General features: G+C 34.9%; 1 long non-coding RNA gene across 1 annotated transcript; it reads left to right on the top strand.

Annotated features, from left to right (window-relative positions):
- The first annotated feature begins 512 nt into the window (after window positions 1-512).
- Window positions 513-35,311, top strand: LOC121329338. The gene is made up of 3 exons (XR_005951763.1): window positions 513-866; window positions 33,676-33,818; window positions 34,900-35,311. It is a non-coding gene; the product is annotated as an uncharacterized LOC121329338 (long non-coding RNA).
- Window positions 35,312-55,032: the final 19,721 nt, after the last annotated feature.

The following is a 55,032-nucleotide window of genomic DNA, read 5'->3' as shown; positions in this document are numbered from 1 at the left end:
CTTACATTGTTTAGGGGTTTATGAACTTCAGTTAGCCCTCATTACTTTTTAAGACTGAACATATTTTATTCTTTTGATAATTCTGTCCAATGTTAATTCAATCGGAACATCAGAGCGATTACTACTAGTGTTTGTGCTTTTAATTGCTTCAACAACATTGATTTGGCACTAGGTAGCCTATTTATAGACTGCTGTTAACCTGTCAGCTACTACTAATTTTAGGTTGGTCAATTAATCATAAATAAGAAATAGTTCTTCAAATCTCCCCTGTAGGTCCTTAACTAGTTACCTGTAAAGGTTTTATCAGTTATTAAAATTTAATAACTACAAATACATATAAATAGAGACATACTGACTATAAAACGTCCCAGCTAAAAACAGTCTCCCTAATGGAGTGGTACAGTTCTGTCTGGTCTTGAAATATTATCTGAACTTGAACAGCACAAATAGCACCTAGTGTTTGTTTTATAAAAGAGTAACGGCTGCATAGATGAGTAAAGACCCCACGCCCTTCTGCGTGGATGTTTTCAGTACTCAGACCCATCAGCTGAGCTGGAACAGGATAAAATGTGCTGCAGGAGAAGGTGCAAAGTAGAGAGACATGAAAGAAAATGTTGCTTCATACTTGTCCACATTACAGATTATTCAGACCAATACTCAGGCAATATATCACAGTCATTTGTTGGAATCTTCAAAGATAACAGGACATCTGCTTGAGCCATTCATCAATAATAAAACAGAAAGGCGTTAAACTGAGAAAACACATCATCATCTTCATAAATGGTTAACAGGTGTGAGCAGAGGAGCACGGACATGCCTTGATAATGGGAAGCAGAACCACCTCGCTATCTTTTTAGATATCACTGGTAAGTTATGTGCAATTTAAACTGGAAACAATAATAGGTTAACAATCAAAGAAGTATAAACAGGATATAACTTTATTGTAAACAGGTAACCGTTATAAGAACCTTTAAAGTTGTATGCCAGCATGCTGAAACATTACAAATTCAATCTTCTGAATGCTCCTGATTCAACTCTTGCAGGCAAAAGTGAAAAAGAATATATTTAGCATAATACCATCATTATAATATATAGTACTGCTGTACTGTGGTAAACTAAGGTAAAAGCATAAAAAAGCATAGTGTATGACATTGCAAGGTTGGTTATACCCGCCAAATGATTGGGCAGTTATGCTGCATTAGATCACTGTCAGTCAATTTAAAAATTAAATTAGGAATAAGTGAGTTCTATTGTGCAACAAACCTTGAAATTTGAGAAGTTTACAAATGTTCTGAGTTTGTGGTGAAAGATGTTTAAAGATAGTGTTTAGTAGTGTAAACATGTATGATATCTGGACAGTAGCTGCTTTTAGTTTAAACAAAGCAAAAATAAACATTATACAGTGAGGGTGCTTTTAAAAGTTTTTTTCGACTACATAAAAAAAAAAAAAAGAATATGTACAGATATTCACAACTGATCCAATAATTAAAAAAAAAAAAACCCTTAAATCTTGCTTTTGCCCCAAAATGGGATTGGGTCCTTATCCTTACCAAACTGTTTCGTGTTCTGTAGTCATTCCTTCAGTGCCTTGTGTCATTACTTATTATAATTCAATTTTGAGTGCAGAATATGATTCGTCTGGACATGTTTTGGTAAGATTGTGGTTGGCACTTGTCAGTTCTAATTAAATTGGCACAGAGCACCAACGTGATTTATGATGGTTTTTGCAAACAAGTTTCGCAACTGAATTATTAAACTGGAAGTTACCACAAGGCACAAATGAATACCACCTCACATTTCTAACCAGGTAAACAGTCACATTCAGTTTACTTTTCAGTATGTGTCAACCTTAGCTTCCCAAGTTTTTAAATAAATCTGCTTGTTTAAGTTTCATTGGATGAACGTGCTGTAGCATTTCACATTAGTAATTACTGTTTCTTTTAAAGAACAAGGCTTATGGTGTGGTGCCAAGTTCATTTCACTTGCGTTTGTTCTCAATAAAAGCTTCTAACTGAAACTGTTGAAAGAAATTTGCTTTGCTTGACTTTGTCCACACAAGCAACCATAAAGGCATGCATTAATAAAGAAAGGCTATGGGAACAGTTTTTATGTTTGCCCATAGTTTGTACAAAGCTCCCCAAATAAGCCTTTGTCAACATTGTTTTATTTTTTGTATTAAACTGTGAAACTGTTTACTTTCCTATTTGGTACACATTCTTTTTAAGAAAAAGATTTTCCATCCTTTACAAAGATCCCACTTTAATAGACACTTTATAAATTGAATGTATTGGCTGCATTGGACGTTTGGATGTCTTAATTTTTAATGTCTTACTTTAAGATACTCTCTCCACCCCTTCTACACTTTCTCTCGTTATTAACTAATCCGGTGCTATCCCTAATGATTGGCATGCTTTGCAGCAGAGATAAAAATCATAATAATAATAAAAAAAAAAAAACATCCTAGGTATCGTTAACCTATTATGAACAAAATGACACATGTGAGATGCATATAGCGCATGAAAGTGCACAACAATTTAATTAGCGTCCCGTTTAAGTATAAACAAAAGAAAACCAATTGAGATCATAATAAATACTTCATGATAGCAGAGGCCTCATTTAAAAGGTACTATAACATTTTCTCAGGATACACGATAGTTAAACTTAATTGTTTATATGACTGTCTATCAAGTGATGTCTCAATGAAGGAAAAAAGAAAGACCTGCGTTTCACAGCTGCCAGATGCTTGTGTTTTGATTTTGCTTCTAGTGAATAAATCAGCTTTTAGAATAAAAGCATGGCATGGTACCAGCCCCTGTTGCCTCTGTGCTCATCGTGCCAATTCTGACAGGAAAGATAAAGCATTTAGAAGTCTATTTGATGTTTCACAATAGAAATTAGCATGGTATAATGAACTAGCTTAATAAGTCTATTATTGTTTTGTTCAGAAAATCGAACGTGAAGAGGCTTTTGATAATATGCCTGTGACTTTTAGCCAACATGTAATTGACAGCTCTCCCTGATATGGAAGTCATGAGATAATAAAACTGAAATTACTGTGGAAAGAAGCAGAGTTTTCACATAATAGCAACACAATTGCTCAAATTAGGATTTGTATCTATGTGCAGTTGATTATTTTCACAATAACCTCACAGGCCATTCTGTAAGGATGAAGTAAAAAACAATACATGATGAGTTAATGATGATAAATTATATAGAACAAGAGGTGAATCAGACATTTAAAATGAGAAATTAAACAGCTGAGACCACTTTATTAACTTGCAACTAGTGATGAAGTGCAATATACACACAAGTTGTTTATAACTTATTTAAATAAATAAATAAATAAATAAATAATACTTTCAGTTTCATTTAAACTTGAAATATGAGATCAATGAAAAACAAGATACATTTTTTAGTATAAATATAAACTATGGTAATATTTATTACTTCTGTTGGCACCCAACTCTAGGAAACTTGCTTCTTATTCTTAGTCAACAGTAATACATTCTTTTAAAAGGGTGTCATATATATTGGAAACATTGAAAGAAACAGTTCCCTGCAGTCTGTACAGATGCTGGATGCATACATTTATAATAAAACCTGGAATTGACAAAATGCTATTTTCCATCCTGTTTCTGTTGTCTTGCTTGCAGTCAAAGCAGAAGAATAAAGTAAAGAATGGACAAAGTTTCAAGTTGGGTAAAAGATAAAACTAGTGATAAAGCAGAGCGCACAGAAGATTAAACTGAACAAATTTATTGAACACATACAAAAGAGGTTTAATTGAGAGTAAAATTCAGCTCTGTTTTCAGATATCTTTTGTGTATTTTATAGGTAGATCACATAAAATATCCAGAATATAAATATATATATATATATATATATATATATATATATATATATATATATATATATGTAATAATATTCTATATATATATAATATATAGACACTATACCGACATTTCAGTCATGTATCTGTGAAATGGCTGTTTTTGGCCTTATGAAATACACAAGTCTTTCTTCTCTATTCATTGCCTTAGAACAATTAAACAAAACAAAACCAAAGGTGCTTTCTATTGACTGTATTTACAGCAATCAATTATTGTTTATTGTTCTGGAATGTGCTCTTATTAAATTCTAATCTCTCAATTACTTTTCTGGTTACATATGGTAATTGACATTGGTTGGTAACGAATGCTGAAAAATGTTGTCAGTCACACTCGTTATTATCAGCAAATTGATGATTTGATAGTAATTCCATACCTTTGCTTTATTCTTATATTCATTAACTTTGAATCAGAAACCCAAATAAAACAGCATTTGAAAACACTTTTCAGTGAAGGCAAAAGTTCTGTTTAAGAAAATATTTAGGATTTTTGTGGCTGAGCATGCAGTGCAGTGCAGTTACATGCACACAAGAATTCCAGTAGGTTTTTTTTTCCTTCTGGAAAGTAATTCCAATTGGAAAATAATCACATCTTATTAAATTGAGACAGTTTAGATGTGGAACTGCATGCAATACAGAACAGATTAACACAATGTTAAAAAACATTTTCTCAATATTATCTTAAACCCTGATACAGACAGATCTGATCTGAGAACCTTTTGAAATGAATCAACAGAAAAGAAAAGGGACAGTAAACTCACTGTTAGAAAGCAGTGAACTGCCAGCACACTTGTTCAAGACATCAGATCAACTCTGGTTTTGAACTTTTTACAAGCTAATGCTTACTGACGTTTATAGGATCCAGCAAAACTGGTATAAACTTACTTTAGATGTAAAGACTTTCTGGCTGTTAATGTCATGTGGACACCAAACTAAAACTGTAAACATGGAAACTGAACTAATCGTGGGTATTAGCTTTGCTTATAAATAATGGAGCGTATTCACATTCTCAGCGACTTCAACATTCTTAACTTGTTATGGATGCTAGCTGTACCTCTGTATGGGCTTGGTGAAGGTGTAACAGATTTATGATGTAATACTGTCATTCCTGATTTGTCAAGGTTAATTAAATCCCATCTGTACATTTAATAGGTTAGTTACAGGAGTTTCCCATGCAAATGAATCAGCATATATTTTACACCCACATTGTAGATAATTTAAATTTAATTTAATTTAAAAAAAACAAAAAAACAAAACAAAACAAAAAAACAACAACTTTGTTTTAAATCTAAAATGTAGTAATGAAGTGTGGCACTGGTTATATTAGTGGTTCCCAACTCTGTCCCTCAAGATTCATGCCAGTCCAAATATAGGAACCACCAAGTTATAGGTTCAGGCACACAGTCTTGAACTGGCAACCACCACTGACTGGTAGTCTTTGGTCAGTCTTGTGCCTTTCCTGTTCAATGAGTACCAGTGCCAGATGTGTTGTAAGTTCACATAGGAGTTCATTCCATTGGGCTTCAATGCTCTTCAAAGTAGTGCCTGACCTTGCTACTGTATATGGATGGATAGGGTTATCTGCAGCTTTTATACCCATCAACAGGACAGGTAGAACTGCATTTTGCATGTCATTTAAACTGCCATGTTGCTGCTTCCCAAACCAGTAGAATCCAATGTCAACTGTCAACCAACAAAAGATGAAGGATCCTTGATACTTCATTAGACCTTTCAACAAATTTAGAACATGAGACAACCATGTGAAAGCTGTTAAAGCCTCTTGGGGTTCCTCTAGGGGTGAGCACAGGGAAGGTGCTGTTTCTTGACAGTGTATATCAGCTAACCTTGTTTTTATCTTGCACATTTAATACATAATTTTGCAGAATTCAGAATACTTTCAGTGTTCACAGGGATTACAACAGATAAATCCAAAACAAGCAGTAGCATTTAAGGCATATCCATATCATACAGACTGAAAGCCTTTAATTTGGAAGAGCAAAGCAAAACATCGAAGGGGACAGCTGCAAGTACTTGAGATGTGTCACAGCCTTTTGAAACCTGATAAATAGTGGCAAACACAACAGCGATTCAGGCAACATCAATCTTCTAGACATTTTTAGATGGGTGGGAGCTTTACCATTTTAGTAATGTTACTAATTGTTCTTGCACTAATATTCTTAAAAAAATAAACTAGTGGTTGGTTTATTCCTGCTATTCAGCTCTTTCATAGAACTAGTTCTACAGACAGTTTTCATTTGTTAATAGTCTTGTTTCAACATATAATATCTTAGAAATGTTTTTCAAATGACTTACCAGGCAAACCTATGTTATAGATGATCACATGCTTGAAATAATACAAGTGCAGTAGTTTATACAGTTACTTTTCAAAATTGTATTATTATTATTATTATTATTATTATTATTATTATTATAATTGTCTGATGAGGTTAAGTTATGCTTTTAATATGTGTGTTCTCAATTTCTTTTTTTCCTTTTTCCCTCGTCACATGAAAATGAAACCCATTTCCATGATTTGATTTCATGTTTCCTATATGCAGGGGTGAAATTCTTAACACAAAAAATGTAGGCACTCCTATGCGCAGCTGGGTGGAGTTAACCTGTGATTTATTTATTTATTTTCCAATTTGAGTGCCAATGAATAAATACTTCTAAAATGCATAGATACCGGTACCTGATACATTACTTAAAAAATAACTGATGATAAATAATAACTAATTCTATAAACAAAGAAGCTGAAAATACTGAAAGATTTATACTCTCTGAATGAATCCCTCAGTCATGTACTGTAATGTAACACTTAAGTTACTATTAAATTAAGTTAGTAACTATTACACTATGCAGTAACTGCTGTAGAGAGGGAGTTTTCTTTAAAAGGTGTGATGTTATAATGTATAGTTTCAACTGTACTATGAACAAATTATACAAAAAGGTAAAAGTTAAACAATGCACACTAGGGACTGAAATAACCCTCTTTTTTATGTAACAGGCACTACTCTTAAAAAAAATATCTATTTCACAATTTCCGTACTGTTCTCTCAAATCATCACCGTAACTTCCAGACCCTGGGTACTCACCTACAACAAGACCTGGCCACGTTACATTGATAGCCTTGGATTAGAACATACATCTGTGTTATTTATTTATTTATTTTAACTTGTAATAATATCAGCATTATCTTTACTAGTATATCCTTGTTTGGATCACTTTGTATGTTTAAGTCATCACATCCTGTGTCTTTTTAGTACCGGTAGAGCTCTCAAACATCCTCTCTAAATACAGCTGGTATAACAGAGTGTAACTGTTAATCTGCCCCCCTGCAACACATCAGCAAGAAAACCACAAACCACACATGCTGCATTTCTTACATTGGTTTCTGGAGCTTGTACATTGCAGATGGTAAAAGTAATACACTACTGATAACAGGCAATAATAATAATAATAATAATAATAATTTGCTCGATCGACTCCTATTTATGTACTTTTGTATTTATTTAAAAAAAAAACAAAAAAAAAAACACTTGCAGTAAGGTAAAATTGATTGATCCAAAAAGTGTTCTGCCTCAATTAATTTCACAATCATTTAAAAAAGAGGAGTGGGAAATCAATCTATCAATCCATCTTTATTTTATGATTTTATTATTACAAGATGCAGTAAATACAAGAAAATCCATAATACTTCAAATACAGAGAAATGCATAATACATGATACACAGTAAAAAAAAAAAAAAAAAAAAAAAAAAAAACAATGCATAATACATTATACAGTGGAAAGTACATAATACATGATAATAGCATAATACATGAAATAGTACATTAAATACAGTGGAAAGTGCAGAATGCATGATAGTAACATAATACGTAAAATAGTAAAATGTTTCTGTTAAACCAGTTTATTTCACAGCGAGAATCATAGTTCTAAACTATCTTATATATATATATATATATATATATATATATATATATATATATATATATATATATATATATATATATTTTCAAGATCGCATACAAAACATAAGCAGCAATTGAAAGTTCAAGTGAGTTAACTTCAGTTTTCTCATTCCTTTTTTGTTATACATTTACGTGTGTAGTTTGTCTCTTAATATAGATAGATGGGTGCTATATTTTCACCTTTACTTTTCACCTGCTTGCTATTCAGTTAGTTTGTTTTATTTACCATTGGATTTTAAAGAGAATGTAAAGTTATAGCATTTCTCGCTATTTAAATGATTATGATGAATGCTTATTAAAGAGCACATCATCATAATAATAATAATAATACCTACATACAAACAATAACACACCACATAAAACCGAATATGCACAGGGGCAGGGATACCCAGTCACAACCATAGAACTCCTAACCCTAACCCTTTTCTGATACAAATGTGTACTTACATATATCGTGCAAAAACATTTACACATTAAATACAGTGTAACTATGCATAATAACGTTGTAAGTATGTGTAAGTACACGTGTATTTACTAACTACAATGTGAATACACAGCATTTAGAGACACTTAATGTAAAGTGTTTCCCAGAATCTAATTAAAAGAAGGGAAATTGATAGAAAAAACAAATTCAGTTGCTACACCTTTAAGCAGCTTCCATAATGCTTTTTGAATTTGCCAAGCGTTTTCACAATAGGGCTTTGGACGACTGACAACGCAGATGTGATGCAGCTCTGCGTGACTAACTCCAACAGCCTGTTTTCCACATTTACGTAAGTCAGGCATTTACTTTCAGCCACCTGGTTTAGACAAACATTAACTACACCCTTTTCAAAAATCCCATGTCTATCAAGACCAAGATTGTTTTAACAAAACAACATATCTTGCATTGTGAAAGTGTTCCATGATTCAGAGAGGTTAAGAGGTGAAAGCACACAGGTGTTTCATTTATCTGCACTTCTTTTCCATTATATAATGTCTTGTGATTCAGGTGAAGTGCATGTTCTAAAAGATCAGTTGTATTGAAATGGTAGGTTCTATGTACTGTAGGGGCCCTAAACATAATCCAAAAGTGAAATTGTGCTGAATTTTTTATTATTTAAAAAAACAAAATCATAATCACAAAAGAACAGCAAAACAGGATGTTGTGGAATAATTGTGGCTGAGCTCTTTCCTGGAAACAGGATGAGGTACAGTGTGTGTTTTTATTACATAATCCCCCATGTTCTTCCTCACACTGGAGTAGTTTCCCCTTGCTTTTAGATAAAGTCCCTGGATTAAAGATTTCTACTTCTTTCCTTACATATTGATTTTTAATTGGAAGTTTGGGTTCCATTACTGTATCTTGGTTTCCAGCAAAGTTCTCTTGTAAAATCTAATGCAGCCAGTTGTAAAACCACATTACCACAACTAATGTGGTTGGCTTTGCACAACCATATCAACACATGTTAAATGCCTTTACAAGAAAAATGTTGTCAGCTAGAATACAGTTAAGGGCACAACTAAATGATATGTATCTTTGCTAGATAAAAACAGAGTGCTGTGTCTTTTCTCATTAATTGATTATCATGAAGACCCATAATACATTCCTGTATATAAAATATAAAAATGCTTAACTGCAGCACTTTAGCCCAAAATGTTTCGATTGAAACAGCTTGCCACTGAGTTATGGAAAGTAATTGCACTTTGGAACACCCATACATGTAAAATAAGTTATTTGAGGAAAAAAAAAAAGATAATGACTTTATAAATATATTGAAGCAGTTGTCAATGAATAATTAATTCCACAAGTCCTTTTTTAGCATCCTAATAAACTCTTATTAGGCATTGGGATGCAATATGTGACTATGTATTTTCCCTTTTCCCTGATATTAAAAAAGAGATCATAAAATATATTTACAATACCCCAGGAGAGACCCAGAATACACTCCCCATAAGGGAAGTCCTTAATGGGATCAAACAGAATTGAATGAACAACACTGCCACAATTTCTCAGCAGTCATTTTGTATTATTATTTTTGGCAGCTTCTAATATAAATACGAGTCTCTCAGTCTTTGAAGAACACCTTAATCTGTAACCTTAATCCTAAACCCTTTTCCAGACTTCCAGTACTAAATAGCTAAAGTGGACTCCATTTGAAAAAGAAATCTAGCCTAAGATCTTCCCAAAGAAATTTTCATAACAGATTCACTTTTTTCTCTGTTCAGTTCTTAGCAATCCTGCAGATGGTCTTTATTTAGGGTATTTGGAGGTTTACAGAAATGCTGTGACACCTTGAAATAAAGGGAAGACTGAGTATTAATCTCAAAGTGTTTATAAAAATCCAGCAGAAATCCTTTTTAGGTGGTTGTGGTTGTATGCTATCAGGTGACGTTCCGACGTGTGTTGGACTGGGGCCTCTGTATGGACAATGCCCATTCTGCCTGTCTTCTCCTGGGTCAATACGAGATCCTCAGAAAATGCCTGACTAATTGAAAAGATTAGTGAAGGTTCTCACAGCTGTGTGAGACAGTGTGAGAGAGGAAAGTGTAGAGCCACGTTTTCTTCAACAGAGTATTTAACTCTTTACATTCAAATGTAACGAGTCCCTTGTATTAGGTTGTCACTTTATTATCTTTCTAACTTAATCCACAATATTGTAAGAATCCTCCTGGAAAACACATTTTAAAACTAGTCTTATCTTTGTACATCAACAAGGGTTTTTGTTTATGCTTGTTAAATATTGTTGTGTTACAGGAAATTGATATATTATAAATAGAGGATACTTCATGAACATTATAAGTGACATGTCCCTGAAAGGGGAAAGAAGATTGTTTAAGGCTTACATCATGAGTGAAATAAATATAGAATTACAGGAATGCACAGTATACATAAAGGAGAGTATACTCAAACCTTAATGAAAACAGCTTAATTTAGAAACAGCATCTTAATTCAGAAATGTACTTATATCAAGGTACAGTAGATTCAAACTATGAGAAATATATTCACGCTTCAATAACTTTTTCTAATTTAACATTATATAAAAAAAGTTATTAATAACTTCACGTGCCAGACAAAACAGAAATGAGTTATCAGCTCTCTATTCATTTTTAAATACTAATTATTTACACATAAAGAACAAAAGGTACATTTGTCACATTGAAATGCTTCATTGTAGCTTGAGAAAGAAACACTTTCTAATTAAGAAAAAATGTAAAAAGTCAGGTCTGAACTGCTGGTATATAGAATAAAGCTGTGGCATCCATCCAGCGAGAAAATCTATTGATTGTTAGAATTGTTACGTACCAGCTTTTGACAAGCCTTGATCTAGAGTAAAATAAGAAAAACCTGTCTTTAATAGTCTGGTTTTGTAGTTAAAAGTATGATTTCATACAAGAACAGGAACAAGTAGCCTAACAAAAATCTCACTATAATAATATATTTACAATTTTGAGAATATTGAGGAATGCAAACAATATTTGAATTAGTAAATTCTATTGTCTTCTTCAAGCAGTATGAATTAAATTGGACACAATGTTTAGCTCAATGTTTTGTGTTTTGTCAAATATATAAACACAGTATGGTCTCTAGCAAAAAAAAAAAAAACAACAAAAAACATTTTTTTGCAGAAGGCGATTTACTTTCTAGCTTATTATAATATTCAAAATGGTAATAAAACTTTGTGATAAACCACCAGTTATATAACTAATTTAACACAGATATAAGATTTAAAAAGAAAAAAAAATGTAACAGCACAAAATCAAGCAAATGCTTTTCAGACAGATTAAATGTCTGATTCAAAACTATTCCCAAACCACTAAGGCCACATTCAAACACTCCAGGACATTGAAATGTAGAGCCTCTGTATGTCCTTTTGAGTTAACCTTCATGCTGACACCAAAAGTTAAGAAATCTCTTTCATAGATTTTGCCTTTACATAGAACAATAGCTGGCAAAGGTAAACAGTGAAAAAAGGCATTTCAGCAGTACTGTGTCCTTACCAACTGTAGGCTGTTGGAAAGGCTACTAGTTGGATGATTCCAGAAGCCTGAACATTTTTAAAAAGAAGGACGTTCCAAGGGTTGTGATATTACCCCTATACAGGGCTATGTAAGACACTCTGGCAAAATACGTTGTTTTTAAAGCCAAAATAGACCACAAGGTTTACAGATGATGTTTTGTGATGTGTTGTCCAGATAGTGCATGTTTTTTAATATATACAGTTACAGACAAAAGCATTTGGGCAGTTCACACAAATTTGAAAAACCACAAAGAAAGTGATTTCTATACTTTCTAATTGTTCTATTGAAAGATATAAATTAGAGATTCTGATTTATAATAAAACAACAAATTATTACATAACATGTATAAAATGAAAAATAAAATAAAATGCACAAGCTAATTTTGTCAAAGATATTTGCACACCCTTACATTAATATGTTGTGTGCTAACCCTTTGCTTCCTTTACAGCTTGCAGTCTTTTTCTGTATTTTGAAACCAGTTCCTGTCATCTTTCCCCCCCGAGATATTGTTGCTCGTGCTTCAATACATACAGCTCTGAGTGCTGCAGTTGACTTTGTTTCTTTTTTGCAACAGCGGCCTTCAAGTCAATGAACAACATCTCGATGAGAATGAGTGCAAAATGTATTGATACCTTGCAGCATTCATTCATCCTTCTGAAATACAAAGGTCGCCAGTGTCTGAGGAAGAAAAACAAGCCAATACCATCACACAGCCTCCACCGTGTTTAACACTGGGCATGATGAACTTTATCTCAATTCTTGTGTCAAATCTTTTGCAATAATCCACTGATTTTGCTGGGCTGCTCGAACGATTCTTCTTCCAGATTTTGCAGAAATATTTCTTGGTCTTCCACACCTGGAGCTAGTTGCAGTAGTTCCTGTTCTCCTGTGTTTGTCAATAATATACCACACAGTGCTTTTCAGTAAACCAAGTCTTTCTGCTGTTTTTCTGGCAGTTTCTCTTTTTTTTTGTTTAGCTGTATCACTGCCATTTTGAGATTGTTGCTGTACTCTTTAGTTTTAACCATATTTGTTGCTTTTTTTTTAATCACAGATTTCCAATTTAATTTCCAGCAGTTGATGATTATGTATTTATTTGTTCTATAATTATCAATGAATGTGTTTCTTATAAAATATGTTGATTGTTAAAATACTTTTCTCAAAGTATGAAATAAGTTTTTGTAAGTTATTTTTCATTTTATGCATGTTATTCAATAATGTGTTTTATTATAAAACTGAATGTCTACTTTAATTGATATATTTCAATAGAAGAATTAGAAATTATAGAAATCACTTCTCTTTTTTTTTTTTAACTGCCCAAATAATTTTGTCTGCAACTGTTTATGTTGCATTAGGCATACGCTGCTGTGGAACTGTCTGTTATGCTATAAGTTATGCTGTAAAAGTAAGCATAGAATTTTAACTATAAAGAATAGTTAACAAAAAACAAAAAAACAGAATATGCTACCCCTATTATAACACATTCCACAGGAATTGCAGAGGTTAATTACAGTGTACTGTCTTTCTTTATAATAATAACTGTTCATGCCAGACGATATTATACATCGTTATAGATACATTGATCTGTGACTTCTTTTGGTGTCTTTTTACAAACAAAATACACTTAAATATGTCATATAATAAATAATCTATTATAATGATATTGAAATAATTTAACTCCACAAACTTACTACACAACAAGCATCTATAGTAACACTACATATCTGTTACTGACAGAGCACAGTGTTAGCTGTCTTTAGATAGAAATACTGCACAGCTGTGGCACTGATATCATGACATAACTGCATGAGTGGGAGGATCATTGTCACTCTGAATCCTATTATGAAATGAAACAAAAGCCACTAGAGAGCTGTATTACTTGTATAAAATTGCATTTGTGAGTAAATTAAAACATTGGAAAGTGTCCAGTTTATTGTAGCCAGTCTGCAAGCAAAGTATTGGAATTTTGGGAATAGATGAGATGTATAGCTGGATTACAAAAACAGAATTGTAAAATACAGAGATTCAGTACTACAATATTTTTATTTTATTTTTTTTAAATGGTTCCCTGTTGGGTAGGCTGTAAAACACACACCACAATGTAAAACAAATTAATCTATCCCATTTAAAATTAAACACTTATTATTTGTTGTGCATGGACTTACTAAATATAAATAAAAACAGAAATAATATACTTCTGCTGTATCAATATGAAGGAAAAGTACTATGTACTTAATATATGTGTAATGGGCAGGGTTGTGTGACACATTGCTGTTATGGATTCTGTCCTGTCATGTCGGTGAGAAGAATGAGGTTAAGCTCTAAAAAAATGCAGGAAAGATTCTTCCCTTTTGCATATGGAAATAATTTTTCCTATTTCAGGTTTTGATCGAAACAAGGTCTGCAAAGCCTTCCCAAGTCTGGGCCATATTCACAAAAATGTTATCACTGTGCTAAGCCAGGACTGTATAAGTATCTCAGTAGGTGCATTTGTGTTGTTGCTTCTTGCTTGTTGTTGGTACCATTACCAGTTTATTTTTGCTTTTTCAAAACAATGGTATAGATAGTGATCTCTCTCTCTCTCTCTCTCTCTCTCTCTCGTAGTAATTATAACATGATAAAATACAAAAGGAAATTAACAGTATGTTGAGCTGTAAAGCAAAAATAAGATACAGCATTAAATGTGCAATAATCAACTGAGCGGTTTAATACAAATGACTTTACTAAAAATGGATAGCTGCTGTATCCAACAAACAAAGGCAGAGGGTTTTGGGTTTGTCTGTGACTAAATGCAGCTACTAACAATCGTATAATAGGGTAAGCCTAAATAATTTACTAAGTAGAATTATAAGAAATTAGGTCCACTACATTTCAGCTAATGCTTAACAGTGTTGTGTTGAAGTCTTGTTACAACACTGATGAAGAGAAGTTCAGTTTCATATGGTATTTGTCTAAAAGACCGAAATAACAGTATTACCCAATCACTACAATTTTTGCTTAACTGAAATGAAAAGCTAGCTTGACATACAAAAACATACCGTTACAATGAATAGTATTAAACCTAAATGCATCTATTCACTGTTGTTAAGAAATTGCTGTATTTAAATGAAATTATCTATATCACAGTATCAGCTAGTATGACACAGGACATCTGCAAGAAAGAAGAGAAAACACCTGTATTCCGCCCTTTAATCACCTATTTAAATTATATTTTCAAGTTGTAAGACTATACTCAGTCTGTTTGTATGTTGATATGGATCTGTTCATAAACATAGTGGGTTTTGTTTCAAAGATCTTAACAGCAGGAGGTGTAAAAATTGATGATTTTCTATATTAATACCCCCTTTATCATTACTAAAGACAAAAAAATCTAGGGGAAAAAGTCTACAAAAGTTCATTAACTTTATGGCGGGAGCATTAGGATTTGTTTTGATCCTTTAAATACCCTGTCTTAATAGTCCAAGTGGATGTAAGAAAGTAAAAACGTAATCATGTTGTTGCCTATAAAATACTGAAAGCATATACATATTAAAAAAAAAATAAACACTGTAATTGCAGTCTTTGCGAGTTTGCATTCTATTTTTCCAAGAATGGGTCTGGGCATCACTGCATGTTTATTCTATTTTCTGGCTCCCATTTAGCTCGAACATGCTGGGGGCGGGGGGTAGATCTGAAATAGCTAGTTCTGTTCCCTTAGGCTGAATGATCCAGTAGCTAACACTTCCAAAGTGAGAAAATGTTAACAAAAACTAAGACAGAGGGTGACATTTAATTTGGGGGTATTCAAGTTTGGAGAATTGTTTTCATCTAAGACATGCCAAGTTCCATTGACGCAGCGAAGTTAAACAGTGGTTGTTTGGGAAAAGATGATCTTGAGTGATGGGCCTTTCTGTGTGTTCCACAGATTCCTGACATAATCTCTGTTGCTGTCAAATATGACAGGAGATTTCCACAGAGCTCACCTGTTGTGCTCTGACAGAAAACAAATATGTAATATGAGGGCTGTCAGTGACCTCTGATCCTTCTCCCCACCCTTCCTGCTGGGCCTCACATGCCTATGTAATCTCTCTCTTAAAAAGAGGTGTTAAATAACACCTCCTTTTAAGCCACCTCACGGTCTTAAGAATTTAACACCTGTGGCTTGAAGTCTCTGTTCAATAAACAAGAATGTTTGTTTCTTGTTTCAGTCTACATTGTGTATCTTTCTAAAAATACTAATTCTTTAATTTCAACAGGGAGTTTACCTTTCAGTTCGACAATTGGAAGTGTAAGTTTTCAAAATGTGATTTCAGTAGTTCGGGACAAACACCAACCACAAAATGGTTAAGTACAAATATTTATCTGAGGAGAACACGGAGTATGCAATTTTACAGAGAAGCATGTTATATATACACATTCATTTGGCATCAAACCTAACTGGTTTAAGGGCTCACTGCCTGGCCGACCTAGATGAGGCTCAGACTCCCAAAAAGAACAAGTCGGTCTCAATGCCGTGAGTAGTACTGGATATAGCCCACCTGAAGGTTTAGCCAACCTTTAGCAAATGATCGTCAGCGTGCAGGAGAGGAAAACAAAACCCCAGTTGGGAAATAAACCTCTGGGAATCCATGGCTGGTCTGATTGCCCTTCCCCCAGGCAGATTATTAACACTTAAGAGCGCATTGTAGTAAAAGCATTTTTAAGATCTGTAATATTTGTTCTAATGCAAGGGCGCTGGAACTAGGGGTGCTGGGGGTGCGGAAGCATCCCCTGGCTTTTCATGGCTTCCATCATATGTAGGGGTTACAGTTTTGTTCAATGGCTTTCCGCACCCCCACTTTAAAAATTGTTCCAGTACCACTGTTCTAGTGTAAACTTGGTAAGAACTGGAGGAACAACGATCTAACTGTTTGAGAAGGGAGTCTGGAACTCCGTGGCGAGAAGCTGAAGAAGCTACTCTGATTCTGAAAGAATGATTGGAGAACTACTCAGATGCGAATCCAGACCTGGAAAGACTCGGGCAGGTGATGATTGTTCCGTTTTTGTTACTGAACAGCGGGTCTGGGGGTGAGAAGGGGGTCGTAGGGGCTAACATGGGAATTGAATTTAATCAAATAGATTAGTGAACCCTTTTTTTCCTGGTCAGTTTAACTTATTTTGACCAGGAAGGAAAATGTATCAGATGAGGTGATTTATAGGTCAGATATACAGGGGTGAATCTGGGGGTTGAATTTATCTGAGTGTGATGTAAATTCTGAGCACCTAAGGAACCTAAAAAAGGCTAGGAGAAAAAGGTCTTCTAAAGGTTTTATCTAAAAACGGAGTAGTAGCCAGAGCAGATGAATGAGATGCACTGGGAGCGTATGTTGATGGTGATATGTAGGCAAGCGGGGGGAGAAGGAGATTTTGATTGTTGAAGCACTTTCAGGTTTAGTGAAATTTGTGAGTTGCTGAGTGTAGAGCTGAGGGCGTGGAAAATGAGTCTGTGGAAAAACTGGATGCCGGAAATTGAAATTTTGATGGAGGAAACTCTCTTATAGCTCTGTTCTTAAGAGACATAATCTAGGACGATACTGTGGGCATTGAAAATGAAGGGAATGAAATGTTGAATGCAATATGAACATTTTTAAAGTAATTCCAGGATGACCAGTACTTGCAGTGCGTGGGGAGTGATGCTGAGAAGAGTTGTTTCTTGAGCCTGCAGAATCAGGGAATGCAACGGGTGGCTCACAGGAATATCAGGTCTGAAAAGGAAGGAATCAGAGTTGGCAGGAGGTTGGCTTCGAGAGCTAATGCTCTGAATCTCTGCATTTGGAAACAAGAAAGAGAAAAAGCAATTACATTCAGGTGGCCGGGAATGTGTTGAGCTCTGAGAATGAACTGATGAGTAATAGACAACCAGGTGATCCTTCTGAATATTCTCATTATATGGTGGGAGGATGAATGACCTTTGTTAATGATTTGGACTGTAGCTGAATTATCTGAGTGGATAAGAATGGATTTTTGGGCCCAGGAAGACCCCCAAAATGCTGCTACGGTGACCGGATACATCTCGTACAATAACGAGGACTGATCGGGTATAGGAATGGTGCTGAATTCTTCGGGCCATCTGAGCAGAAAACCATTTTCCCATGTAGTATCCTCCAAAGCCGAGAGAAGGAGCTGCATCTGTGAACAGTTGAATGTGAAGGCTGGAGTTCTACACATTTGTGGTTTGACATTCAACAAGACCATGTTTAAGTAAATATTATGTTTTTAGTGCATTTTTTAATGTTGCATTTATAGCAAAATTCATTAGTATTCTATACTTGCTAGCTAAGGGAGGAGTAATGCAAGATCTTTGAGAATAATCTGTATTTTATGTTAATTTCTCATGATTGACCATCTGTTCGATTAATGTGCTAATCAGCACATGAATCACAATGGCGTTTCATGCACTCAGTAATAACGAAATCTAAAAAGAATGACAAGAATGTGTCCGTTGTAAAAGTTTGAAATCTAAAAGTTAACATTTTTAATACAGTCTGTTGAAAGTTTATTGCGAGGACGCCAAAATCAGACATAGGATTGGATAATGAAGTAAGTAAACAAATCTCAGTATGAAAGTTTACTTTCAACTTTAATTTACTTAATGATTTCCAGGCCGTCTTAATTTGACCTAAATGAGTAAAAGAGCTGGTTCGTTTTTTTTTTTTTTTTGTATAACGAATGCCTTTTCCATCTTAATGATAGCATTACTCACAAACATAACTAGTACAGACTGCTCGAGGCCTGTGATCTCAGACATACCTGGGGACTGCTTTAAAAACCTGCCCAAAATACATCTGACTGAAATACGGCAAACAGAGGCATCAGCTGTGTGTTAACTGTCCTGGGCGACCTTTGAATCTTAGTAGTTTCTGAAGCTCGCAGGTGAATACCCCACTGTATTCCCTGACTCACTGAGATATAGTGTTCTTTGTAAACTCTCCTCGTCACTACTTCTTTAGTACCAGTTGTAGGTCTCCTGGACTGCTGTTCAGCTGTGACGGCAGTGAGGGTCAACTAGTTTCAACAAAATAAACCAAACCACCACCCCCCGTCCCCGTCCCCCAGAAAAAACAAAACAAAACAAAAAACATCAAGCTTCTGTTGTCTATATTACCAACTGTTGTTTCCATGATGAAACCCATGTCAACGAATATTTTTAGTCATTGTTTTTTAGCTGAAGAGGGATGGTCACACAGTAACAAAAAAGGTCACGGGGTTCAAATACTGTTACTGTGGAGGGAAAATCAGAAGACACACTCTGTTTAGCAAATACTCTCCTGTGTAAACATAACCCTATCTTCCATGGCAAGGGTCTAACCCAATTTGTCAGAAAGAAATGTATTATTAATAGTGTATGAAACATTTAATATGACAAGCACTTTGTACTACAAACAGTTGAAAAACATGAACTGCTTGAAAATATGTTATCTCAAGACATCTTTATCTGTTTCAATATTATCTGTGTTCGAGCGAAAAGCCTGAAGGATGCCATCGAATGTCAAACTGACTTTGTAAAATAAATGAATGGTAAAAATGAGATCTGTTCAGCTCTACCACAAATCCTGACACTGATCTGTGGGCTAGAGGCGCACGCACAGGAACGCAGTGGTGAGGTGTATTACATGTTCCCTGCAGTCTCTAGATTAGTATTATGGTTACATGTTCTTTCTGTCTTTATTTTATCCACACATTCTAAAAAGACCAAGTTTAAAAAGATGCACAAAACCACTTCTATGTTTGACAGGGAACTGAGGTTCAAAAATAATTTCTTGGACACTTAATGGCTTCAATCCAAGTCAAGTCAATTCAAAATATAAACAATATGCATGTTGTGGGTTTGTTTAAATGTTATGCCATTGATATTAAGTTTAAATGTACCACTGGTTATTTACAAACAGCTTGCTACTGATATGCATGTACTGTATATAAGCATTTAAAAAAACATACTATAGTTCTGGTAGATATTAGTGTAAAATGGCTGCATATGGCTGTTTTTTTCTTAAGGAAATGTTTAGCTTGACTTCCTTTTTAATAAATACAGTTTCACCTCAATCAGATAAGGTATGTTTCCATTTCCTTCTTGGTACATTATAGTTTCTTCTGGGTTTAACTGGGATATCAAAAATATCAGAATTTTTGGGAGTGATGAAAAGTAGAATGGCTCACGTCAAGGGACCTCTGTGCATTTTTTAATATTTTGTCTCTGAAGTTTTTAGCCACTATAAATAAGTGTGTTTCCAGTTTAAAATCCTGCCAGTCCCATGTGTAACATAAAATGCAAGGGCCTTTTCGCATATTTATTTTTGGTGCAAAAAAAAGAAAAATGTATAAAGGCTACATCAATTCAATCTATTAATAAAGGATGTTGTGATTTGTTTTAATTACCTAGCAATGTCTTGGACTTCTCCACTTAGCCAGTTGCTTAATATTAGTAGTCCTGGTGTGAACTTGGTAGAAAACTGAAATACGCTTTGCTAAGTGGTTATTTGAATGTAATAACTGCAGTGTTACAAAAAGGTGTTTAAGCATCTCCACACTTTCTTCAGTCTGGATTCTTTAAATAAAAGGAAAGATATCTGCAAAGTTTTTACTCACCCACATATATCATTCATCATAGTATACTGTTCTTTTTGGATTTAAGATTAAACTTTCTATTTTACTTTAACCACAACAGGTAAAATGGCTGCTATTGTACAACAGTTTTTGGGCAAGACAACAGTTTCTGTTTCAAATTTTGTATTCATTAGAGTAACGCAAATGCTGATCTGTTTATCCACTCTAATTTGAGAGCTTATTTGAACTACATGCAGTAAATAAATATTTAATGACAATGCCACCTTTCCCTCACGCCATTGCGAGTGTTAGCAGATTGTCTTTTGACCTTCAGAAAATGAAAACCGAATGAATAATTGAAAACAAATCTTCAATCATCCTGTTTGGTCCAGGTGGAATAAGAAGTTTATCTGCAATCAAATCTCGGTGGAATGTTACACTGTGTAGATCTTTACGGAAGGAAAAAAACTGTGTCCTCATTAATTGCTGATTACAGGCTAATATGTTTAGAGGATGCTTTACCCAAGTAAATAAAGTTCATATACATTTCCTAGGCATCTACTTCCTTAAAACAAGCAATATATTTATTATTTCTCTGTCATGCTCAGGTTCTCATATTCTGGTCAGTATGTTTTCTTCAGCACTGAAAATCGTTGTGCTTTGTATAAAAAGTTGAATGTTAAGTGTTATAACCATACAACCACAATAAGATTCTTTGCACAAATCTTGCAAATGCTATGTGAAAGCCTGAGCATTCTCTGTGGTTCAATTTTGCAGGCTATTATAATGTTTGCCATCAACTAATAACAGTAAAAAGCATAAGAACCCAGACAAACTTATCAATGAACAATCGCGTCTGTGTACCATTCTATCACATTCCCTTAAAGTCAGCTGCTAATTAAAATGTACTGCACGATTTAGAGGTGACGGGAGCATAAGCCTGTCTGGGACACAGACAGGAGTCAATCCTAGTCTTCTGTAACCTTCTCACTTGAAGGTGTTGTATTTAAAACTTCCTAAAGCCTCTGCCAAACACAATCTGATCCTCTGCTTTTTTTGGAAGTTTGTATGTTGCATTAAACTCTTCCTGTTGATCTAAACTTCCAGCCTGTCTACAGTGTTCTTTATTTGCTGCTAAGGCTGAAGAGAGGCTAAGATAATTGGTAAAGTAGTCTGTGATTTCTCTTCCAAATACTGTTCGGTATTTAAGAAGGCAAACTGAAACAGTTGCTTTTGGCCTTACATAAACATTCAGCAGCAGGGCTTACACAGATAGTTAACTCTTTCGTGTGAATTGTAATGAAGCTAGTCTTGGTATTAGTCATAACTCTGCAAAGGTCTGAATATAGAATAGCCAGTAACGATTGTTTGCCAAGTATACATTGCAAAGCCTTGCCCTGAGCAAGCAATGTTGTTATATAGAAGCTAGCGATGTCTTCAATGCAAAGCCTTTTTTTTAATTTAGAAATGATTTATCCAGGGTAGCCCAACTTAGATGCTACATCTATTTCATGCCTTTCTTCAAGTTAGTTGTTGTTTAGTAAAGGAAGGTGACTTCACAAGCCCAAGGTCAACAGTGGGTAAACTGGACCTCATTGTCCATTAACTAGAATCATTATAAAATGATGGATCACTGTATTTGGTAAAAGCATGCACTGACATTGCACTGAACTCCATGTTTTCTTCCTTATAAAGGTGGGAGAATGTGTGGCATGCAGACTATTATACTCTGTTGTAGTACAATATTTCATCATAATTTTAATGTCACAGGATCTTTTCTGGTTAGTGGTAGCGGCAGCATTAGTGCTCAGTTAAGCTTGACTGGTGGAGCACATGCTTGCTGTCATCACATGCATCTTGATTACAAAGAATCAGGGATCTGCAAAAATGAGGACAGAGTGACAAGGTCTTAGAATTAACTGGCTATGATGCATATGCAGGCAATGTGAAAAATGCCAACAATTTAAAGGTCAAATATTTTTTACTGGGGTGGTGTATAATGCAGAGTTTTGATTGTTCTTGGCTTTGTGGGATAAGTATATAAGCTTTTGCACCATTGCTGGAAATAAATAACAGCATAACTATTATACTATTATTATTGTTGCTTGCTAATATATATATATATATATATATATATATATATATATATATATATATATATATATATATATATATAATATATATATATAATATCTATATATAATAATATAGACAATGAGAGACAATGAGCAAAGAAAGGGTAGTTCTGGGAACACAGGACTACACCTCCCAGAAGGAAAATGCTAATTTGATTATTGTTTGATTGCTTAATTACATTTAATTTTTGTATTAATAATTATCTCCTGCACCTGGCTATCGTTGTAAATTACAGCCAGGTGCAGGTTATTTAAAGAGAGCAGCAAGTATGTTCTAGGCTGCTGTAGTGTGAAGAGCCCTCTGTGCCGTGTCAGGTAAGGTAAGGTAAGGTAAGGTAAGGTAAGGTAAGGTACTGTGTTAATCCTTTTTGTGCAACGTGCGTTTGTGAATGTAAAGTGTGGTTTTGTTTTAAATCGGTAAGCAGAGTGGCTGGGTCATTAAAAAATGTTGAAAAAGAACCTGAAGGACTGAAATCCTTCTATATATAAATTAAAAACAACCAGTCTGCCTGACTAAATATCACAGATAGAAAAGGGCATGGCTTTGAAGTCATATAAAAGACAATTTCTGGAGTTTCTTGCTCATTAGGAAACACTTGAGTGTTGGGCAGCAGCAATCACTTAAAGCCCTGGCAGTTTTCATTTTCGAAGTGCTACCAGTTTTTGTCCCTGCAGTATGTGTGTATCACAAGCATCTTTACTCCACAGTTATGGTTCTATAGATCAAGATTAAGATATTAGTAGTGCTAAACATAAATGCAGGCGTGTTTCACTTAAAATTTCTTTTCAATTATGATATAAAACTTCCGACAAATATATTTGAATGGTTTGTGACCCAGGAAATACGGAACAGATTCAATGTCCATGTGCAAGGCTGATAGTTTTGATCAAGATATACAGAATGTACTACTGAAACTACTGCAACAAAAGCTTTGTATCCAGATGTTAACAGTAGTGTAGAACAACCATTATCCAAAAATGTTTCCACTGGCATCCACTCTAAATGGAAAAAACATTATCTGAACATCCTTTATACAAACTCCTTGTCCCTGGAGCGGTTTGCATAAAAGGGAATGATATTGCTTTGTTTAAAAAATAAGGGATTCCACCCTATTAATTAGTTTCTTCAATACAGTATCACAGTGCTTTAAATGCCATTCAAAACTGCCTAAGCATGAGTATGAGAACATAATGGCAGTACACCATGGTAATATTCACTTATCCAGTACAATGTCATACAAGTCAGAGATCATTAAGCTGTGCATACTATTAACAGCAAACCAGCTATGCTCCAATTTCAGTACCAATCTTAAAACACAAATGTATGGCAGAATGTCCATTTTTTGATGTCAAAAAACACCCACCAAAGCTCCCATCTCCCCTTACACTGTGAATAGAGCCTTGAGGGTTTCAAATTCCAGGGTTGCACTTATTATACAATTAAAATAACCTCCCTCTGTTGGGACAGGTACCCAAGGGAACACTTCCTGCTGTGTGGTGACAAATTACTATTTCAACTGAAGTGGAGGACTAAGGGCTGCGGAAAATGTGTAAACGTTAGGCAGCACATTTAATTGAATGTTAATGTTCTGGTTATATTGGTAATTTGAATTTGAAAACTGTATGAATCTGTTGTTTCATTGATTAACAAAATTTAAAAAGCTGACCTTTTAAAGATTAACTCAGCAGTTAAGTCAAATAAAAGCTGCTAAATTGTTAACATAACTTGCAAAATCTTTGGTACATCTTGCCAAATATGTTACTAAAATTTCCTAACTATTTGCTTTCAGTGCTCTTGAGGTTTAGTCATTGTTGGTTTTTAAAGAACACAATTTTTAAGTAGAGATTTAACAGCTGCAGCCTCATAGCTGAACTTTTACCCAGTTTTACCTGGCTGCAGCTCCAGAATGTTCAGCCACAGCAACCACCATGGGAAGACTAATAACGACAGCACTTATTCTTAGTGATTAGAAAAAAAGGGACATATTGAAAAGGCAGCTGCTATACTCATCTTCCTGCTGCCACTTTTATAAATAACCTGTTTGACCGAGAGAACCTTGTTTAGCCAAAGTCTGTATTTAACCAACACAACTGTTTACGGCTTCCTTCAACTGTCCTTGTCTGCGACCCTATGCTGCCCAGTTTTTAGGACTGGTGCTAGGTCTGTTGTCCTAACTTCAGTCAAACATAACACCATTTAATCACACACATACACAAAAAAAAAACATCATTACTTTCAGAAGGCAAAGAGCTGCCAAAATCGCAAATGGTAATTGTGCATACAGGAGGCCTGGGGAGGGTAAAAGGAAGCTGTGTAGGCACCTGTGATTCTCATTCTTACTCCCCTGATGCCTTGCATTCCTCCCATTCTGCTCATATAAAAGTTCCCATTTGATCCATCTCTGACCCCAGGGCAAGGCATAAATGCCAACAAGGCCTCCACTGGATCCTTGGACCTTGTTCTGCTCTGAGCTCCAATTAATCACAGCCCTCGACTGACAAGCATAGGCCATAGGCTGTCAATGGCTTTCATGCTGTTGTCATGGTTACGCTAAAGCCCTTTTGCAGATGTTGCCGGCTCTGTTTGTATTTCCACACTTTTGCCTTGTATTCACAAACAGCTGTTTAATTCCATGGGGGTCATATGGCAGTAGCACTCAGTGGAATTAGTGTACTCTGCAGTTGCTTCATGCTTTCGCCTCCTCGAAGAACTACACTTGGCTCTTGACCAGGTTTTTCTGGGCCTGTGCTTGTCAGGAAGGTAGGTGGGAAAAGACAAGTTTAATATCCACTGTCTGCTATGCCATCAAAGTAGTCCCTTGCTTTCTAGAACTCTTTAATGACTCACAGTACCGCACAGTAGTTGCCCCATTCTAAACAGCTGAAGTCAGCGTCACTGTGGGATCTTTATATATTGCTGTTAGTAGGGAATTCTTAATATGTGTCAATATATAGATAAAGGTAAAGGACATTGCATTAATGCCTTTTCCTCATTCAGACACAGGTTCAAATCAAGTCACAAAAAAATACATTTGAGGTTCTTCCTAGTCTCCACTGGGATACTTCTAAAAACATGTTCCCTTGAGAGTCATGCCACATTACAGCATTTATTCTCCTGGTGGCACTGTGTGCTTAGTTGAAATCTTGCTGTTGATGGTAATTTTAAAGCGGTAAAGTCATGTCTTTTCATTTTTTGTTTTAAAGCATAACGTATCTTCTTAAAAAAAAAAAAAAATCTTTATAGAAGTTAAAATCATAAACTTGAGACAAACTGAAACCTGATATTTGTGTGTGTGATTTCCTTTATTGTGCAAGTTTTTAACTCTGGTACACAGTGATAGTTAGACATCTGGTCAAGATATTTCAAGTCCTTTGCTGGACGTTGCATTTTAAGACACAATGGTGAAAACAGTTTACAATGATAAAATAAAGTTATCTATGTGAACATTTACATTCCATGTAAAAAAGTAGGTTCCGGTACCGATAAGTAGGTACTGGATGCAGTATATTGGTATACGAGTACATGATGTACAAAATATGTGAGTACACTGTCTATCTAACATTAAGACTTTAGGCAATCCTTTGCGCATGAAGAGACTGCTTTTTCTTTGTACTTGCTTACTATCTGCAGTAAATAAACTGATAAGAGAAAAATAGTTTTAATCGATGCAACACTGCTGATCACTGATGCCTGCTCTGTAGAGCTACCTTCTCAATGCCTTCTGACTTCTGTTGCCTAATTGAGACAGGATTTTCCAAAGCTTTTACTACAGTGCCAATAATGGAAAAAACAAACCATTAATCTTACAATACTGGTAATGAAAGATCTGTGTAAATGCCTTCAGTCTTGCAAGAAAAATGACAGCATGTGTCGTGGAATTTTCAAGTAGAGAATCGCAACAAAAACATTTTAAAAATGGAACTTAAAAATACCCAACTTTTGTTTATCAGGATAATTTTGTTGTACGCGTATATGACTTGTTAATCTAAATCATTTTGTTAAACAGGAGCTTGAAGGACACTAATTTAGGCAAAGTCTTCATCACTGACACTGCTAGCACATTAGTCATTTTGCTTGCCATTGATCCAAAGATAATCGTGATGGCTTGTGTCAATGACAGCGGTCATGAGAATGACAGCAACGAGTCTCTCTTGTAGATTAATCCTCCGGACACAACAAGTTGCTCATGAGAAAAACAGGTGCTCCTGTTTATAGTACACAGGGTAAACACATTGCTTGTTTTGTTTTTTTTTTTTTTTTTTTTTTGTTTTTTTTGCAGTCTTTGGACAAGCTTTCAAAGAGAGAGTAGCTGATAGAGAGGGAGGGACGGTGTAGATTTGTAATCCGTTCTAGCTCACAGTGGCATCATCTGAGCACATTCAAATTACCATTTTCATCCCAGAATATTAGCAGGATAAGGCAAGATGAGGAGATTTCACACATGGTGACGACACTAGTGCTGGTTGGACATTCTTTTAATGGGCACTTTACAAATAATCCAAAAATAAGACCAGACAGGACCATGCAGAGAGCAGTCAGGCTGAACTCTTGCCTCCAGTGTTCAGTAGCTCGGCATGCAACTGCTGCTCGGGTGAAAAGCTGTGATTGGCTAGACTTCAGCAACAGAGGTCGTCTGTCGATCTGAGGTCCTCATAAATCAGTATGTGAGTTTCTGGAGTAAGGTGACATTTAAATTGAGCATTTGAAAATTGAGAGTAAACTGATGGTAACATAAAAATCTATTTAAAGAACAAACAGTCAAGTACCATGGTCAACACTATAAACATGGCAGCATCTAGGCACCTGTTATAAGAGGTTACATCCAATCTATAAAAATGTTATTTATTTTGCTATTAACAGTTATAAATTATAATTAATAACAGCCTTTACATGTAATGAGAATATGATAGTGTGTGTGTGTGTGTGTGTATGTGTATATATATATATATATATATATATATATATATATATATATATATATATATATATATATATATATATATATATATATATATACACACACACACACACACACAGTATATGAGATCACTTATATAACCATGGATCCCTAGACTAATGTGTTAACAAATACATTTCTGTAGCACTTTAAAATTTTAACATTATTTCAGACATATTTCTGCTTATACAGTATTGTTTATGAGTGTTCACTTACTAGCGCTGTGTGAAATTTTTCCAGGCTGCCTAAGCTCACAGCTTTGACAGGTAGTAGATAGTTTAGGACTGGTTGCCATCCTTGGACTTCATGTTCAAGATCACACAAGGTGGAAATGAGACAGGAGTGTAGTTGGACCGTGCTGTGGGAACCTGATTAAAATGTGAAGTGTGCAATATCCTCCTAAACATTTTCAAAATTGGAGATCAGATGTGGAACAGTTTATGCAATGTAGAAAACGTAGACTTTGAAATGCTTTGAAAATGTAGAATTCTCCAACATTCAGCTTTTGGATACGTGTTTTAAACACTGTTATAATCTACAGACTTTAGTTAATTATCCTTCATAATAACCTGTTTGTTTTACTTTTAAAAATAACATTTGTTAAAATTAAATGCAAGTACTTCTTTGGTGTGAGCTTCTCAAAATAAGCCTTTTGATAGCTATATGGAATGCATGCCCAAAAGATCCAGACATTCAAAAACTGCAAAAAAAATGCTAATTTATTTTTACCGTCATTCAGTGTGTAGTGTACATATTATTAGTTTACTTCCATATTTGGTGCAGTGAAAATCCCACTAAAATCAAAGTTTTTAATTTAAGGTTAAACGGAAAGCGAGGCAATGTGGCTCAGTCCTTAGGATGGTGAGAAGGCCATTTCTAATACTAATAACTAACACTGTGTGTGAGAATTTGCCTAGTTTTGCCTTAGGCCACCCAGCTGTTAATCTAAGAATACACCGTTAATGACATTCTGTGAATTGTATCTATCGCACATGGTGGGCTGTAAAAAAAAAAAAGGATAAAGCAATTGTAGGTCCCCTAACACCTGTGTTATGGAGTTATCCTTTATATGTGGAAATTTGTAACCACACTTATATCATCTCCTTGATCATACTATCTCAGCAACATCTAGGTCAAAGTGTAAAGGGAATACCTCCCATTTTTTTCATGGGAGTTTGTGTAATGGAAAGATATGATCTCGATGTACACTTCTCATGTGAACGCCAGACCTCAGTGGTAAAAGAGAGATCTTGGCTGACTGTTTCTGATATTCGTGGAAGCCATCAACAGTTTGCAAGCAGACAAGCAAGCAGCTCAGATGTACTGACTGAGAGATCTTTCAGAGCCGAGAGTGAAAAGAACCAGTCTATGTTTCTGCTCTGGTGTCTTTAGGCACTGTAGATGAGCACTGGAGGGTAACAATATAACAATGGTTAGCCAAAGAGGGCCTTCTTTGTTGAAAGGACTAACACTCCGGCCTCAGCCCCATGAGGACGAACATCTGAAGCTCACAAGGGGATCACAAGGAGGTCACCTGTCCCCTGAGTGTTATCAAGGCCTGGGCTGTGGTAACCCTCTTGATTTTTTCACCATCTGAGAAGATCACTGTCAATGCCTAGAGAATAAAGAGTCCCTTTCTTCCCCCACTGCCATCTGAAAATACAATCTGAAGGCTCATGTAACTGGACACCTTGTTAGCTCCGATTTTTAATTTTTTTTTCTCTCTCTTGCTCTCTCGCTCTCTATTTTTTTTTTGTAAATCCTCAGAGTGCTGATCATTTGCAGTGCAAGTGTCTAATTTTCATTAAAATTGCAAATTTTTCTTCTTTTCAGGGATTAACACACATGACAAGGGAGCTGTTACGGTGTCTGTGCGAATTCACAAATACAGAGCCTTTTATAATCCAGGAGAGCACAAAGACAAAAGAGAAATGACTGCAAACAAGGTCCCAATCCTGTGTTCTCTTTAAAAGATTATTAATGAGAGTGCTTTTCAGTGACCGTCTGTCATCACTGATCCCCTATTCAACCAAGAGATTATTCTTTTCCCCCAAAAAATCTAAATTTATTATTATTATTATTATTATTATTATTATTATTATTATTATTATTAATAATAGAAAGTCTAACTAGAAATTACTGAGAATGCATCTAGGAGATAAAACAAAGGATACTAATTGCATTCCCCCCCCCCTCCCCCCCAGAAGATTGAAGTTGTTTAGTTGACCACAACCCACAAAGAAGACAGGTTTTCTTATAAAAAAAAATGCATCAATTAGAATGTGTGCTACAAGAAACAATAAGAAATCCAAATGAGTTTGGTTGCATTGAAAGCAAAATAATACATGATTGAGACAGTTATAGCATGTAATTTGCGTTTATAAGTTAAAAACTGCAGATGCCTGCTGTGTGTAAGAAAAGCAAGGCAGACAACTGAGGTTTGCAGTTGTCAGCCCACAGTGAAATTTCACACTGGATTTCTGGCTAATAATGCAAACAGATAAACAGGATTTGCTCAGAATTTTAACAGTGCGTTACATTTTCTTGGTTGGGAACCTAATAATTACATAGCCCTGTGAAAAGTAGCATAGCTGAGTCTCCTTACATGTTGTAAGTATTCAAACAAACAGCTCAACAAGTTTCCCTCCAAAAACAAAAGAAATATACCATAAACCAATATGTATACAGCTTTTTAAAGAAAATAATGCCCAGCAACTTGGATCTTGGTGTTATTAAATTTCAGAAGCTAAGTGCACCGAGTTAGGTCTGCACAATAAATTAAGGTGAGTCCACCAAGTAAAATCAGGTGCATTGTACCTAATATCCATGAATAAATGAAGCATGAACACATTATTACTTTTGTTCTTCTGTATGGTAGGGCTCTTTCTTCTTTGTGCAGCGATAACTACAACAAATTATTCAGTCTGCGTACATACCTAGAAACTTGGAATTAGGAATGTGCAAATATGTTGAATTCTCAGTCTTAATGTGGCATTCTCCTTCTAGGAGAAAATGGTGTCGACTGTATGTGCTATAGGAAGGCGTAGATGTGATTTAGATGTGATTTACATGGGCACAACTTGTAGGGACAATTCAGAGACTGATGAAATGCAAAGCTTTCATTGACAAGCTCCCTCCGGTATGACTTATGTAAAATGCATTATGAAATATCATTGAGAAATACAATGTAGAGCATTGCTAGTTGGACTGTGACTATATACTTTGGACCTCTTCAAACACATCCTCAAAATGAAAACTTCATTTCAGGGTACTATTGCCTTTCCTGCTTTCCTCTCCTGATACTAATGAAACTTGCAAAACTACAGCATACATACTATATCTTTTTATGTGCCAGTGCATTTGTGGAAAAGATTTAGCTTTTCATTTTAAATACCTATAGCTTTAATTTAGTCTTGGCCCCTCCACTCTCCCGACATGCAACAATATATTTGCTGCAGTACATTCCAAAGTCTCTAATGACTTTGAAATGACTTTGTATTCCTAATAAAATAGTACAAATACTGTTCAGGAAGACAACAAAACAATGGATGTTTGCAATTTTCAGGTATATAACCAGAAACCCAGCTAATATTTGAGTATATGGTGTAATATTTATGAAAGGAAGTGGTATGCGAAGACTGTTCTTTCATACAGTATGTCTCTTTTAACAAGCGCCTATTAGCAATATCATATTTGCAAACTGATTAGATTGTTAGAAATTGCAAGGATCTGGCCCTGCATAAGGAAGTGGTTTATTAAGAAAATACACTTCACTACGTCTTGCTTCCTCTTATCAAAGAAAGTTTAATACTGTGCAAGTGTATGAATGAAGAAAAAAACATGAATAGTTTTTTTTTTTTTTTTTTTTTTTTTTTTTTTTTTACTGATCAAACATACCGCAATGTTACATTTATATATAGGTTAGATAAGATACACTGGTAAGCAAGCATAGTGCATTTTAAAACAGCAAGTACTGTAGAACAAATGAACATCTGAATTACTGGTAGTTGCAACAAATGATGCCCCTGAAATGGAACAAAGTGAATTCTCTTTAGGTTTTTGCCCTTAGATAGATATAACCTCATCATGGCCCTCATTGATGTGGTCACGGAACATGACATGTGGACGCTTCCTACTGATTTTCATAGCACAGTCTTTTAGACTTTGATTACATTCAAGGAGATCAATATATGTGAAACTTGATGGGTCAACCTAAATATGATTCAAGAACAGGTTTTTGAGCAACTTTAAACTATGTCTGGACTTTTATAAATACTCTGTTTTGAGTTATTTACCAAAGATTGTGGGAAGACTAGAATAGTTATGTTAGTTTCCTGCAAGGTTGAGAGAATCCATCCCATTTTTTATATTTATTCATACAGTACTGAAAACAAGAATAGTTTTAAAAGTTAAATGTTTCAACAAGAATAATTTCTCAATGTTTTTTGGGGGGGGATATAGAGGTATAGCGTGAATGACCATGACAAAGAATAGGCCAAAACATCCCATTTTATTACTGAATTCCTTCAAATAATGGCACGATTGAATATCGTGTGATTGATTATTTAAAAATGTTAATGATTAAATACATATGTGTTACAAATTGGACAATTTGATTGTTTATTGATAATCTTGCAAGACTAACAAGGGTATATTTTAAGTGTTTACACAAGTGTGCAAATGAAAAGAACTCCCTTGAATAATGTGTTTTGTGAGTCTCCTATAATTTAGTGATTGAAATACATCTATCACATTTTAATATCCCTTATGAAACTGAATGTTAAAGGCAATTATTGTAACAGATGTTTAAATATATTTATTTTATTAATAATATATATTTTCTTACTTTAATAATTTAACCAAAGTGTGTGCTGTTGGATCATTTAAATAAGACTTCAACTAGAGCTTTATTTTAAGAGAAGAGGCACAGAATGTCAAAATACAAACAGTTTAATTCTTTGGAGGCTACAATTGAAACGTAAAAGTTAGTTGCTATGTGATCTCTGATGGTCTGAAAAAACTGGACTCTACCTCTTTGTACAGTATTGTTAAGCCAATACAACAGTCTTTTGATTGAACACTAAACAGCTGCGTGGCCCATAGAGCAAATGAACGATTGAGGATTTTGGTCGCCTTGGTAATATTGTAGCCTACAGAAATATGTCAATTGCAAACATACTCAAGTAATTTTAACAAAACAGCCCTTACTCAACAAAGGGACATTTCTGTAGAATAAAACAATATGTTTATACTTCAAACACTTCAAACAGAACAACAACAAAAAGATTATTTTATATTTCACTGAATTTTAATTTAAGAATTCTATTAAGTAGCTCCAAGCGGAGTGCCAGCTTCTCTTCTGGTTTTATTCGTATTGTTGAATTTGTGAATGAGAGATGAGTAGGTTGGTATGTAGATGTGAGATGTTGCACGGATTATGTTAGTCCAGAGGCAGACAACAGCTCTTTAGAACCATCTGTTTATGGCCAAAATGCAGACTGAGGACCACAGTTCACTGAAGAATGTGAAGACAATACAAGGAACCAGTTGTAAGTCTACAGAGACAGTGGGTCTTATTGAGAAGAATCACAATGGGTATTTGTCCTTCAAGTCTTACTGGAAATTACTTTATTGCAATAAAACGTTTTTTTTTTGTTGTTGTTGTTGTTGTTGTGTTAAACCATTTGTGGAATCCAAAAAAAAAAATAAGATGAGTCTGCTCTTTTGTGACAATGACATGGTTCTATCAGCATTGCTATTTATTTATTTATTTAGGTTTTCATAATATTATAATTATCCTAAAACTATGAAATTCAATTTCTACAGTTATTGCTGTAATGTAAAATCCTATGACTTCCATTTATGAACAGGCACTTATTTGTATAATTAACATTTGTATTCAATGATCTCATGTCTGCCTAGAAAGGTGTAAGACTGGCTCAGTCAGGAAAACTCAAGATAGAGAACAATATTAAAGCTTACACAACAAATTCAATTTGGCATAGAAATTGAAGCAATGAGCAAAGCATCAGGTTCAATATTATTTATATTCATGTTTTAGCATCCTTAACAATTTAGTGTAGCTATGATTATTATTAATAAATCAAACTGTCCTGCCGTTTTTTTTTTTTTTTTAATACAATTCTCAATTCAAATGTAGCCTCACAAGTACAACCCACTTACTGTTCAGGAGGAATGAAGACCAATGGGCTACTGCTGTCCCTGTTGTCAAGACGGTTGTCTTTTTTCACCCACGCAACCCAAGCAATGGATGTGACCAAGCAAGTCAGCCTTAAAGGCAAGGTAATTGTCCATTACCCCCAACCGGTAGGGCTCAGTAAAGAACAATATGGTGAACCCAGCACTCCATATGGCCCTCCAGGCAAGCAAAAAGGATTTTTAACCACAGTGGCATGACTTACTCTGTACTCCAAAAAAAGAGTACCAGGTTTACCATGGGAGTTTTGGTGTCAAAACATATATTTATTCACTCATATGAAAAATGTATTCTGCTATGTGTTGCTTTCGGTGTATTTACTATTGAAGTAAATGTGTAATTTCAAATTTGGTAATGCTTGTAGTTTTAGTGAGTGGTTACTCTGTGCACATACAAGCAGTTACCCTTTTTTAATCTGCCAAACAGTATGGAGGGTTCACAAAACCTAATCCTATTCTACTCATTATTATTTTACAAGTCCTAAATTGTATTGCACATTTCACCCAATATATCCCAATTGAACAGGCTGTGAGTGGCAGATTAAATAGCCCTGTTAAAGATTAGATAAATCAAGGTAGCTGAAGCTTTAAATGACTTGCAGACAGTGTTTGCTAAGTATCTAAAAATGCCCTCTGACTGAAAGACTTGCTGTTTATCTTTTTACCCAACTACAAAAATACCATTTAGTATCTTGTTAGGAAATTTGCTGAACTCAGAATTTTTTCCTCTGGGACAATGCGAATATGGACCGCTAGAAAGTACATTGCTACTAAATTAGTGTTTGTAAAAAAACAAAAACAAAAAACAAAACCTCTGCATGTTTTAATCAATTACAAGCTGCTTAAATAAATCCATTGCTAATCAATATGCAGGACTAATATTACAGATTTCTATTTTAAACAATAGTTAATATCAACTTAGTAAAAAAACTAAAAAGTCCTCTTGGGAACATTTCATTATTTCAAATTGATAAAATATGGCCTTTTTTTTTTAATAATATTATTTATTTTATAAATAAACATTTGCTTTCCTGATGCAGTTGTCTGTGAAGAGAGCACAGTAACTATGTAATAAATAAATAAATAAACAATGTTTGAAATGCTGCACTGTATATGCTGGCTTCAAGGCTCAGCTGAACTGAGCTCTGTTTTTTTTGTTCTCCCTTAGACCTGGCATTGGAAAAGCTGCAGCTGAGGAGTTATTACAGACACACCAGGAGGGACCTCTAACACTTGTTGCTGTTTCAGAAGAAAATATAAGCAACATGATACAGAATTTAAAACACTCCTGTCAAGTATGTCACAGCAGTATTTTCTGAATGAAAGAGGCCATCGGCTCCTAGTTGTTTTTTTTATGTATGTTTCCTCTTTACATGATATACGTTTCCACAAACTATTACTAATCAGTCAGGATTTCTAGCATGTTCAAACTGACTTAAATGTAACCTGGAAATGGAGAGCATGCTCCTTAAAGGGCTATAATAGAAATATCATAGAAAATAGGATTTGCTCAGCATGGAAAAGTACTGGCATCTTGCACTCCTATAATCTTGCTCCAGTTTGCAAACTTAAGAAATAAAGGCCTGTGTGTTTGGAACTCGCAGTCTCTCTTCCTTTTATTAGAATTTCCATGACGGGGCAAGCAGCTTCAATTATTTATTTCATTGTTTGAAAAGCCTAGCAACTTAAAGTTTAAAGTTTTACTTTCTCTTACTCTTCCTCATTCCATTTGCTAGTTGTGTCCTTTAGTTTAACCCTCACTGAATCTGCATTGTTTTTTTTTTAAAAGCGACGTCTCTGCAGTTTTTACTGCAGACAGATTAATACACAGATGAATTGCTGCTATCATAACCCTATGATTATACAGTACAATCTAATGTACTGTTCAGTGTTGTGCTTGCAGAAATAACTAAATGACAATGACATGAATTTTAGATAATTTGTTGCCTTAGAATTTCAACTGGGAAATGGCACATCATTTCATACATTGTTTACTGCCTAGCGTATATTATCAGATGTTCACTTTAGCATTTAACACCTTCTAAGCTATTGAACAGCTCCTGATAAGCTTTGGACTTTCAGGCATGTCATTATACAGTAGTATTGAAGTGGTTAAGTTGGTCCTCTCAATCATGATCGGCCGATTACACCCCAGCTTTGAATGCCTCGTTGAAGCTGAGGTACATTGATATGGCGATAACAGTTCAAATAGCCTTTTGTCTACGCTGAAGTTGACCTTCCCTGTGCCTCTTGTACTAATGAACTAAAACTCTCAGCCTCCTGCTGTTCTTATCGTAACCTTCATAAACATACCACTTTCAAATAATTCCCATAAACATAAAATTAAGTCTTAAAGACAAACAGCCTATCTACGAACAGTAGCAATGTGGGGGAAATTAAGTTTATTAAATCTGATTTATTGGTATGATTTCAGAATGAACTGGAGATCATTCTTTTATTCTGAGATTCACTGTACAAAACAGTACTGGCTGAATTTCACTGGCTCCTAAATAAAAAAAAAAAAAAGTACTATAAAACAGTATAGCGTGAGTTTAGTGTATGAAGTGTTGCTTAAAAACAAAGACAAACACACATTTTATCTTGAAATAAGGTTGGCGTTACTCCAAAACAGGACAAGGCAGACACTTTTCCTGATTACTGGTTAATAGTAAGTACTTTATTGCACTGAGATAATCTGCAGAATGAATCTTTTTCTTATAAGGAAAACAGGATCAGTTGAGTCTGACTGATCAACGAGGTGCTGACAGACACAGTGAGACACTGGAGTCCCTCACATTAGGACGTGCGGTGGATTTCCCAACAATCTCCGAGTTCAGATAATCCCACTGAATGGATTTAGAGGCAACTCAGTATTTGGTGGTCATTTAATATTCCTTGTCATAAGGTGTGCCATGTATGAGAGGAATAGGCTGGCCCTGACAACCCATTTACCAGTTTATTGCTGTTCAATTTCAATTATTGTATGATATGAACACATCAATTCTAAAAACAACTTTTCCAACATCAGGGTATTTAATATCAGATCATTTTGTGCCAGCTCATTACCAGCTGAATAAAGTATTCAAGAAGCAGAAGGTCTACTAAGAACTGATTATTGGTTCCTGAAGAAAGCTGTGATGGGATTATACTGAGCAGACTTGTAAGCATGTGTTTAAAGCAGGTGGGGAAAAAGGGGCTGTCAGAATCCCTGAAATGATCACAGTTAGCGTTGGCTACCCACACCTCCCTCAAGAAATGATGCCAGTAGCAACTGTGTCAAGTGCTCACATTATCATGCTATATGAGGCTGGTTGGTTCAACCACTTATCACAAAATCACCAACATGCGGAACATCTGCTTAAACTGCGAGGAATGCTGCTGGCACCATTTCTACCAAGTTAGTGCAATTGAACCAACTTTCTACTACATGCTGACAGACTTTAGGCCTGGAAATGCACTAGCTGACAGAAAAGCCAGCTGGACCATATGCTGAGAAATAATGAGAATTATGCTGCATGGTTATAGTCAACAACCATAAAGCATGCAAATCTGCCAGATTGGGTTCTCACCATGTCTAGAGCCAAATTAATGTAGGCACATAATGAAAAGTGGCTTCCAACCCAATAGAGTAAACCTCCTATTATGTTTCAGGTCTATTTCACCCATCAGAGGGTCCCATTGCAGCATGTGAGAATGATCATGTTTTCATTAAAACATTTTATGACAATCATTATGTTATGGGATATATGCAGCCAAAAGTATTTAGAAGGTTATAATGGATTTTTTCACCCAGTGCGTATTTAGTGTGGGGTTATGGCATCCACAGTAAAAAACAAAACAAAACCAAAAAAAAAAAAAAACTAAATTTAGACCCCACAATAAATTTATTTTTAAAGCAATTTACAAAGAAAACATAATTCACAGAATTGTTGTAATAAAAGTATGTTTCTGTTATACAATTTCTCTGAAAGATTATATTAGGGTAAATGTTGATCTCACCATAGGAAAAGAAAAGTCAGGACAAAAATATAATGTACTGTACAAATATTTTTGCAGTATAGATACAAAGCAGCGTAAAGATACAGTGACACTTTGAGAATTATTTCAGTAGATTGCTACAGTTTAAAGACACTCAAAAGCACCCCCCCCCCCCCCCCCCCCCCCCCCCCCCCCCCCCCCCCCCCCCCCCCCCCCCCCCCCCCAGTGGTACAGACTGAATAGCTTTGGAACAGAAATGCCTGCAATGTACAGAACAGATGGTTCTGTTAAGAAAAGCCTAAATAATGCAGAATACTCTTGTAAAGAGTTTGTTTGTGTTATATTATATCAGAAACCATTTCAGCTTTTTTGCTTTCTCTTACCTGTTGCAAATTTTTTAAAATGCATCTTTGCCTTTCTGCCTACCCTTTTTTTTTATCTCCCCCCATTCTGTGCTTTATTAGAATTGATTAGAATTGCAGTCAATGTCAGTGTGGAGATCATGTCCCCTTGTGGAAGCTTTAAGAAGTACATTTTTATTTTACATTTAATCCAAATAATTCACACATAATACGTTAAAATAATGGAAATTCGGTCAACATTTTTTCTTCACGTTTTGAACACCACAGTGCCCCTATACCTCTTATTATATTTAGTTGGCTTTTACTTCATACTGATATGCACCAACTGGTAAAAAAAAAAGCGCTGTATGTGAGACAATACCCGAACAACGCAAGAACCCTCATAATAGAAAACCAAGGTGATACATGTAGAACCTGTTGGATACACGATGACTGTTTGTTTTATAAAACTGTTAACGCAGAAGCTTTTTTTTTTTTTTTTTTTTTTTGCAATGACAGTTTGCGCTGAGTAAACTTACGCCAGTGTAATTTAAACTACTGTATAAACCTCCTTTGTCTGAGAAGTGCTGTAAAAACTACTTTGCTTCCAAACCATTTACCCCCACCTTATTCTCCGTGTAGTTTCCCAGTGGAGTTTCCAGCAGCTCAGCCGTGAAGGAGTAATGCTGTTCACTGTGCTCATGTCACATCTATTTGGTGATTGTGACGCCAACCGCAAACCAGCCTGCTGAAACATTTACTGCCGGGCATGCACATGAATGCCAATGCAAAGAATTCAGGGTGAAAATATCAGATACACAAAATGGAAGAGGGGATTCTGTTACTTAGCAACCTAAACTCCCGAATGTGACACAACTTCACAGAAGCTAACAGGCCATTTTAAGGAAGTTAAACACGTTCTTATCGGATAATATTACACTTCAGATGATAAAGAGGATTGACAATGCAGACCTGTAAGAAATATTTACTCCAGTTGAAAGACTAGTGCACAGAAAAGTGGCCTGCAGTATATATCATACCATACCATACCATTCTACAGGGTGCCTTAGCCACCGTGCCTGTAATAAGCCTATGGGATAAGTTACAAAGGGTGGCAAATGGAGGAAATGCTGTAACACGGCTCAAGACAGAACAAGAGCTGCTTCTTGAGAAAGAAAATGGAAAGCTCATGAATTTCAACCTGTGTAACATAACATGATCGTTGTTGCCCCCTAGTGGCAATCCTTTCTATTTTCCAACATGCTGTGTAATAATAATCTTACGCTTTTATAATAGATAATTTATATGCAGATCAAAGATTCCGGTCTTTTTAAGAAATAGAACAATGGTATATTAATATGGCCTTATTTCAGTTGTTATGAAAAGCTGCAGTACCCATGTAGCATTGTTTGATTGTATGATTCATTCACAAAACTGCAAATATAATGGTAACAAATGCTGACAACACAAAATCTATGTTATGAATTAAAATAGTTAAAGCCATGATAAATTGTTATGTTTTGAAACTTTCGCACTGTTCTGTGTATAATTACATGCACACAAATTCTTTCTTTCTTTCTTTTTTTTAAACATATTTTCGGTGCTGCAATGAGACCGCCCTGCTGATGCGGTAAATCAAATAGTCTAGATACAGTGCTTATCCTCCTTGGTGTTTATTGCAGAATAGAATGTGTTATGTATACAATCAGTAATTGAACTGAAAACAAACAGGTACAATCAAAGTATTTTTGGAAATACTAACTTTGTAGAAATCTTTAATAACTAATCTATAATAACATGTTATTTTGATTTATACTGATAAAACAATAGCAGGCAACTCGTGTGGCGTTTTAAGACAAGGCAGTCATATTGATTTTAAACTGATGGGTAATCTATTTATCTCTGTTTGTGATGCCATATGAAGGAGGGAGGATTTAGCTCAAAGAAACGGAAAATAAAAACGTATTTCTAGGGTTTAGCATTCAATCATGGACAGGAGGGAAAGCTAATCCAGACATCAGCATCCAGTTATTTTTTTCTGTATAAAGATTGCAGTGGCTGAATCCTGAAAATATACAAGAATTGCTGAAGGGTACACACGTAATCACCCATACACGGGAAACTTCTTATAGTACTGGAGATTAATGTTATACATTCTGAAATATGGATTTTTCCGAAGTTAAGGTTAAGAATAATGAAAATGAAAGAGCAGGGGTCTAGCGGTCAACAGCTTGATTGAATAGCGCTTGTGTTTCTCAACACAAAATCTTTTTACCTTTCCACTAAGGATAGCGAGGTCAGTAGCGACAGAGCATAATTTAATTGTGAGCCTACAATAAACAAACGTTTCCCAAATGAAACCAGATTTGAGATGAGACTTTTGACAGTACAGAGGATTAATCATGTTTACAGATAGACTCATCTGCTAGAAATGTGAATCTTTTGAGGTTAACAGCAAAAAAAAAAAAGGGCTTCGTTGATTTGAATATGAAACATATCATCCTTTTTTTAAACGCATTGTTCACCCCCTGGGAGTAAAATGAAATCTTGACACCATTTGCATCTCGTGTAGAAACTGAGCCGCTGTCAAGGACAGAGAAAGATTCTTGCGATGTACAGTATATGTATTTATGCTTTTATTTGATAATTTACTATATTAATCCCATGTCTATCCAAAAGAACCTCGGAGATACAATGCTTTTGCTTTATTTTAATTTTTAAGCACTTTGTACAAAAGTACCAAGCAAAATGGGAATTCATTTATTTATTTATTTTTTTTTTTTTTAAAGTCAAACCAATCGACATCAATGACATGGCTGTAATCACAATATTAGAATTGTCATTACCATGAAAAGGTAAATCACCATGACCTTGCTTACACTGAAGGCACATTTAAAAATGTAATTATGCCATACAGACAGACGGATATATGCTTCTGTACAGCCTTACATTCGGCAAATGTCCAAACCAAGTATTTTCCCAATTGAATATGCACTTCACCTATTTAAATACAGAAATACATTCAGAAGGACTGACAGACAAGTCAGACTCTCCTACCTATTGTACTGGCTGCAAGCTGCACTGGTGTTCATACACTTACAGAGTATTCTTATTCCAAAGCTTTGTTGAGTTTAATATTCCTGTTTATTGGGGAGCATGTTTCTCTTTAAATGAATGGGAACACCATAGGAGGGTTCAGGTTATCCCAATGACTGGGATCATGTGATGTTACAGATGTAGCAGTCTAGTGTTATTTTTGCATATTTTTTCGAAGGAAAGTCATTTTGCCTGTTAGATTACTGCATGTTTCACGTGGATGTTACCATCATGCTTGAAGCCCTAAATCAGAGTAATAATTCCTTGTTATGAAATCACAGTGTGGGAGTGCCAGGTGTTGGCATTGTGAGAACACGTTGCAGCGGTGACAGCTGCATTGGCAGATTTGAATTTCCCAGCCAAGCTGGCAACAGGACTGTGTGCCAAGAGGAATTAAGGATTTCCAGACCATCAAACGTTATATCCTTGCAATAATATTTTATTTCCAATGACCTGTCTGTACATTAAACTCATTCTCAGAGCAACTAGAGTCTTATAACCATTTCTGCAGATTGTTTGCAGATGGAGAAATAGGAATGCAAATGTCTGTTATTGCTACCAGTTCAATTCCTTTAACGTTGGGCTTTAGTTCTAGACCTGCTAGGCAATGTTTTTTTTTTTTTTTAATCACCATGTTGTCAGTAATGGGACCTCTAATGATTGTTTTAAGGGATTGACTGAACTGTAATTGTGACTTGGTGTCCTAATAAACCCCTGGTTCCTCTTGGGAGTACTTGTCGTTTTTTAGGTTTTTTTTAGTAGTGGATTAACAATGGTATATGTTGGATCTGTGAAGTTGTTCAGTATTATTTTATCACTGATGAAACATTGTTTATGCCCTTTAAAACATTACACCAAAAATACCAACACATAATGGTTTCAGATAATCAAACTTCACTGGCAACTTTTCTGACACAAAATGACAAATACATTATCATACTGTACTGTTTTTCTTTTTACTGAGAGTTAGGATTTTTGTGAAAGTGTGTGTGTGTGTGTGTGTGTGTGTGTGTGTGTGTGTGTGTGTGTGTGTGTGTGTGTGTGTGTATATATATATATATATATATAGGATTCCCCAATTACTCCCAACGGCAACCTGTCTGACTTTAAAGGCAGCAGGAGACAGATCTCTTTGCTAATTAGTGCCAGGTCTGATCAGTTGTGAACTTAAAGCAGACAGATTTGTGAGACACCAGCTTCCAAACGTGAAGTCATTCCAAAAGAGTAGACATGCAGTGCCCTTGGTGGTGGCATTGAACTGACAAATTTTGTTGGTAAATATGTATTATAACATGTTTAGGTAGCACTACGTTTTTCAATATTAGCGTGTAGGCAAAATCATGTGCTGTTTTGAATTCCATAAAATTCAATTATATTTCTATGTATATTTAGGTAGGAGGTTCGGCTATGCCTGGAATACAAGTTTCTTGGCCAATCAGATGAAAACAAAATAATGCATATACAGATAACAAACATATTTTGTTATACATGTTCTTGATCCACAAGTTCAGGGTATATAAAGCAATCCTGAATAGACAAGCAGTTATGACCATTTCTTTTTTTAACTTTTACTTTTCATTAGAGCTGGACACAATGGACACGAGCCATTTAAGATCATTAGAGCTACAAATTGCACTAATTCCTTCTGGATCTAAAAAAAAAGTGATTAGTATCTTGAGTTCACTGTCACTACTGTCCAAAAGATTCAGTACTTCATTAAGATGTTTGTAATTACACGCGCAATATGTGGTGTTGCAATACGACATTTGTAATACAATTAAACCCAGCATCTAGTCCTTGCCTTTAGTTTGGGACAAGGTTAAGCATCAGTCTTTGGCTTTCAGAACAAAAAAAAAATATATGTGCGGTTATTAATTATTCTATTTTTTTATTTTCATGATTTACAGTACTTGTGTCAGTTTCCTGACAGCTCATTTCCTCCTCCTGAATTGACATGCCTTTAGATATATAGAATGGTGCCATATTAAAGGAGCCTATTAGTTTTGAAAATGTCCAAAATTAATTCACAGGTGCTAATGATTTGGGGACCTTGAACAACATCCGATTTTGTTCATCCAAATCATCGCTACTTGTTTTAGAAAATGAAAGGTGGTGCATCGGCAGTGATTTAGCTTTTGAGCTTATAACAATTAAAAATAATAATTATTAATACTCTAGTTAGAAATTAGAACCATGTATTTTGGCAACCGCAGCCATTACCTTACCCAGATAACATCAAGATACCTTATGCACTGTGCCTTAAGGGAAGGATTGCAGGTATAATATTAATATTGTTTTTTTTTTTATGTATTCTGTTGTATTTACAAATCTGTTCATCTTGTTCTAACAAATATTTGAGGCATTTGTCTTGATCCTCTGAATCTGCTTGTCAGATATGATTCGAGATTGACAGCAAAAGTGATGGAAGCCGCATTTTATTTCATTGCTTGGCTGCAGAAAATAAATACTTTAAGGACAGGTTGCAAAATGAACCCTACTTTATGCAACATCTCCTTTGACAGGACGGGTAAGATTAATTTCAAGCCTGGCATGAATGCACCTCAATTTATCTGTCTGGCTTATCAAATCAGCTTTCAGACTACTAGAGCTTATTGACAAAGGCATGCTGGATTGATCTCCCTTGTAAGCATGGAGTCAGTCAGGCCAGTAATAATATTGAATTAGTCTTTTCATTTTCCAGGTTTCTGCCTGTAAGTCAGGTGTAGTGTTAAGGTCTGTTAACAGCTGTAAAGTCTTGTTAGTGACTGAGAAACCAATCCAGGACTAGTTCTCATTTGAAGACAATAGCACCAAACAATAGTGAAGATCTGATCAAAATGATGATATGGATGACAAAACCAACATAATACAATCTGTACAATCTTTTATTCTCCTTTGACTCTTTAGTCCTTGAACTGACATTTGTAACTCATTGGAATGCTATTCATTATATATATTAAGTTAAACAATTTTATTTTTGCCCCAATCAAATCAGCTAAACAGATTAACAAGAACATATTGTTCATTTTTAAAGTCAATATAATCCTGGTAACTTGATTAAAAGGCTAAAGTCTCATAATAGAATCATAAAAGCAGTGAATCTAAATCACACATATCCTAATTCTGTTTTAAGCAAAGGTGTGAAGGGAGCTATAACATTTAATAAAATGTACATATGCATACAATCAGGATATTTGTCTTGAGCACAGGAGACATCACCCTACACCCGTTTTCTTTTTATTGATAAAAAACAAAGAGCAGTATATACACATTTAAATCATTCTTCTTGCTCCTTTTATGAAATGTTACCTGTCATTTGCTAAAAGGACTTTGACCTCGTGCAGGTCATTACAATGGAACAACTTAACTTTGTGTGTAACAGTCCGTTGTAATCTCTTTTAATGCAAAACTTCAAAAGCTAATTTGATCAAAAGGTCATCTCATCTTTGTGTAGTGTTTGATATAGACATTTTTATTTCATCTCTAACTGTCATGGCAGGTTAAGGGAACAGCACTGTGATGAAAAATTACTGATGCATTTCATGTACTCAGTTTAAAAAAAAATCTCTTCATATTTTTTGAGTGTTTTAATTTGAATATGTTTTCTTTCTTTAATAGCATGTTAAATTGGCACTGAAAATTCAGTGATGTGAGTCTCTAAATTGTCTGCTTATTAATAGAAGGTCAATTTGCTGTGAGAATACCCTGGGAACCTTTCTTTTTAATAAAACCCCTACCCCTTCCCCCTAAACACACAAATATATACACATTCATTAATTCTTCATTTAAAGAGTCAAGAGCACACCATTCTGGCTTGTTTAGTTTCATTATTTCCTTTGTGGTGTTAATAATTAATCTGGATGATTTTAGATGCCTCTTTTCTCTTTCATTTCTCAATTTCAATGTCATGTGTGCTTGCTTGGCAGTCATTAGAGTTATTTCATTAATTCCCACCTATCATGTAGATCAGTCAATATTTCCAGCCCAGTATAAAAACATTTAATCTAAATCAACATGACAGCATACTGCTTCGGAAATAACAAGAGCTGCCATATAATATGATTACCAGGTGTAGTTTCTTTACACACTGAATCTTATGTAAGCCCACTTGTGTAATACTACAGTCTTCATTTTAAAATCATTTGTCCATCCATTTTTGGAATTGAGTGTCTATTTAAACAGCATAATATTTTATCACATCTCATACCGCTAAACAACATACTGTAAACTGAAGTTGTTTAAATATGGCGCTCAGATTAAAGGCGGCAAAATTGCATACATAAGGTGTCAGTATACAGTATACTATAGTGGTTCCTTTTAAGATTAAAAAATTTCCATTGTAAATATTTCATTTTTGGCCGTCAGGCAAAATCTCCATCTTATAGGCAGTTGTCCATTATATTAGTCGTAGAGCAGCCAGTGGAAGCAGATCTTATATCCCAGCCCTGTCAGTGCAGTTTAGATAATCTAATGATGCATAAAGCTTCCCGCTTTCTCCCACACCAGACAGGAGACCACCCTCCCAGCGATGAGCTGTGGGAATCGACACCAATCTGTTACCAACCACATGGCTTCCTGTTGATCTGGAGCTGACGAGCTGGCAGCGACACAATCCAGCCTCTGTTAGTGAAAGCTGATAAGAAATGAGAAATAACTGTTCATTTTAATACAGTTCCATGTGTTTGTCTCATTGTACACTAGATTAAGTGCCCAAAATAGATATTCCAATGAAAAGCAAGATTTTTAATGGTGTTTCCCATGGATCAAATTCAAGCTTCATAAACCTCACAAAAATAGTTTTTGTCTCATTACGCAAACAGACTTTCCAATCTGTTCATTCTGGAGTGACAAGGTCTACTATATGTACTTGGCCAATTGGTGTATAGCTTACAAGCGTGTGGTTGAGAATACAGGTTTTTGCCACTGTAGGAAACTAAGGCATTTTAAGTATTCTACTGTATTTTCCACCAAATCTCCTAAAGTTCATCTTTCCACACACATTGTATTCAAATAAAACATGTCATTTGTTGCTGAGCAATAGATGGCAGTATTGCACTTCCTGTGACAATGAATTGCTAGTCTTGCTTTATAAAGGTTTTAGCTAGTGGTGGGTATTGCATCATACAATTGGTGTCTGTCAGTATCCAGAGGTAAGGTGACCAGAAGATCTTACCAGTGATCATATAGATATGTTAAAGATATAGAAATAAACACACAAGCACAAAGGTGTATTATGACAGGACCCAATGGACTTCACAGTCTTATGTAGAAATCATACAACTAAGCTTTCCTAACTATACCTGCTACGGTAGACAAAATATTATACTTCTCTGTTATCTAATAAAAAGGTAATTGCATGTAACTAAAGCTTTGAATGATAAAGAATAAAACTAGATATTTCAAATCTAATGTGACAGTACTCATACAATGCTATGCCATGCTGTTCATGCCAGGTTAAATACAAACATGATGTAGTGCAGGGTTTCCCAATCCTGGTCCTGGTAACAACTGTGTCAGCTGGGGTTTTCATTCCAACCCAGTTTTCAGTTACTTAATTAAATCCTCAGTTAAACTGATAACGTGCTTAATTAGACATTTTTACTTGTTTTCAGCTCTTAACAGTTTCAAATTTCAAGTTTGCTACAACATTGTATCAGTAACTTCAACTCTGCAACTGCTTAAGAGCAGAAAACAATTGAAAAGCTAATCAAGCAAATTATCAGTTCATTTAAGGGTCTATTTCAGTAACTCAGAGCTCGGTTGGAATGAAAACCCAGCAGACACAGAAAGTCTCCAAGACCAGGATTGGGAAACCATGATGTAGTGTAATCACTGCACCATACAAACAACACAACAAATTAAAAGTGAAATAAAGTACAAATGTGTTATAACTAAAACACTATAGGAAATGGTACAAGACCAGAAATGTATGAATAAATAACCTGTCAAGCATAGTTTTTAATAGAACGTCAGCCAACGCTATGACAAATGTACATCTCTTTAATGTATTGCCTTATCAGCTTACATCTAACATGAATCAATAGAGAAAAGCTAGATTTATTCCAATCAGCATTTCATTTCCTGACTGCAAATTATGGCAAGGCCTCATCTTTTAATCTCATGAATAAGATTTGTTTGTGAAGAGACTTCAATATTCATTGACTTTTAAATCAACTGTTGGTGCTTCAGTTCTATTCAGATCCACTTGGCCACTTTGGAAATTTGAAGTGTTATGGTAGACTAAAGCAATACAATAGTAATAACTGAATTTGTTTTATATTTGTAACACCACCTGTTTTACAGACAGCTATATTTGGTCTGCATTAGACAATATTTTCTGTCATTCATATGCTGTGATGTTAGACAGCAAATTAAATCATTGGAGTGTATTCAAAGTGACAAACTAACATTGATTATAACACCATTGAATTGGGCAACAGATGACCTAGATAGTAATGAACTGTGGGTATGTAATGGGGGCCAACAATACAATAGCTGGTCACCTAGACACACACTGACCATCAGTGGATCCAATTGGAGAATAAACCATGTCTTTGTGGTTGGAGAACACCGACTTCCTAAAATCAGTATCCTAAATATAAGCCTCAGGAAAGTGTGTCACTTGTTTAAATGAACAGCTTTTTCTGTGTGGTTCCTGGAAGTAAGTCCCACTTAATAAGAGTGGAGTAGCTTGCTTAGTACCTCACATCTTTCCATACGCTCTAGCTAGTTGAAATATGTATTGAATTGTATCTAGTATAAGAGATTCTGTCTTGCCAATCTGCAGAAGGAAGCCGTAATTCAAAGATCACAATTAATATGTGTTCTGCCTTCTAATGAGAATACAAGTGCAGGTAATGGTGTTATGGGGATAATTGGAGTCACACTGCCTAACAACCAATCTGCTCTACAAAGGGGCACATTTATTTATTTTTAACCAAGAAAAATAACAATTTTATTCATTTTTAAAGGGGGTCCTGGCAAGTTGGCAGCAGAATCTGGGGGAAATAGCTAAAACAATCAAGACATATAGAATTACAATTAGACAGTAAAACGATCAGTTCCCATTAGCATTTAATAATATAACTCGGGTAGCAGACAATGTAATGCCAAGAATAAAACCAAAACCCAACAGAATACACAATTTGTGAAGTACTCTAAGACCTAAGCGCACGTGTTGTCTCCTCCAAGCACGTTATAAAAAAAGAAAATCTGTGCTTTAAAAGGGACACTAAGCAGGGGTAGATGTAAAAAAAAATGATAACAACATCCCTGCTGGATAAGAACCAGAAATCAGCATGGAAGCACTGCTAGACATGAAGGGTTATTGATCCAGCTGCAGAGGAGAAGTGCACTGCGAGTATCAACCCGTAAGCCCTTTGAGGTGCAGAAATACAGAGTGCTGAGTGACATATTGATACAGAAATGGACGAGCGGCTGAAGGTACAGCCTTTCCAGCTGGAGGACTGTTACCCGTTTAGAGAACTATTGGTAGGTTTTCTTTATATTTTCTCTGCAGCAAAAAATGCTGGGTGTCTTAAGACCTACAGCTGTGAAATGTTCAAGTAAGTGGAGAATTAATGTCAATATTATATATGTTTTATATTGTAGAACTGTAACCCTATTCACTATTTCACCACTGCAGACCTATACTCTCAAAAACACAGCCTAGAATAAATACAACACAGCAGGCAAGAATGAACCCTACTTATTACCATATAAGACAATGCAAGTATAAATGATAGATTATATCAAGCTGTCTTATTGCAAAGAAAGCGTTACAAATTATACTGTTTATGCAAGTTGAATAACATAAACATATTATACTTTCATTAAAAATATAATCTAGTGAAATCATAATGTTATTTTTCAGACTTGATTTCTTATAGAAATGGCTTCATAAACTGTCTTTGAACATGACAAACTTTTTGTGAACTTCTGAAGTCATGTAATTACCAAAAACATTGAATCCAACATATGGATAAAACCTTTTTGTTCACTGAGAGAAAACACTTTCAACTCCAAATGCATACAATAAATGTGACTAATTAAAAACATGTTTTAAACAATTTGATTTCACATCAAATTTTCATAGGAAACCCCATGTGCAAAACTCATTCCTTTGATTTATCGGGGCGATTTCTTCATCCACCGATGATAATTACTACATCAGAAATTAAATGAACCTCATCTACTACACCCTCAGACCTCCCTGGAGAGTTGTGAAAAAGAATTAGAGCTACACATTTGCCAATATGCCTAATCACTGTAATTGTTGCTTATAATTTAGGCTTGAGTGTTATGCATTGAACATATTTTAATTCACAGTTATTGTCGACACCAAGGTTTCTTTTCAAAGTACAATGATTCAACAACAACACTAAATCAGATCAGCAAATAAAGGAAAATAAAGAAAAATACCAAGTGCATTCAAAGTTTATTTGCATATTATATGTCCTTGTATGTTCTTGAATCAAGTTTGAAGTAAAAAAAATTGAAGTAATTTTGAATGACTAGTGGTCATTGAAATGCAAGTGTACTAGGATTAATATATTCCCTTATGTATGCAATATCTCCTTCTCAAACACGTGACAAATAACTAAAAAGTAGAATTTTACACATGTCATTGATTATTTAAACATGCATGTATATATTTAAACACCATACATGGAGTGTAAGACTGGAATATTTATGGTTATATATCAGTTCAGATTTGTAGGACTGTACTTTTAAGTTTTGTTTTGAACTATTGTGTTTGCCATAGACGAACCAGATATGATAAAGAGGAAGGAGAGAAAAAAAAGAAAGAAATACTCTTGACCTATACTTTTGTGTTGTGTAAACTACGCTGTGTTCTGATTAAGAAAATAAATAAAACCTTCATTAATGGACCCCTTGCATCGCCCTGAGTCATTACAAATACTACATTACAGAAGTAAGAACTTACAGAACAGACAAAAATACAAGTCCTTGAGGACTCTGAACACTTGTGGCAAGCAAAAAGCAGAAGGATGTCCTCTTGAACTAGTCATTGTTTTTTTTTTATTTCAACTTTTCTCATAATTAATTACAATGGCATCCTGACATAAAAAACTACAAGGCAGCAGCAGCCACAGAAAGAATGTATTATATTTATTATATAAAAAAAAAACACCAAAAAGTTCTTCATTGAAGCCAAGGTATGTCAAGAACTAATGCTTATTGCTACTTCTTGGCAAGTATCCAAGTATCCGTATGAGTTGATAGAAAGTGATTTCAAATGAGGTTTTTGAATCTAAAACTGATTCCAGAATGTAAACTACTGTACAACTAATATTTGGCTTTATTAGCTGTGAGCTTGTATGATGGAACAAAACCCTTTAAAGCTTTATACACAAAGCAATACCAGTGAAAAAGTCTTTGCTGCACTAATGGTAACTAACATGTTATAGTTGTGTCCTGTATTAAAATACAATGAGCAATGTGTCACAGTGGAATGCATTTTCTTATTGTACTGACCATTGCGTTATGCAACCTCCAAAATGACCTTGATTTTAGCAGCATCTAGAAAAATAGCCATTTCTTTCTTCAGAATTTCCTGAAGGATCTTTCTTATTCTATTTTTCCTTAAGGATATCTCTGTCCTTGAACTGCATTATTGGCCAGCGCCATCTCTTTCACACACTAGTGCACTGTGGACACAGGGGAGTTCTTTAATCCTATTCTGCTATTAGGATGCAGACCACCCAGCTGGGTTTCTCTGCTTCAGTCACATTAGATGAGATGAGCTATGCCTATGACTTGCACAGCAAAATAAATTCCGCTGTTAGCGAGTACAATTTTGCTAAAGGATTTTATTAAAGAAACATGGGAAATAAAGCCTACTGGGAACAACTGACATCACAACTTTTTTTAAATTTTATTTTTTATTACCCACACACAGTAAACAAGAATTCCTGCAGTACATAAATCTGACCTGTGTGGATGTATTGCAACATGTGTCATAAACATGTGGCGAAGGAGGGAAGCTGCAGTATTGGTGCAGCATAAAAGGGCATCCCCAGAGTGAAAGTGAAAATCATTCCCAAACAGTGATAAGGGTCTTGCAAGAAAGTTATTATTATAATGAATCCTTAGTTATTACCGGTTTAAGCTTAAAACAAAACTACAACTATAAGCCTTAGAGGAGTAACACATTTGTAATATTAACACCTTTTAACAGGTGCTAAATACCTTCAATAATACTATTAAAACTTATAATATAATTAATAATAATAATAACACAATAATAGTAATAGTTAATGAATAATAAAGCATTACTGAAATACATGCTGCTTTCCAAGACCTCTACAGTATGTAATTAGTTCTAACTGTGTCTAACAATACAGTCATAAAATGTTATATCTCATAATTATGTGGGATTAGCCATTGATCCACTAGATACAGCACAGATGCTCACCAAACATTATCCAAGCTTTAATGATCACAACAAACAGTGTTTGTAGGCTTAGAACAACAGAGAAGTAAACATATTCTTCAGACTAATAATGTGTGGGACTAAAGAAGAGGTGGTTTGTACAGTTCAAAGGTGATTAGGAAATGCAAATGAAAGGTATTTAATAGATACTGGGAGATTAACTGTATTTTTGATTCTGTCATAGATCTGGGGTAACAAATTAGTTTAATGACATGAAATGCAGGCTGTTTTTTTTTTTTTTTTTTTTTTCCTGTATCTGACACACAGACATTACGAAATATGTATCACCAACTTGGTAAACCAAAAGAAGTTAAAAGCAAAACAAAACCATGCTGGCCTCTAACTTTGATGCAGTCATGGGTAAATCTAGAGTCGCTCGCCTCTAGTATAATTTTGTTTTTAGCATGCTGACGAAGCTATCCTCTCTCCCGGATTCTCCTGTCTGCTGCCCTTACACAGTTGGTCTGCACTCATTCAGCAGGGAGCGGTAATCAGAACAAATTCAACATCGCTGCCCTATTAATTGCCTCCTGCTGGGGGTATAGTTCCCTCTAGTGCAGTGCCTGCGGTTCTCAGTATGAATTAATCAATTCGTTTTCATGGCGTCTTGCCTTATGATCTTCTGTATGTCAAATCTGGCATCATCAATACCACACTTGGCATTGGTCTTGGGACAGGTTCTGACAGGCAAAAGGAGCGCATGTGGTTTATAACAAAGTTGCACTAGAATGATTAAGGGAGCCTCATCTATGTCTGACAGCCCAATGTGTCTGCTTACAGTACTTCAATAAGCTCTGTTTTTTTAAATCAATAGGCTATACTTTTTGTTTATGATTAAAGGAAGACCAGTGTTGTATATTAGTTTATACGTCAATCCAGGAGTACCATACCTCAGTTGTAGTCAATTTCTGATCTATGTAAGCTAAAGCAAAATAACAGCCCATTTTTCCTCACAATAAACTTCACTTTTACATAATGGTTTGATGTTAAATTAGGTGTGAAATTACTTGAGACAAAACAAAATCACCAGAGCAACACAATTGGAATCACTATGAAGGCTCCTGACTTCAAATGATATGAATAACCTTTTGTTTGCAGTAGGTCCCATACAGAAACGTTCAGAAGACTCCATTGAGATACCAACAGAATCCCAACGAAACCCTTGCAGAACCACCATCAGGCCACACCATTACCAGCATTGTCAACACAATCTATTTGGAAGAAGCACAGTATACAACCCAGGCATGCTGGCACAGTGGTACTGATGTAGTACCTTGATACTGCAACTGATTACCAGTGGTTCATAATACAGTATTGTGATACCATTAGTGCTTCAAAAATGTAGCAGCATAGCGCTCTATTACCACTCAATCACACACCAAGACCAATTCATAAACATCATTTATGTTATTTTTTAGATGTTTATGTAGATCTTGAACATTCAGACAGGAATACAGGTTCATATTTATACTTGCCTCCCACTCATGTCATCACAGGTGGTTTGCAAAAAAAAAAAAAAAAAACACCTTTTCTAAACCTCTGAAGCAAAGTTCTCAAGTACCCCCGTAAGCATGTAATAACCTTTTACAGATACCCTTTAAAAAATAAAAAAAAATACACCTGAATCACACCTGCTGCTTGCTTACTCACGGCATCCCACTTTCATGCTTTCTGTTCTTCAATCCAGTCATTACAGTCTCAGCTGTTTTAGTTTATACCTCACATGTGGGGGCACAGGAGGTAGAAATGATGAAACACAGCAATGGTAGATGATTCTTCTTTTTTTGTGCTACTCTAGTGAGATCTTCCTTAAATATGGAAAATTTGTAAATATTTCCAAAAGATTAGGTGACGCACTCCTATATTACTGTAAGTATCAAAGCTATAGAGCTTGTGAGCTATAGTATACTTCAGTTATTCTCTCTAAGCTGAACTGTAATTTTCCAATAAGAGAATGAAAAAAAATATAATTCAGCTTTGTCATAAAACAACAATACACTTATGGAAACATTCTTATCATTACAATATCGAATGATAGTGAAGGAATTTATGAATGGAAATTAAACTAAAGCCAACAGGCAACATTAGACTGGATTCACAGAAAAAAAAAAAAAAAAAAAAAAAAAAAAAAAAAAATCATTTTTTTTTTTTCTTAATTCTTTTTAACAATGTCATTTCAAATGTTTTGGCAAACATTGGAAATCCATTAGCAATTAACATGCATGATGTATACTGGATTACAGATTTGCTTAAATTAAGATTTACTTTCACTCAAAAAGGTAATTAATTTCATTATGCTGTTGGTGTATACATTCTAATTAGGAGCAATGGAGATTAAATCATGTAGAAGTTTTAATGTATGAAAATTGTGAAGTAATTGCATAGTTCACAGCAATAATTACTGTGTACTTAAAAGGAGGGCTGTGGAATTTAAAAAAGGATCTCATAGAGAAAAGTGTACAGTCCATCATTAGTGAGTCCATGACAGTTTTTTTTTACTTCTTCAAAGTTCTTCTAATTGGGGATGCAGATTTAATGCAAATATTATAAACATGTTCACAGTGCTTGTTCAGCACTGATTAACTGCTTCACCTGTTTCTTGTAATCTTAGTCTCATTTTGAGTTAATAAAGTGGTGTGATTGCAGCACTGGAGTGAGTTTGAACTTTGAAATAGCTGCTGCAGCTATCAGATGACAGTATAAAAAACAAGCCAAGAACCACAAGATCAGAGCAGGAAGGGATGATGTTATTACTGCTAATAGAAGTTAGGATTAAAAAAGTAATCTCTTTAAGATTACTGTTTGACTAAATCACTTTACATGTTTCCTGAAACATTTTTAATAATGGCACAATTTTATCTACAATACAACTTAATTAAACATGAAAATATTGAATATACTGTATATTATAAGATTTAAATTGTGGGTGATCTCATTGCAATAACACATTACAATAATAAAAAAAGTGTGTGCCATACATAATTTATTACAAATCTGCAAGTTTCATTAAATAATGTAAGAAGCAAATGTATCCTGGAAATGCTGCACCTACCAATAACCTGTTTAAAAGATACATGTTTTATGCTGCAAAACCTTTCTAAATAATTCATACAAAATTATTTCAACATCTTTCAGACAGAAAGTCCTCACCATTTTGTGGAAGTCTCAAATGGCTGAATGAGTGAAGTAAAAACTAGAACAAAACATCATTATGCACAATGTTCAAATTAGAATAAAAGGAAAGCATGTCAACCAGTTTGAGCGGGATCACGCTCACAGCAGAAGATTAACAGAAAGGTATCAGATAGGCAAAGTCAGAGCTTTAAAGTTATACAATACCACAAGTATGCCATGTATAGTATGTCATTAGTTAACCTCCTATACATTAAACAAGTTTTAAATGCTAAATATCTACTTTATGTTAGATGAT

This window comes from Polyodon spathula, chromosome 16 (genome assembly GCF_017654505.1).
Source record: "Polyodon spathula isolate WHYD16114869_AA chromosome 16, ASM1765450v1, whole genome shotgun sequence".
Lineage (NCBI taxonomy): Eukaryota > Metazoa > Chordata > Actinopteri > Acipenseriformes > Polyodontidae > Polyodon > Polyodon spathula.
The sequence above is the reverse complement of the archived record's forward strand: the minus strand, read 5'-3'. Positions and strand labels throughout refer to the sequence as shown.